Source organism: Panthera leo, chromosome A1 (genome assembly GCF_018350215.1).
Source record: "Panthera leo isolate Ple1 chromosome A1, P.leo_Ple1_pat1.1, whole genome shotgun sequence".
Classification (NCBI taxonomy): domain Eukaryota; kingdom Metazoa; phylum Chordata; class Mammalia; order Carnivora; family Felidae; genus Panthera; species Panthera leo.
This window is the reverse complement of record NC_056679.1, coordinates 99732056-99804144: the sequence shown is the minus strand read 5'-3', so window position 1 is coordinate 99804144 and position 72089 is coordinate 99732056. Positions and strand designations below refer to the sequence as shown.

Genomic DNA, 72089 nt, shown 5'->3' with positions numbered 1-72089 from the left:
CAACAGCTATCATTGCTCAAAGACAGAAGGAAGTGTGGCTTCGCAACCCCAAACCCAAATTTTACCATAACCCATTTCCCCCAGAATTCAGATGAGAGCCTGTCAACTTTGGCTACACATTAAAATCATCTACGAAGTTTTTCAGGAAGAGGTGGCAAGGGACACATCCAGATCAGTTGAATCATAATATCTGGGAGGCTGATTTTTGTAAAGGTTCACAAGATGATTCCTTTGCATATGAAGATTAAGAGCACTTGAAGTTCTTGTCCAGTCTCTGGTCTTAGCTTCTGGCTTCAGAAGCAACGAGTATATGCTGGGTTAGTTTTGCACAAGTCCCATGGTCTATTTTCAGGTTTGACAGAAAGTTTTCAATCTGACTTAGTATTTGCATTTTTGGCTCTGGGTTCTGTTTCTGGACTGATTGTGGAAGTTTGTTCTACAAAGCCAAAGTACACTCAAATGCAGCATAAGGACCCCTTTAATGGACAGAGCGTTTGCAACTGGAATTGAATTGAGGACTTTCAAATTCACTGTCTACAAAGAGGACTTGACAGAAAATGTCCCAATTTCTCTGTCTGTCTCTCTCCCTTACTTGCCTCTTATTTTCTCTTTGACTCTGAACATTTGGTGTCACAAGGTCACATCTGGGGCCTTAGGATGCTTAGCTCTCTTACTTCAAGGTTGGAATAAACAGTGCAGAGATTTTAAAGAATCCCAGAGAAGCTCTTATATGCATTTCATTTTCTAGAACTGATTTAATATGCAATATGGTTGCTAGAAAAATGTGGGATATGGGGAAAGTGATAAGACAGATAAAACTTGTTCAATTTCCATTTCATTATTACCCATTGTTAGACTCAGTCTTTGTGGGGGGGGGGGCAAATTTCCTCATCCTGTTCCTTTCTTCTACTGAAAGGACCTTACTTGCTAAAGGAGATGGGTTTGGGTCTTTGGATGGTCAAGCTCTTTTCTGGTTTTTAATGTGTTCTGATCCATGCTGGTTGGTCTGCCCCATACACTGTACTACTGCCCCAAAAGATCACCTGGCTCTTATCTGGGATTTTGCAGACTTTGATGGTTGAAGTTTGTAGTCCACACCAGTTGCCTCCTGTTGTAAAGAGCTCATTCATGATACATTGCTCAGTCTCAAAACTTGGCTGTTCTACTTGTTCTCTTAAAAGTTTTCTGTCAATTCCCTGTGGCATGTGGAACCTACTGGAAGCCCTAGAACTAAATGCAGGCCCAGGAAGCCACAAAATTTGTCTCTTTCTTATCTCTTGACACCCTCTTCTATCTGTGTCATCCTGGTACTCTAACTTCAAATTGGATTGAGGAATAAATCAAATGTCATTCCCCTCCCACGATCTTAAAGCTTCACCCAGGATACACCTTGGGAATTGTGTTACTCACCCTGATGTTCTCATGTTCCTTCATAATTTCATCTAACTGCTGACCTGCTCTTCTATGGTCTGTCCCCTCTTCTTTCTATGTACCCTCAGGCCAAAATAATGGTATTTCTCCTTTTTCTTTAGAGAGGGGTTCCTCTTTTGTTGTATCTTCCCCCTTTGTAGGAACACTAAGCACTTTGTACCTCAGCATTAAATGCACATGAGTTGGAAAATAAACTCATCTGATGAGAGAACACATTCTGAAAGAGTTTTATCAGTTGCACCTTCTTGAAAATCATAATTGTTTTTGGGCTCTGCTACTGAATGCACCTGGAGCTAGGAGAGAGATTCTGTTTGTTTGTTTTTTTGTTTGTTTGTTTTTGTCTCCTGGACTTTTAAACACTGACTCTACCACTAAGAGAAATTACCACCAATATTTTAATGCAAATTAATCAGCAAATTGATCAAATGCATCCTATACATCAAACATCATTCTTTAAATAAGATTATTGGGGTGCCTGGGTGGCTCAGTTGGTTAAGCATCTGACTCTAGGTTTTGGCTCAGGTCATGATCTCATGGTTAGGTGGGTTCAAGCCCCACATCTGGTGCTGTGCTGGCAGTGAGGAGCCAGCTTGGGATTCTCTCTCCCTCTCTCCCTTCCCTCCCTGCTTGTGCTGTTTCTCTCAAAATAAATAAATAAACTAAAAAAATAATAAAAAAAGATTATTAAACAGTGTTTAAGAATAAGTTGGTCTGGGGTTTTTGGTGGCTCAGCTTGTTGAGCATCTGACATCTGGCTTTTGATTTTAGCTCATGTTATGATCCCAGGGTCATGGGATTGAGCCCTGCACCAGGCTCTGGCCCTCTCTCTCTCCCCCATCTGCCCATCTCCCCCACTCACTTTCTCTTTCTCTTTAAAAAAAATAGGGGTGCCTGGATGGTTCAGTTGGTTAAACGTCTGAGTCTGGGTTTTTAGCTCAGGTCATGATCTCATGGTTTCATGAGTTGGAGCCCCACATTAGGCTCTGTGTTGGCAGCATGGAGCCTGGTTGAGATGCTCTCTCACTCTCTTTCTCTCTCTACCCCTTCCCCACTCATGCTATCTCTGTCTGAAAATAAATAAACTTTAAAAATAAAAAAAATAACTAAAATAAAAAAGAGTACTTTAGTAAAAAAAAAAAAAACAGGAGACATGCTACTTAGAGTTAATAACACAAGTGAAGCAACTAGAAAGTGAAGAGAAGGTGTCTTTTGTTCTACAGATATAGGGTTTGTATTCTTGAGTAATTCACAGTCTACAGGGCCAGGGAAACATTTTATTTTATTTTTTTTAATGGGTAAATGGTCTAGACACATGAGTTACAAATTTGTATGGAAACCTGGATGAAAAAGTGGATGATTTTACTTGGGCAGTTCAGAACTAATGACTTCTTAGAAACTCTTGAATGCTGAACTTCTGTCTGAAGCAAGGCAGTTCTACTCAGCACAGCATGGTGGATTTTTCTTACAAGCCTTTACTCAAGCTTATCTTCTGTTTCTGAGCTGTTGTTAGGTTGGGAAAACTGTACTCACGATCATTCAGACTTAAAACATTACGTCTTTCACATTCAGGCACTCAGTTTGTCAAAGTGATTTTTTGGTGAACTGAAGTAAACTACAATGGGAACCCATGGACGCCTTACTATGAAGACTATAGCTCTACTGAAAATTTAAAGATATTATGCTTTCTATAATTTTAATAAAATTAACATTAAGTGGTTATGCCACTTAAAAATTTAAGTCACTTATGCTTTGGCTCTCTCCCACTCTAACCTCTTTTTTTTTTTTTTTCCTTCCCCTCCCCCATGGGAAACCAATTTGACAATAAATTTCATATATTAAAAAAAAAAATAAATAAATAAATAAATAAATAAATAAAATAAAGACAGAAATCCTCTGATTGGAAAAATAAATAAATAAATAAATAAATAAACATATGAAAAGACATTCAGCTACAGTATAAACATCATGAAAATTCTAACAATAAGCAACAGGTTTTTCTTCTACCAGACTGGCAAAGAACAAAAATAAAATAAAATAAAATATTTTGTTGTGAAAAAAAAAATTTAAGTCACTTAGGAATGTGCTCTTTGTAAGAAAAATCTGGACAAGGAGACAAGATGGGACAAATACTGCTACCTCTTATCAGTATCTGTCTTCTCTGCTTTTTGCTCATTCAATTAATATTTCCATGTTGGTCTTTAAAGTACTTAGAGCTAAGTTCTGACCATGATCCCACAAGCAGTTAAGTGGCAAGCTAAGGCATGAACTGAATATTCTGGTTTCTGATTTCTTCCCCTTAACCAACTAATCCTAACTGTAGGCCTTACCAAGTACCGTGTGATTAAGGCATTGAAGGCAGGCCACTGTGTCTGGGTCCCAGGAGATAAAAGAGAGAGGAGGATGGGAGTTAAAGTTGGGACCGTGCTGAACCACTTAGGCCATAAATTTGGGATTTTTTTTTTAAAGAGCATTAAGAAACTATAGGTGGGTTTTAAGTACACTAGTGACAAAAATCTCATTTATGATTTTTAAGGATCATTCTGTTCTGTGGCAAAATGAATATATGAGAGTAAGACAACTACTGCAACAGTGTAAGTCCGAGGTAATAGTTTTAACAAAAGCTTATGGTAAAAATGAACAGAAATAGTTGGATTCATTTATATGCTAGGGATAGAGCTAATAGGACATTCTTTTACATTGGATAGAAGCTGGGAGGGAAGGCAACATCAAGAAGAATAACTAAGATTTTGGCTTTAAGGAGAAGGAGTGAGTGGTGGTGACATTTACTGAAATGGTGAAAACCGGAAAAAAATAGGTTGGGGTTAAAATCAAGTTCAAGTTTCATCTTGAACATGATATGTTTAATAAGCCTAGTACCAATATCCATTTAGAAATGTATGCATCTAGAGTATTTCAAAGGAATTGAGCCTGGAGGTGTGCATTTGGAGATAGTTAGCACTGAGAAGGCATTTTAAGTCATTGGGCTAAATAACATTAAATGCAAAGAGTGTTCTAATGTAGAATGGGGGAGCAGAGACGGTCTGAGCAGAAATGATACAGCTTGCAAAGAGACTGGTAAAGAGAGGTCAGAGAGGAAAGAGAAAAGGTAAGAGAGTTAAAATGCAAGTAAGACTTATAAGAAGGACAGAGTAGTCCTGTCTAACAAATGCTCCTGATTGGTCATTTAAAAAGAAGGTACAGATGTGACCACTAGATCTGGCATCAAAGAAGACAGATAATTATTTTGTGTATATTTTCAACAAATTAATTGAGGTAAAATCAACGCATAATAAACTTCTCATATTTAAAATGTAATGCACTATTTGAAAAGTTTTGACCTAAGTCTACAACCATGAACCCATCCATCCCTGTGATCAGTTAACCTATCCATCACCCCCAAGAGTTTTGTTCCCCTTTGTGGCCTTTCCCTCCTGTTTGAATCTCATTCCCTCCTTGTGTCTCCAGGCATCCACTTACCTGTGGTCTGTTGGTATGTATTTATATTTTCTAAAATTTAATATAAATGACATTAGAGTTTTTCTCTCACCTCTTGATGAATTTGAGATTCATCTGCACTCTGGAGTCAACATTTCATGAACTTGTATGGTATTCACTAATCCATCATGTGACTATTCTACAACTGTTTATTTATTCACTTGTTGAAGAATAGATGAGTTGTTTCCAGGTTTGGCTACTAAAACTGAAGTTTCTAAGAATACTTGTGTGGAAGCGTGAGGGTGAGTCATGTGGCATGTCGAACTGCTTAAAACCTAACACAGTTTTACTTTCATGGCCTAGAATATCGGTGTTATATCCAAGAAATCCTTGTATAACACAAAACTGTCTTCTAAAAGTTGGATGGTTTTCAGTTTTACCTTTTGGCTTCAAGATTCGTTTTGAATTAATTTTAGCATGTGGTGTGAAGTATGCATTAAAAGTCATGCTTTCTGCTTATGGATATCCAATTGCAACAGCATAATTTGTTGCAAAAATTACCTGTCCACCACTGTATTGTCTTTGGATCTTGGTCAAATATTAGTTGCCCATTAATAGGTGGGTCTTTTCTGAACTTTCTATTGTGTCTCATTAAAATATGTGTCTACCATCTACCCTGACTCCAATATTATACTGTCACGATATTATAGCTTTAAAATAAGTCTTCAAGTCAAGTAGCATTTTTCTTCAAAGATGAAGCATTTGTCTTTTAAAATTGTTTCTCAAAACTACTCTGCCTATTCTATATCCTTAACATTTCCATATGAATTTTAGAACCAGTTCATTAATTTCTGCAAAAATCCCTGCTAAGATTTTAATTAGGCTCATGTTGAATCTATGAATCAGTTGGGGAGAACTGACATGTTGACAATATGCTGTCTTCTGACCCATGAATACAGTGTATCTCTCCATTTCTTGTAGATACGTTTAACTCTCGGTCAGAAATCTCTTGCAGTTCTTTTTTTAATGTTTGTTTATTTTTGAGAGAGACAGCATGAGCAAGGAGGGGCAGAGAGAGAACTCCCAAACTGAGATCATGACCTGGGCTGAAATCAAGAGCTGGACACTCAACTGACTGAGCCACCCAGGAGCCCCTCTTGTAGTTTTCAGTATATTATTCTTTCCTATCTTTTGCTAGATTATCCCTATGTATCCCAAATTTTGGAAGTTATTATAAACTTTATTTTATTATATTTCACTTTTCAGTTGCTGGTGGCTAGTATCTAGAAATACAGTTTTTTTTGTGCATTAAACTTGCAACCTGTAATTTTGCTAAAATGACTTCCTAAATTCTAGTAGCATTTTGTAGTTCTGTAGGATTTTGCATATGGATCTAGGAGTAATAGCAATTTTATTTCTTCTTCCCTAATCTAGATGCACTTTATTTCCTTATATTGTATGAACTCTGGATAGTTCCTCTAGTACAAGGTTTAGGAAATTTGATAATTGCAGTTTTGTTATCTCTTCTGCTTTTGAGCATTAAACATTTGGACTTGACTGTTAAATGTGATGTTAGCTATAGATGTTTAACAGGTTATTTTAAACCATTTGAGGAAATTGACCTCTTCTTTAGTTTGCTGTGAATTCTGTTTGTTTGTTCATGTGTTTATTTTTGAGGGGGGGGGGGGTCCACAATATCCGAAGCAGGCTCCAGGCTCCAAGCTATCAGCACAAAGCCCATACCAGGCTCAAACTTAAAACCACAAGATCATGACCTGTGCTGAAATTGGATGCTTAAATGACATTTTGCTGTGAATTTTTATCAGTAATAAATGTTGGATTTTAACAAACATTCTGCATCTTTTGAGAGATCATACAGTTTTCCTTTTTAGTTTGTTAATATGATAGATCACATTGGTTAGTTTTTAATATTAAATAAGTATTCTCCTGGAATATACCTCATTTAGTCATAAAGTAACACCCTTTTTAATATATTGAATGATTCACCTGACAGATTTTTGTTAATTATTATTATTTTTATTGTTAATAATTTTTGTTAATATATTTTTATTATCTGTCTATCTAGAGATTTGTGCTAGAAGTTTTATATTAATTATTGTCTGGTTTTAATATCATGGAAATGTTGACTTCACAGAATGAACTGGGAAGTATTACCTTCTCTTCAATTATCCATAAGAGTTTCTTTAGCACAGGTATTATTTCTCCCTTAATATTTGGTAGGATTCACCAGTAAAGTCATGTGGACCAGGATTTATTTGGGGAAGTAGAGAGCATAAGGTTTTAATTAAAGATTTAACTTTCTTAATACATAGAGAGTTATTCGGGTTGTCTACTGACTCTTGAGTGAGCTTTGCTAATTTATGTCAGTTAAGAAATTAATCCCTTTTATCTAAACTCTCAAATTTATGAGCATAAATTTGTTCATAATATTTCCATCTTATTCTTCTAATATCTGTAATATCTTCAGTGATATCACCTCTTTCATTCCTGATATTAATAATGCTACTTTTTCCCCTAATGAATCTGGTTGGAGGTTTGTACATTTTAGGGATCTTCTAAAAGAACCAGCTTTTGGATCTGTCAATTTTCTTTTGTTGTATTGTCTTTCCATTCCATTACAATTTCCATTCTGTTTATTTCCTTCTGTTTACTTTGGGTTTGATTTACTAATTAATTAATTAGGTTTCTTATGATAGAAGCTAAGATAATGGATTTGACACCATTTTTCTTCTCTGTTATAAGCACTTAGAGCCATGATTTTCTTTATAAGTACTAGTTAAAATACATTAGCCAAAATTTAATATATTATGTGACCATTTTCCTTTTGATCACAAGACTTTATAGGTTTTTTTTTTTACATGGGTGGTTTATGAGTATGATTTTTTATTTTATATTTCTTATAATTCTTCAGATATCTTTCTGTAATTTCTTAACTCCATTGTGGTCAGATAATGTAGTTCAAATGACATCATTTCTTTCGGATATATGGATATGTGTTTTGTTATTAATTGTATTAATGTATTCTGACTGTTGTATAAATGTGAGTTAGATTTAGTTGGTTGATACTGTTGTTCATGTCTACTGTATTTTTACTGATCTTATGTTTACTTGTTCATTCATTTATTGACAAATGGGGTGTTGACATCTTTGTAATTGTGTATTTGTCTATTTGTCCTTGGCATTCTATCTGTTTATGTTGACAAAAGTAGTTGTGGAAATACCATTGTGTGAGTGATAAAGGCATGGGGCAGATTGAAATTCAACAGATTAATTAGACATGAAATGAATAGGGGGAAGAGAGGTAAAGTCTATTGACAAGAACTTTAAAGAAACCTGGATATTTTGAAAAATAGGATGAAAATTATTACAAAATACTGTCACCTATCTTACCTCCAGGCCTTAAGGTATGCATGGAGGTGCATATGAAAATGCCATTGTTAGAGAACAAGAAAAAGAGGTATATACTACTATAGGGTAGACTACTATAGGTATAGACTGCTGTATAATAACTGCAAAGCCCATTTGCATTTTCTGTAGAAAAAAATGTAATTTTCCATATTTATGTAAGTATTTTTATAAACAAATATATATTTAGTACATTCACATAGTCAAGTCTGTGTGTAATTTTCCTAGAAGTTTGCCAATGTGATCTCTGAGGTTCTATTTTTCGGTGAAGGAAAACAATCCAAACAAATTTGCCATAAGAACCTAGATGTCTCTACCTGGTCACGTTACTTAGGTGTATCTTTAGAGCACTGCCAAAATGGTGTATAGATCTGAAGCCATCAGTTTATAATTACGCGTATATTAATTTTTGCTATTTATTTATATACTTAGTCTTTTAATTATTTTATGCATGTTTTCATGAACATTGTACACTTTATCACTCAATACTTGTTAAAAGAGAGATATCTCAGGTGTAACTTTTATATTAGTGCTATCTTTGTCATACTGGTGTTAGGATGATTCAAGATTTATTAAATGAGTAGGGAGGCTTTGATCTTTTTCTGTTTTGAAGTTAAAAAAATTGGTTTTAGTGTCAGCTCCCTCCTCCGGGGCATGGGGGGGGGGCGGATAATAGATGGAGAAATAATTCTTTGATTATATTTTTAGATCTTAAACCTAAGATAATTTCACTTTCACAAAATCTAGGTTAATGTGTATATCTAGCAGATATTTCTAGTGGGTCTGCTGGTATAAACAATATTCTCTTTTTCTCATGATCTAATACGATGTCTACAAGAAGATAAAGGTTTTTAATTTTAAAGAATTTGAAAGAACCTATCATACTCCACTCAGAAAATGTGTAATGCCCAGAATACACTTCTTGTCATTATTCTTCCTTTTTATTCCTATGTAAATGTATCCTAATTTACACTTGCCACCTGTCAAGATAAAAATTCACTCCTACTCATCTTCTTTCCCTCTGATGTTGCCAGATTCCTAAAATCGACTGCTTCTATACATACACACAAAGACAGGTACTGCTAGAGGTGTGAGAGGTGTGAGATGGGAGAGAGTTGTTCATATTCCTTCAAAAGTGTTATGTCATGAAAAGTGCGAACAGATTTGTGCTTCTTCCTTTTGTTTTGATAAACTGAGATAACTTTAAAATATCTGGGCATATGTAAACTGTATAATAATTCTTGGTCCTTGGACCGTACTTTGCTTTTTAAAAGGTCAAGTCCTGAGAGAGTTGCTAATTATTTTTCAAAACAGCCAATCTGTACTTGCGTTAAAATTGTCAGAATGTAGCATGTGATTAGACCTAGTATAATAAATAGAGCTTCTAGTGCCACTGTTCTTTTGCATCTTCTATATGTCTTTCAGTGGCAGGTATGAGAGGGTTAATAAGATGAATCTAGCTAGTGGCCAAAAAAAATCTTAAATAACTCCTAATTTCAACATTTCTGTTTTAATTTTATTTTGGGAAGATTTCTCCAGTACATTTTAGATGAGTATTGTAATTATATGAAACTAAATAACAAAACACGGTTTCTAAATGTGTTAGAAACCTATGAAGATTTAATGAAGAATCTAGAATTCATTGTTAGGCCCTACCTCCAACCCTCTTTCCGCTTTGTAGACTGTGAGTGGGTCTAAACCAGGAACACTTGCTCAGAATGTTTTTAATTCATGGCTCCCTAAAGATTCGAGCGTTTCCGACCCAGAAAGCATGGCCACAATGAGATAGTTGGTATTGCTGTTTTTACTTAAGCAGCCCTGGTGTGAACTTCTTTAATTTTAATTTTGAAACAAAGGATCTAAGAAGAACTGTAATAATGGCTTGCTATGTATTTCTTGATTAGTTGAAAAATCAGTGCACAAATCTAAAACTGACTCAGTGCATCCAACGCATCCACATCTGAATTGTTGAATCACTTTCTCCTCCTCAAGCATGCCTGGTCTTCTGCCTTACTTGATTCTGCTGAGACTAAGGCTGTGGGGAATTAGTAGCAGGGCTTTTTAAATCTCTCTTCACACACAAAGATGGAAAATTCTGTTACTTACAGTTTTCTACTCTAAATGTTGTTGCTATTACTTCTTTTCTTGTTCACCTTTTATATCCTTCTCTTATCTGGCTTTTTTTGACATGTAAGCCCAGTCATATGCTGCTGGGTTAAGTGACTGAAACAGGCTCCTTTTTATAGAAGAAAAGTTCATTTTCTTTTTTTTAAATCTTTGTTTATTTTTGAGAAAGCACAAGTGAAGGAGAGCAGAGAAAGAGGGAGACAGAGGATTAAAAGTGGGCTCTACACTGACAGCAGAGAGCCTGATGTGGGGCTCAAACTCAAGAACACTGAGATTATGACCTGAACTGAAGTCAGATTCTCAACTAACTGAGCCACCCAGGTGCTCCAAAATGTTTATTTTCATAGTGTATGTTGGGCTCAGTTTCCTGATGCTACTCACCTGAGTTTTTATTAAATTGTGCTTCCTCTTGAGCCATTTCATCATCTATCCCCCAAGGCTCTTCTTTAGACTACTCTGTACAATGGGATTTGAAGACCCCATTGTGGTTTTACAGACAGGGTTGATGACCTACTTGGACACATGACTACTTTTGAAATGGTCATTTCTGATACAGCTGCCCCAGAACTGTTAATAGAAACAATATAATATTAATGAATATTGTCCTTTTTTTCTTAAGGAGACAGTAGGTCTTTCAGAGTTATCTTAAAATAAAAAGAAAAATTTTCCCTGTTTACCAGAGTTTGGAATCATCCAAGGACTCCTCTTTCTTGATTTCTTTCTTTGTTGTTGAAGCATAGTTAACATACAATATTATATCATTTTCAGGCATACAATATAATGATTCAATAATTCTATACAATTCTCAGTGCTCATCAAGATAAGTATATTCTTTTTTTAAACTTTTTAACATTCATTTTTGAGAGAGAGAGAGAGACAGACAGACAGACAGAGTGTGAGTGGGGGAGGGGCAGAGAGACAGGGAGACACAGAATCTGAAGCAAGTTCCAGGCTCTGAGCTGTTAGCACAGAGCCGCAAGCGGGGCTCGAACTTATGAAACCAGGAGATCATGACCTGAGCCCAAAGTCAGACACTCATCTGATGGAGCCACCCATACGCCCCAAGATAAGTGTATTTTTAATTTATTTAAATAAAATCTTTTTCTACTATTACTGATTTTTCCTTTCAGGAAAGTGACTCCTTTAAAACTAAACATTGTATTGAAATATATTATTGTTTTAGTAGAATCCATTCTCTGAAGGAAGAAATCAGTAATAGTAAAGAAAAAGCCAATATTTAAATGAATTCTGAGCTCTCTTCCTACATATTTTGATTTTCAAAATAAATCAATTCAAGGACATTTTCTAGGCACTAAAAACAAAAACAGAAATCATAAGAACAAGCAAAATGTCTTGCTTTGTGGTTCAGTTTAATCCCTGCATATAATTGAACTCCGTTGCTAGATGTACAAGAATACTGCCAGAAATAGTCCTAAAATGATAAGCTCTAACTGTGGAATTACCGAATACAATAGATGCGAGTCTCATTAAGTTTAAGCAAATTCTAAGTAGCAGGTTTTTGAAATGCGGTTTTTCCTTTGGTGATAATGCATTTCTCTAGCACACTGATCAAAGCCCCCAAACAAATTGTTGTTCGTAAGCCAAACTCTCATTTTCTTACTTCCTGATTTTGTACTGAGGGTACAACTCAAACAGGCCCAAGGTGACTCGACATGATTCTAAGCTTATATTGGTCAGACTTACAAACTGTTCCTTTGCTGGGAGTAGTAAATGATAAAACAAACAGATGGGCAAGTGACTGTTTGTTTACGTGCACAAACACAAACATGAATAGATACACTCTGGATAGACCAAGGGCTTTTCAACCCTGGGCAGATTTTTAAAGCCTGAGGCCATATCTGTGCTGTGAACACACAGCTTGGTATGTGCCAACATGAGACTATTGCAAACACTTGATCCAGACACAGTGGGTTATTTACAAGAAAACCAGGCATTATTTTCTAGTACCTATAGAAAATAGGTACTGTTTGTTTTTCTAAATTTCCTTTGTATGCTACAGTAGCTTCAAGTTTGTATCCCAGAGCTACCTGTGCAGTTGTGTATTGAGGGTTAGAAGGAAAGCATCCCTATTCCCTGTTATGAAATATAGACCCCTTCTGTTACGACTAGTTCAATATCTGAAATTCACAAATTTTGATCAGTATGCTTTCACACCTCTACTAATTGCTGATTGGGTAATTTAGGACATACCTTTTTAACATTCCTGAACCTTGGTTTATCCTTTTGCCAAAGGGGATAATGTATGGACATCATAATTGTTTTGCGGGCTCCCTGAAACAATTCATATGAATGATGGAATACTGTTGCTAAAGAGTTTCTGTGGCAGTTGTAATTATTATGACTTCCAGCATCATACTCATCAGGTCTTTACAAATCCTGATGCCTTTAAGAGGGCTCAATCCTTCCTGGTGGCAGGGTGGAGGAAGAAAATCAGTGGAACAATAACTACAGTTGTTAACAGCTCACGAATGTGATTTTCTGTCACCCAGGCCTGAGGATTGTGCCCATAGAGTGGTGGATCTAGGAAGGATAAGTGAAGCCACCTTGATGTATGCAGACCCTGAACCTGTGCACTGAGTCTACTCATGTTAGTGAATGAGGCACAGATCAGCAGTGCGTGCAAAATTTTCTATATTGAAACATCACTGGGGGCACCTGGGTGGCTCAGTCGCTTAAGCATCTGGCTCTTGATTCTGCTCAGGTCATGATCTCATGGTCATGAGATTGAGCCCCATGTTAGGCTCTGCACTGGGCGTGGAGTCTGCTTAAGATTCTCTCTCCCTCTGCGCCCCACCTTCTCTCTAAATAAATAAGTTGAAACTACTCCATCTACTGTGTATTACTGTATCCTGGATTAATGTCATCATTTACGAATGAATTACTTCATCAGCATATTATCCTGAGAAGGATGCCTAATGTCTAATACAAGACAAATGAAGACTAGAACATTCAGATCAGCTTAGGAAAACGAATGACATATGCAAGCTGAAGAATGAGATGCCCAGTTAACCATATCCAAGAGACAAATTATCCAGTGCTCAGGCCAAGTATGTGCTCAGTGCATCATGATATGATCATGTTAGTTATCATAGATCAATATTCTTTCTTTTATTGTTTTTCCTTCTGAGTTCCATTTTTTATATACACGTTTGAAGGTTTATTTACTTTGAGGGAGCACTCTTGAGTGAGTGGCGGAGGGGCAGATGAAGAGAGAGAGAGAGAGAGGGAGAATCTCAAGATGTCTGTATGCTCACTGCAGAGCCTAACACGGGGCTCAATCCCACACCCCTGGGATTGTGACCTGAGCCAGAACCCAGAGTCAGATGCTCAACTCAGTCCCCCAGGCACCCCAAAGTCTTTTAAATCCAGAAAGTCTTTTATCTTACTCGTATTCTATTATTTTTATGTAATTATATATTTTTGAGTTATAGTTGACAGCGTATTATGAGTTTCAAGTATAGAACATGGTGATCCTATATCTATGTACATCAAGAAATGCTCAGCATGACACAAGGTTCCCATCTGTCACCACAGAAAGTTATTATAATCTTACTGACTGTATTCCCAATGCTGCACTTTTCATCCCTTTATCTTATTTTATAACTAGGTGTTTGTATTCTTAATGCCATTAACCTATTTCACCCATCTCCTAAACCCCACCCTTCTGGCAACAACCAGTTCCCTATATTTATGTGTCTGTTTCTGTTTGTTTTTCTTTTTTAGATTCCACATATAAATGAAATTACATGGTGTTTGTCTTTCTCTGTCTGACTTATTTCACTTAGCAGTATACTCTTTAGGTCCATCCATCTTGTCACAATATTTTATTTTTCCTTTGTTGCCCTTGCCTGAGGAGACAGATACAAAAATTTATATATATAGTGCTAAGATTGATGTCCAAGATTTTACTGCCTATGTTATCTTCTAGGACTTTTTTAATTCAGGTTTCACATTTAGGTTTGTAATCCATTTTGAGTTCTTTTCTATATATGGTATATGAAAGTGGTCGACAGAGCACCTGGGTGGCTCGGTCTGTTAAGCATCAGAGTTGGACTCAGGTCATGATCTCCCAGTCTGTGAGTTCAAGCCCTGAGTCAGGCTGTATGCTAACAGCTTAGAGCCTGGGGCCTGCTTCATATTCTGTGTCTCCCTTTATCTCTGCCCCTCCCTTGCTTGTGCTTTGTCTCTTTCTCTCTCTCTTAAAAATAAACATTGAAAAAAAAAAAGTGGTCCAGTTTCATTCTTCTGCACGTAGCTGTTCTTTTCCCAATACCATTTATGGAAGAAACCTTTTCCCACTATATATTCTTGCCTACTTTGTCAAAGATTGACCACATAAACATGAATTTATTTCTGGGCTCTGTATTCTTTTCCACTGATCTATTTGTCTGTTTTTGTGTCAGTAATATACTGCTCTTATTAATACAGGCTTGTAATATGGTTTTAAATTTGGGATTGTGATACCTCCAGCTTTGTTCTTTCTCAAGATCACTTTGACTTTAGAGATCCTTGGTAATTGCCTACAAATTTTAGGATTATTTTTTACACTTCTGTGAAAAACAAAACAAATATTGGTGTTTTGGTAGGGATCACATTAAATCTATAGATTTTTGGGGGCAGTGTGACCATTTAACAATAATGATTCTTGTAGTCCCTCAGTATGGTATATATTTCTATTTATTTCTGTTATCATAAGTTTTTTTCATCAATGTCTATAGTTGTCAGAGTATGGTCTTTTCACTTCCTTGTTAAATTTCTTCCTACGTATTTTATTCTTTTTGGTATTCTTTTTAAAAAAATTTTTTTAATTATGATTTATTTTTGAGAGAGAGAGACAGAGACAAAGACAAAGTATGAGTGGGGGAGGGGCAAGAGAGAGAGGGAGACACAGAATCCAAAGCAGGATCCGGGCTCTAAGCTGTCAGCACAGAGCCCACTGCAGGACTCGAACTCATGAACCATGAGATCCTAACCTGAGCCATCAGACACTTAAATGATTGAGCCACCCAGGCACCTCTTTTTGGTATTATTCTTAATGGGATTTTCTTAATTTCTCCTTGTGCTAGTTCATTACTGGTATAGAAATGTAGTAGACTTTCATACATCAAATTTGTATCCTGCAACTTTACTGAACTTATTTATTCTAATGGGTTTTTCTTCTTTGATGGAATCTTAAGGGTTTTCTGTATATAGTATCATGTCATCTGCAAAAAGTTACAGTTTTATTTTTTCCTTACAAGTCTGGATGTCTTTTAATTCTTTCCCTTGTTTGATTGCTGTGGCTAGCACTTCCATCACTATGTTGAATAAAAGTGGATGAACATCCTTGTCTTATTCTTTATCACAGAGCCCAAGTTTTGGCTTTTTGCCATTTAGTATGATGTTAGCTGTGGGTTTGACCTATATGGTCTTTCTTATGTTGAGATATGTTACCTCTATACCCACTTTGCTGAGAGTTTTTATCATGAATACATGTTGAATTTTGTCAGATGCTATTCTTTTTTGAGAAGATCCTATGATATTTATCTTTTGTTAGCGTCGTGTATCATGTTCATTTGTGAATATTGAAACATACTTAAATCTCTGGAATAAGTCCCACTTCATACTGGTGAATAATCCTTGTTATATGTTTTTGAATTTGGTTTGCTAATATTTTGTTGATTTTTTATTTATGTTAATCAGGGATATCAACCCGTTCTTTTATTTTCCTTTCTCTTCTCTTGTGTGTGTGTGTGTGTGTGTGTGTGTGTGTGGTGTGGTGTGGTGTGTTGGGATGGTTTGGTATAAGGATGATGGTGGCCTCAAATAATGAATTTGTAAGCATTTCTTCTTCTATAATTGTTTGGAATATTTGAGCAAAACAGGTATTAACTTTTCTGTAAATGTTCAGTAGAGTTTACCTGAGAAACTATAACATCCTGGAATTTTGTTTGCTGGAAGATTTTTTTTTTAACTGATGTAATTTACTGCCTGCGATCAGTCTGTCTGGATTTTCTTTGCCTTCCTGGTTCAGTCTTGGAATATTGGTATGTTTCTAGGTTTTTATCTCTTCTAGGTTGTCCAGTTGTTAGCATAAAATTTTTCATAGTAATCTCTTACAATTCTTTGATTTCTGTGGTGTTGGTTGTTAAATTCTCTGTAATTTCTGATTTTAGTTAAGCTTTCTTTTTGGTTGGTGAGTCTTGCTAAAGGTTGTATCTTTTCAATAATTATTTTTAGTATTTATTCATTTATGAGAGGCACAGACAGAATGCGAGCAGCAGAGGGGGCAGAGAGAGAGGGAGACACAGAATCTGAAGCAGGCTCCAGGCTCTGAGCTGTGACCATAGAGCCTGATGTGGGGCTTGAACTCATAACAGTTAGATCATGACCTGAGCCAAAGTCAGATGCTCCAACCAATTGAGCGACCCAGGTGCCCCAAGGTTGTATCTTTTCAAAGAACCATTCTTTAATGGATTATTTTCTCTCTCTCTCTTTTTTTTTTCTTTCATTTTAATGACTTTCCTTAGTGTTATACTTGAGTTTCTTTCTCTAGATTGTTTAAATTTCTGGGCTATTAATTAGGGTAGCCACAAAGTTCTGATCTCTTGTAGTGGCCTCTGGCACAGCCTATTGCCTGGGAACACATGGAAATATACTACTAACCTGAAAGAATTGCATAGTCATCCACAGCATTTCCTGTCAGCCCACTCCCATGCTGATTATTCCCTTTACACTGTTCCAGAAAACTAGTTCTTTGGAGGTGCAAAATGCTCTCTCATAGGACATCATGTAAAGCATAGGGAATATGGTGTACTGGAACCGGTCCATCATCCCTCAACTGGTCCTATGTAGTTTTGTTAGGCCTATAGTGGTAATGGTAGCCCATTTATCCTGTTGAAGTTGATTCATAGCTAAGCTGAATTGTGGGGTTTTTTCCTAAGTGTGAAGACAAGATAAACCACTCAGGTGCAAGCCCATGAATTTTGAAAACTTTTCTCTATGAATATTTCTGCCTGAATAATTTTCTGAGGTTACTCCAAGATAGAGGATCAAGGGAAACCTATTTTTTTTTCACTTACAGAGAAGCACTTTTTCTTAAGAGGTGAGAGGGCCTGTGCTATAGTGATTATCGCTCCTCTACAAGTAGAGGATTGCATTGGTGTTGATAAAACACCATTTTATTTTTTATTAAAAAATTTTTAAATGTTTGTTTATTTTTGCTAGAGAGAAAGAGAGAGCGTTAGCAGGGGAGGGTCAGAAAGAGAGGGAGACACAGAATCTGAAGCAGGCTCCAGGCTCTGAGCTGCCAGCACAAAGTCTGATGAGGGGCTCAAACCCACGAACCATGAGACCATCACCTGAACTGAAGTTGGACGCTTAACTGACTGAGCCACCCAGGTGCTCCAAAAAACATTACTTAAATTACAAGTAGTACTCTTCAAGAACATACTGAAAAATGACATCACATAATTTTTTCTTTGGTAAAAAATATTTTTAAGTGTAATACTCCGGTTTTCAATTATGATGTCTCTAGAATTCTGAAGCTCAATGCAAACAATTTCATGGTAGCTCCTCCAGATTTTCTGCTTACTGTCAGAGGTTTTAACATGTCAATGGATACGTGAAGAAGAAGGTTGGAAGGTGACAATATTAATAATCTTGGAAAGAGTGGGTACACTGAGAACACAGTACGATTCCAGATTTCTAGGAGAGACGTAAGAAAATAGCGGCTCAGCAGATCTGGTACTGATAACATCATAGAAATAAGCAAGTAATGTTTCCCACATCTCTCTTCCTGGTACAAACAACAACTCTCTTCCTGGTACAAACAACTATGATAGGTATGGCATACTGATAATAGAACTCAATAGAGCTGGATTTTACCAAAGTAAAGATAATGGGTGGTATTTTAGGCATTCATTGACTTTGAGATTTATCCTCTAATTTTGTGATGTGCTTGTTAAAAGTACACTTGGTCAAATTCACTTTGATGTGGTGAGATAATGAAATAAAGCCCGTAATTACTTTAATGGCTATATGCAGAATTTCTATTTGTTCTGTGGGTATTGATTGTATTTTCCTAGGAATTTTGTCATATCATCTCTATTTTTAGGACAACTGCCATAAATACTACAGTATCTTAGGATCTTTCAATGCCTGTAGGATCTTTAGTCCTCTCCCCTTTTTAAACTGCTCTTGGTGATTATTTATGCTCTTTCTTTTGTTCAGTCTAAACTGGTGTTTATCACTTATATTAGTTTTCACAAAGATGAAATTTCAGGCCTTGCTGACTCTCTTCTATATTTTCAGCCTTTTTTTCTTTTTCTAATATGTTTATTTTTCTTTATATCTACAACTTTAGCTTCCTCTACACATTTTCTTTATGTGGTACAATTGAGTTTAAAATATTTTATACTATTTATTTTATACTTCATATTGAGATATTTTCTTTGACCTGTGGTTTATTAGTAACCATATTTTTTTATTTTCAAGCAGAGGGAAATTCATGGGAAGTTTCCCTGGATTATCTGTCTTGCCATGTAGAAGTATAAATTTTTAAAACTCACGTTGCAAAATTAAATTGTCATAAAGTCCTTAATTTGTATATTTTAATCATTCTTGTTGTACATAAATATCTTAGAAAGTACTCTCCTTCACAAGACACAACTGCCAAAGTGTATATTTAGTTTGATTTCATAAAAGAAGAAAAAAGGTGTTCCATGTTTATTTCAGACAACTCAACCTTATACCTTGGATGAAAATACCCACACAGAATATATAAGATAGTATGTTAAACAACACATTTCTTACATTAAAATTATTTACATTTTATATGATGAAAAGATTGTTTACTCTGCATTCATATTAATTTTTACTTTTACATAAGTGAAAAGAAAAATACTGGGTCCTTTCCAGGATCTCTTGGCAGTTATTTTCCTGTTCATTTATTCACTTCAATATGATATGAACTTCTCCTATTTTTTTTAAGTTTTTTTTTTATTTTTTTTCAGTATATGAAATTTATTGTCAAATTGGTTTCCATACAACACCCAGTGCTCATCCCAAAAGGTGCCCTCCTGAATACCCATCACCCACCCTCCCCTCCCTCCCACCCCCCATCAACCCTCAGTTTGTTCTCAGTTTTTAAGAGTCTCTTATGCTTTGGCTCTCTCCCACTCTAACCTCTTTTTTTTTTTCTTCCCCTCCCCTCCCCCATGGACTTCTGTTAAGTTTCTCAGGATCCACATAAGAGTGAAAACATATGGCATCTGTCTTTCTCTGTATGACTTATTTCACTTAGCATCACACTCTCCAGTTCCATCCACGTTGCTACAAAGGGCCATATTTCGTTCTTTCTCATTGCCACATACTACTCCATTGTGTATATAAACCACAATTTCTTTATCCATTCATCAGTGGATGGACATTTAGGCTCTTTCCATAATTTGGCTATTGTTGAGAGTGCTGCTATAAACATCGGGGTACAAGTGCCCCTATGCATCAGTACTCCTGTATCCCTTGGGTAAATTCCTAGAAGTGCTATTGCTGGGTCATAGAGTAGGTCTATTTTTAATCTTCTGAGGAAACTCCACACTGTTTTCCAGAGTGGCTGCACCAATTTGCATTCCCACCAACAGTGCAAGAGGGTTCCTGTTTCTCCACATCCTCTCCAGCATCTATAGTCTCCTGATTTGTTCATTTTGGCCACTCTGACTGGCGTGAGATGATATCTGAGTGTGGTTTTGATTTGTATTTCCCTGATAAGGAGCAACGTTGAGCATCTTTTCATATGCCTGTTGGCCATCCGGATGTCTTCTTTAGAGAAGTGTCTATTCATGTTTTCTGCCCATTTCTTCACTGGGTTATTTGTTTTTCGGGTGTGGAGTTTGGTGAGCTCTTTATAGATTTTGGATACTAGCCCTTTGTCCGATATGTCATTTGCAAATATCTTTTCCCATTCCGTTGGTTGCCTTTTAGTTTTGTTCGTTGTTTCCTTTGCTGTGCAGAAGCTTTTTATCTTCATAAGGTCCCAATAGTTCATTTTTGCTTTTAATTCCCTTGCCTTTGGGGATGTGTCGAGTAAGAGATGGCTACGGCTGAGGTCAGAGAGGTCTTTTCCTGCTTTCTCCTCTAGGGTTTGGATGGTTTCCTGTCTCACTTTCAGGTCCTTGATCCATGTTGAGTTTATTTTTGTGAATGGTGTGAGAAAGTGGTCTAGTTTTAACCTTCTGCATGTTGCTGTCCAGTTCTCCCATCACCATTTGTTAAAGAGACTGTCTTTTTTCCATTGGATGTTCTTTCCTGCTTTGTCAAAGATTAGTTGGCCATACGTTTGTGGGTCTAGTTCTGGGGTTTCTATTCTATTCCATTGGTCTATGTGTCTGTTTTTGTGCCAATACCATGCTGTCTTGATGATGACAGCTTTGTAGTAGAGGCTAAAGTCTGGGATTGTGATGACTCCTGCTTTGGTCTTCTTCTTCAAAATTACTTTGGCTATTCGGGGCCTTTTGTGGTTCCATGTGAATTTTAGGATTGCTTATTCTAGTTTCGAGAAGAATGCTGGTTCAATTTTGATTGGGATTGCATTGAATGTGTAGATAGCTTTGGGTAGTATTGACATTTTGACAGTATTTATTCTTCCAATCCATGAGCAGGGAATGTCTTTCCATTTCCTTATATCTTCTTCAATTACCTTCATAAGCTTTCTATAGTTTTCAGCATACAGATCTTTTACATCTTTGGTTAGATTTATTCCTAGGTATTTTATGCTTCTTGGTGCAATTGTGAATGGGATCAGTTTCTTTATTTGTCTTCCTGTTGCTTCATTGTTAGTGTATAAGAATTCAACTGATTTCTGTCGATTGATTTTGTATCCTGCAACTTTGCTGAATTCATGTATCAGTTCTAGCAGACTTTTGGTGGAGTCTATCGGATTTTCCATGTATAGTATCATGTCATCTGCAAAAAGTGAAAGCTTGACTTCATCTTTGCCAATTTTGATGCCTTTGATTTCCTTTTGTTGTCTGATTGCTGATGCTCGAACTTCCAACACTATGTTAAACAACAGCGGTGAGAGTGGACATCCCTGTCGTGTTCCTGATCTCAGGGGAAAAGCTCTCAGTTTTTCCCCATTGAGGATGATGTTAGCTGTGGGCTTTTCATAAATGGCTTTTATGATCTTTAAGTATGTTCCTTCTATCCCGACTTTCTCAAGGGCTTTTATTAAGAAAGGGTGCTGAATTTTGTCAAAGGCCTTTTCTGCATCAATTGACAGGATCATATGGTTCTTATCTTTTCTTTTATTAATGTGATGTATCATGTTGATTGATTTGCGAATGTTGAACCAGCCCTGCATCCCAGGAATGAATCCCACTTGATCATGGTGAATAATTCTTTTTATATGCTGTTGAATTCGATTTGCTAGTATCTTATTGAGAATTTTTGCATCCATATTCATCAGGGATATTGGCCTGTAGTTCTCTTTTTTTACTGGGTCTCTGGTTTGGTAATCAAAGTAATACTGGCTTCATAGAATGAGTCTGGAAGTTTTCCTTCCCTTTCTATTTCTTGGAATAGCTTGAGAAGGATAGGTATTATCTCTGCTTTAAACGTCTGGTAGAACTCCCCTGGGAAGCCATCTGGTCCTGGACTCTTATTTGTTGGGAGATTTTTGATAACCAATTCAATTTCTTCGCTGGTTATGGGTCTGTTCAAGCTTTCTATTTCCTCCTGATTGAGTTTTGGAAGAGTGTGGATGTTTAGGAATTTGTCCCTTGCTTCCAGGTTGTCCAATTTGTTGGCATATAATTTTTCATAGTATTCCCTGATAATTGTTTGTATCTCTGAGGGATTGGTTGTAATCATTCCATTTTCATTCATGATTTTATCTATTTGGGTCATCTCCCTTTTCTTTTTGAGAAGCCTGGCTAGAGGTTTGTCAATTTTGTTTATTTTTTCAAAGAACCAACTCTTGGTTTCGTTGATCTGCTCTACAGTTTTTTTAGATTCTATATTGTTTATTTCTGCTCTGATCTTTATGATTTCTCTTCTTCTGCTGGGTTTAGGCTGCCTTTGCTGTTCTGCTTCTATTTCCTTTAGGTGTGCTGTTAGATTTTGTATTTGGGATTTTTCTTGTTTCTTGAGATAGGCCTGGATTGCAATGTATTTTCCTCTCAGGACTGCCTTCGCTGCGTCCCAAAGCGTTTGGATTGTTGTATTTTCATTTTCGTTTGTTTCCATATATTTTTTAATTTCTTCTCTAATTGCCTGGTTGACCCACTCATTCGTTAGTAGGGTGTTCTTTAACCTCCATGCTTTTGGAGGTTTTCCAGACTTTTTCCTGTGGTTGATTTCAAGCTTCATAGCATTGTGGTCTGAAAGTATGCATGGTATGATTTCAATTCTTGTAAACTTATGAAGGGCTGTTTTGTGACCCAGTATATGATCTATCTTGGAGAATGTTCCATGTGCACTCGAGAAGAAAGTATATTCTGTTGCTTTGGGATGCAGAGTTCTAAATATATCTGTCAAGTCCATCTGATCCAATGTATCATTCAGGGCCCTTGTTTCTTTATTGACCGTGTGTCTAGATGATCTATCCATTTCTGTAAGTGGAGTGTTAAAGTCCCCTGCAATGACCACATTTTTATCAATAAGGTTGCTTATGTTTATGAGTAATTGTTTTATATATCTGGGGGCTCCAGTATTCGGCACATAGACATTTATAATAGTTAGCTCTTCCTGATGGATAGACCCTGTAATTATTATATAATGCCCTTCTTCATCTCTTGTTACAGCCTTTAATTTAAAGTCTAGTTTGTCTGATATAAGTATGGCTACTCCAGCTTTCTTTTGGCTTCCAGGAGCATGATAAATAGTTCTCCATCCCCTCACTCTCAATCTAAAGGTGTCCTCAGATCTAAAATGAGTCTCTTGTAGACAGCAAATAGATGGGTCTTGTTTTTTTATCCATTCTGATACCCTATGTCTTTTGGTTGGCGCATTTAATCCATTTACATTCAGTGTTATTATAGAAAGATATGGGTTTAGAGTCATTGTGATGTCCGTAGGTTTCATGCTTGTGGTGATGTCTCTGGTACTTTGTCTCACAGGATCCCCCTTAGGATCTCTTGTAGGGCTGGTTTAGTGGTGACGAATTCCTTCAGTTTTTGTTTGTGTGGGAAGACCTTTATCTCTCCTTCTATTCTAAATGACAGGCTTGCTGGATAAAGGATTCTTGGCTGCATATTTTTTTCTGTTCATCACATGGAAGATCTCCTGCCATTCCTTTCTGGCCTGCCAAGTTTCAGTAGAGAGATCGGTCACGAGTCTTATAGCTCTCCCTTTATATGTTAGAGCACGTTGATCCCAAGCTGCTTTCAGAATTTTCTCTTTATCCTTGTTTTTGCCAGTTTCACTATGATATGTCGTGCAGAAGATTGATTCAAGTTACATCTGAAGGGAGTTCTCTGTGCCTCTTGGATTTCAATGCCTTTTTCCTTCCCAATTTCAGGGAAGTTCTCAGCTATTATTTCTTGAAGTACCCCTTCAGCACCCTTCCCTCTCTCTTCCTCCTCTGGAATACCAATTATATGTAGATTATTTCTCTTTAGTGCATCACTTAGTTCTCTAATTTTCCCCTCATACTCCTGGATTTTTTTTATCTCTCTTTTTCTCAGCTTCTTCTTTTTCCATAACTTTATCTTCTAGTTCACCTATTCTCTCCTCTGCCTCTTCAATCCGAGCCATAGTTGTCTCCATTTTATTTTGCAGTTCATTGATAGCATTTTTCAGCTCCTCCTGGCTGTTCCTTAGTCCCTTGATCTCTGTAGCAAGAGATTCTCTGCTGTCCTTTATACTGTTATCAAGCCAGCGATTAATTTTATGACTATTATTCTAAATTCACTTTCTGTTATATTGTTTAAATCATTTTTGATCAGTTCATTAGCTGTTGTTATTTCCTGGACGTTTTTCTGAGGGGAATTCTTCCGTTTCGTCATTTTGGATAGTCCCTGGAGTGGTGCGGTACTGCGGAGCACTTCCCCTGTGCTGTCTTGAATAACTTGCATTGGTGGGCAAGGCTTCAGTCAGACCTGATGTCTGACCCCAGCCCACCGCTGGGGCCACAGTCAGACTGGTGTGTGCCTTCTCTTCCCCTCTCCTAGGGGCGGGATTCACTGTGGGGTGGCGTGGCCCGTCTGGGCTACTTGCACACTGCCAGGCTTGTGTTGCTGCGGATCTGGTGTATTAGCTGGGGTGGGTAGGCAAGGTGCACGGGGGCAGGAGGGGCAGGCTTAGCTGGCTTCTCCTTAGGTGATCCACTTCAGGAGGAGCCCTGTGGCAGCGGGAGGGAGTCAGACCCGCTGCCGTAGGGGTGGCTCCGCAGAAGCACAGCGTTGGGTGTTTGCACGGAGCAAGGAATTTCCCTGGCAGGAACTGGTTCCTTTGGGATTTGGCTGGGGGATGGGCAAGGGAGATGGCGCTGGCGAGTGCCTTTGTTCCCCGCCTAACTGAGCTCTGTCGTCCCGGGGTTCAGCAACTCTCCCTCCCTTTGTCCTCCAGCCTTCCCGCTTTCTGAGCAGAGCTGTTAACTTACGACCTCCCAGATGCTAAGTCCCGCTTGCTGTCAGAACACACTCTGTTCGGCCCCTCCACTTTTGCAAGCCAGACTCGGGGGCTCTGCTTGGCCAGCAGGCCACCCCTCTGCCCCGGCTCCCTCCTGCCAGTCCATGGAGCACGCACCACCTCACCGCCCTTCCTACCCTCTTCAGTGGGCCTCTGGTCTGCGCTTGGCTCCAGAGACTCCGTTCTGCTAATCCTCTGGCAGTTTTCTGGGTTCTTTAGGCAGGTGTAGGTGGAATCTAAGTGATCAGCAGGATGCACGGTGAGCCCAGCGTCCTCCTATGCCGCCATCTTCCTACCTGTCCCTAAGTTGTTTTTTTTTTTTTTTTTTTTTTTTTAACATTTATTCAGTTTTTGAAAGAGCATGAGTGGGGGAGGGTCAGAGAGAGAGGGAGACCTAGAATCCAATTCAAGCTCCAGGCTCTAAACTGACAGCAGAGTGAAATCATGACCTGAGCCTAAGTGGGACGCTTAACCGACTGAGACACCCAGGCATCCCATGAACATCTCTTTAATTTTAACGCTATTTTTCAAAGAGTAGATTAACATGTATTCCCAAAGACAGGACATCTACTTATATGCATATGTAGGACTAAATGATACTATTACATGATCAGTGATCTCAGCTTTCTTCTTTTCTGTTTATTTTACCAAACTATAAACCAAATCTAAGCACAGCAAAACAAAAAAGTTGCAAAACAACAAAAGAATCTATGATTTCTATTATTTCGTTTATTTGTATTTTATGATGTGCTAAAATGCTCTCCCTACTAGGAAAAATAAATGTCAATGACAATAAGCGTATTAAACTAACAGACCATGCATTTACAGCAGCAATAGTGTCTTACAGTCAAGTTCATTACTGAAAATATTAGATGAGAAATAGCAGTAAAATACCAACACAGAATGGTTAATACCATTCTAACTAGTTTTATTTTAGACACTCTTGAATTTTATATTAAAGTGAGAATTAGGTTAATAATAAAATAATGAGAGTGTAGAGTAACAGATTCATGTCATAATTTGGGGATAATAAATATCTCAATGTTTTCTATATTAATGATAGGGCAAAATAAATTTACACATTTCTTACCAATTTATTTTGACATCATAGTATAGGAAGAGATAATAAATTAATACAAGTTGGATTTATATGCAATATCATCTAAACATTTGCTTTATTATTCCTCTCAAACCATTATATATAAATGCATAGTATGCATGTGAAAATACATTTCTGGATACTATTTTTTTTTAACTGATTTATAGTAAGCTCAAGCTGATAATGTAGATATTAAATTTGGGCCATAATTCTATTACTTTCTTGACTTTGTCTTAAATTTCTAATAAGTCCCATTGATAAGCTTTCTCTTATATATTTCTTGCTTTTATGATACTTCCTGTTTGGTCTAGAGTCTTTAATATATATTTACATTTAGGAACCTCCAGTACATTTTTATTTTACTTGTACCACAGTGCTGGGATTTAAAATTTTTGGTTTTCTAGACTTTGCATTCCATTTGCTTCCATTTTGAATGTGATTTCAACTAGGAGTTGTGAGGAGCAATCAATTATTCATTAATGTGTTCTTGAATAAATGAATTTATTCAATTGAATATTTATTAAACACTTGCTGTTTGGCAATTACATAGTGTAATCAGGTTGGAGAAGTTTTTCTTAGTTTGCCTTCTGAACCTGGAATGATAATGTTATGAAAGCCAAATTCTTGAATTCAGCAATAAAGTTTTTTACTGGTATATAGGGGAAAAATATTTTTGAGAAGAGAATCAATGGTATTTTTTAGCACACCTTACCAATTCTAACAACCCTCTGTTTCAAAAAATTCTTTTCAGTGTGAAAGAACTGGAAATATACCAGATCTCTGGCGTCCTCATATAGCAAAATGTTGGTTCTGTCAAATTAGGAGACCATTGCACAATACTGGAGATAACAGACATCCAGAAGCCCACCAAATTGCATTTTTTTGAAACGTATATAAGAAGTTATGTTTTCCAGGCATAATTACTCACAGATGAGCAGATTGTTGATTTTATGAAAGGATTTTCTGGAGTACAGTGTTTCAGGGATTGGCTGGCTTTCATTGACATCAATGAGTTGATGTCATTGGTAGAAGCACAGGGCTGCTGATTGGTTGGCATTGAGAAATGGATTCATTGGAACAGAACCAGCTCCATAATTTAAAGGCCCATTCCAACATTAAAATGTGATATCCTTTTTTCAAAAAGCAGGGGGGATACCCCATTTTCCTTTCTTCCGTTGTCTCTCTGGTGATCTGTCATGGCATTTTTGTTTTGCCGTCTAATGTCACATTTTCTAGGAAAGCCTAAACATAGACCCTTATAGGAATCTTAGGCCTATTATTTGGACCCAATTCCTAACAATCCCGAGGCCCTCATTAGAGAGGCTGAAATTGGCAATGGTGGTTGAGTGGGATTAGGAAGGTTCTCAGCTACCATCTGCCCTAAGAATGCAGAGTGGTGATGAGTAGTGGGGTTGCACATGAGCCAAGGATCCAAGCTGCTAACTTACGCTTCATTGATCCAATGGACTTCATTTATAGAATACACATTTAAGGATAAAATTAATAATTCTAAGATAATAACCATAGATCACTAAATGCCACACACTGGACCTTTTCAGAGGGCAAAGTCCTTTATTAATCACATGCTCCTGAAGCTGGCTGTGCATTGGAGTGAGTTCTTCTTTGATTGGCCAAAATTAGAAGTAAGGAACTATCATTGCAAGGAACTTCCTATGGTTTATGCACTAGGATAAGTTTAGCTATTAAAATCCAGTTCTCAAAGTACTTGTTCCCAAGGCTGTAGAGAGCTGTCATTTATTATTGAATCAGGTTGAAACTGGTTCTGATGGCTACTTTTTACTATGGCTCTAAAACAGTCAGCCATTTCCTGGAAGTATGGGAACTTCTTTTTGTTTTCAGTGCTAAGTCAACCCAGGAGAGTGCTTCAAGGGTTGTCACAAGTCCACCACTCTTGCCAAATTGCTTGAAGATAAAGTCACTTGGGTAGTTCTCATTTTCACTTTCAATGCTGATTAACCTGAAGCTTGAATCACCTGTGAGGACAGTGAATGCAAAGAAGTACTTAGTACTCTGTAATCAATATTCGTGTTGCAGGACCTAGCCAGATTGAATTTTCTTTTAGCATGGAGTATTAGCAATGGCATAGATGCCCCCACCCATGGGCCAAAGGCAATCAATGCTATTCTGTTATTTTTTATAAGACTGGCTGATAAATATAAACTTGTTTGTTATGCCCCAAGGGAATGGAATTTATCATTACCACTGCTGGCCCAAATGGGGAACAAATTTTTTATTATCCCTTTGAGTGTTCCAGCTAGTATGGTTGGGATTATTATACACAGGAGTATGTTCCATGAGTTTTCATTTAATCCACCAGGAAAGGTTTGATCTCTTACGATTTGTAAAGAAACAAAGTCTTTTAAGGGAATTGGGAAGGTCATAAATTTTGAATGGTCAATAGCTCCATGAACAATTAATCTTGGCTCTGATGTGGCATTTAAAAGTCTAATTCCCACGAAGGCAAAATAGTCTAGTAGCCACACAACAGAGATATTCATCTTTATAAGATATGTAGACATACTATCTCTGGGAATTGTTGACACAAGCAGTAACTGTTCAATGCCAAGAAATCCCTCTCTGTCTCGGGAAACATGGGTCTTCCTGTATTTATTTATTGTCTATACCATGTACCATAACTGGTAAGGTACCATGCCTTTTATATTCTTTACATTGGCTACACTAGCAATAATAATGTTCAGGTTGAAGTTCTGATTACATAATGCAGATTGGTAGAACAGATACGAGACAATAGAATTATAATGAAATGTGGTACCAATAAATCTATCAACTGAGAAAGCCACTTCATGTAGTTTTTTTTTTTCCTTACCTGTTTTAATTTTGTATAGAGAGAATATGAATGGGAGAGAGGGACAGAGAAGGAGGGAGAGAGAGAAAAAATCCTAAGCAGGCTCTGTGCTGTGAGTGCAGAGCTGACAGAGGGGCTCGCTACCATGAATCATGACAACATGACCTGAGCTGAAATCAAGAGTCGGAAGCCCAACTCACTGAGCAACCCAGGTGCCCTTTACATGATATAGTTTCAACAAACTCAGGAAAATATCCTTTTGTGTCTTAGTTCTCAGGAAAGCCTTGACTTCTTGGTCCTAATGTGGTGAATACAAACTTGTGTTGTTCCACCCTTCCCTTCATAGATCACAGTACTGTGTATCATTTGGGAATCCAAAAGAAAAATCGAGGGTGTTATAAAACCTCGATTTAATGATAATTTAATGAGTATTGATTTATAAAATGATGATTTACTAAGATGGCTTAATAAGGTAACAGCAAAGCATAGCAGTAACTTTGGGCTAGCCTTTACCATCTCTAGGCCTGAAGATAGGAGAGCTGAATCTCATTGATGAAGTGAGAAGAAAAGTCTCTTTCATTCATTCTTTTATTCATTTTTATATTTATGGATTTATACCACTGTCATTACAATGTAATTTTAAAACATGTTCAACATCTGAAGAAAAAAAAATGCCTATACACATTAGGAGTCATTCCACATTCCTGTCCCATATCCTTCTGAATATGTACCATTTTGTCTACTCATTTATCAGTTGATGAACATTTAGGCTATTTTTACTTTTGTGGTATTAGCAATCATGTTGGTAGGGACACTCATGTACAGTGGACATTTTCTATTTTTCTTGCATGTGTAACTTTCTCGAATGGCATTGCTGGGTCATAAATATATGTAACATTTTGAGCAACTGCCAGAAGGTTTTTCAAAGTGGCTGTACCATTTTACATTCTCACGAGCAATGTATGAACTGTCCAAATTCTGAACATCCTCCCCACCACTTGTTATTATCTGCATTTTGGGTTTAAATATCCTACAGTGTAAAGTGGTATCTCAGTGTAGATGTGGTTTGCACTTCCATAATGACTAGTAGGGCTGAGCATCATTTCATGTGCTTACTGACCATTTGCATATGTGTTCTGGAGGAATGTCTATTCAAATCCCTCATTCAGTTTAGAGTTGGGTTATTTGTCTTTTTTTAATATAATTTATTGTCAAGTTGGCTAACATACAGTGTAAACAGTGTGCTCTTGGTAACTGGGTTGACTTTTTATTGCTGATGGTAAAAACTTTTATATATTCTGGAAACCAGTCCCTAACAAATAGGTGATTTGAATATGTCTTCTTCCATTTTTAGGCTTGTTTTCATTTTCTCATTGGAATCCTTTGAAGCACAAAAGGTTACATGTTGGTGAATGTGTTTTTTTCTTCTAATGATTGTACTTTTGGTGTCATATCTAAAAAAATATGGCATAATAGAAGCCCGTTATGACTTACTCCTATTTTTTTTTCTTTAAGCAGCTTTATAGTTTTAATTCTTACATTAAAGCTTATGATCTATTTTGAGTTTTGTGCAAGGTGTGAGGTAGAGGTCCAAATCCATTCTACACATGTGGGTATCTAGTTGTCTCAGCACTGGGTGTTGACAAGATAATTCGTTCCCCGCTGAACTTTCCAGGTACATTGATTAAAAATCATTGATAAATGTGAGTGTATTTCTGAATGCTTGTTTTTATTTCATTGGTATGTAGCCCTATACTTTTATCACTCCCACAGTGTCTCAGTTACTGTAGCTTTGAAATTGGAAATTGTGTTTCCCACCTTTCTTTTCTAAGACTGTTCTGGTTACTTCCATAGCCATTTTAGGACTAAATTGTCAGTTTATGAACAAAATAGAAAGAGCTGGGACTTTTGATAGGAATTATGTTGAATCTTTAGGTCATTTTGGGGGTTATTATCATTTTAAAATGTTCGAGTCCATGTACATGAGATGTCTCTTGTTTGGATCTCGTTTAGTATTATTCAGTATTTTATAGTCTTCAGTGTACAAATTAGGCATCTCTTTTACTAATGTATAAAGTGCAATTGATTTTTACATATCAATCATTTATCCTGCCACATTGTTACACTAGTTTATTCTAGTCAGTGTTTTAGTTGATTTCCTGGGATGTTCTATATATAGGATTATATGATCTGTAGAAAGAGAAAATTTTACTTCTTCCTATCCAATTTAGATGTTATTATTTACTCACCTTGCTTCACTGACCTGATTAGTAAAATGTTGAATAGAACTCATAAGGGTGGGCTTGTTCCTGATAATAGAAGGAAAACATCCAGTTATTCTTAAGTATGATACTAGCTGAGGATTACTTATGGATGCTCTTTATTGAGTTGAGAAAGTTTTATTCTATTTGTTGAGGTTTTTATCAGGAAAGGGTGTTAGTCTACATCTATAAGGATGATGATGTGATTATTGTTCTTTAGTTTTACACTGTGATCATTTGACTTATTTTCAGATGTTAAAGCAACCCCATGTTGTGGGGCTGAATCCCACCTGGTCATGATGTATAACTTTTTTCATCAGTTGCTGAATTCAATTTGCTAGTTTTTATAAGAATTTCTGCATCTATTCTTCTCGAAACTAGAACAAGCAATCCTAAAATTCATATGGAACCACAAAAGGCCCCGAATAGCCAAAGCAATTTTGAAGAAGAAGACTGAAGCAGGAGGCATCACAATCCCAGACTTTAGCCTCTACTACAAAGCTGTCATCATCAAGACAGCATGGTATTGGCACAAAAACAGACACATAGACCAATGGAATAGAATAGAAACCCCAGAACTAGACCCACAAACGTATGGCCAACTCATCTTTGACAAAGCAGGAAAGAACATCCAATGGAAAAAAGACAGTCTCTTTAACAAATGGTGTTGGGAGAACTGGACAGCAACATGCAGAAGGTTGAAACTAGACCACTTTCTCACACCATTCACAAAAATAAACTCAACATGGATCAAGGACCTGAATGTGAGACAGGAAACCATCAAAACCTTAGAGGAGAAAGCAGGAAAAGACCTCTCTGACCTCAGCCGTAGCAATCTCTTACTCGGCACATCCCCAAAGGCAAGGGAATTAAAAGCAAAAGTGAATTACTGGGACCTTATGAAGATAAAAGCTTCTGCACAGCAAAGGAAACAACCAACAAAACTAAAAGGCAACCAACGGAATGGGAAAAGATATTTGCAAATGACACATCGGACAAAGGGCTAGTATCCAAAATCTATAAAGAGCTCACCAAACTCCACACCCGAAAAACAAATAACCCAGTGAAGAAATGGGCAGAAAACATGAATAGACACTTCTCTAAAGAAGACATCCGGATGGCCAACAGGCACATGAAAAGATGTTCAACGTCGCTCCTTATCAGGGAAATACAAATCAAAACCACACTCAGATATCACCTCACACCAGTCAGAGTGGCCAAAATGAAGAAATCAGGAGACTATAGATGCTGGAGAGGATGTGGAGAAACGGGAACCCTCTTGCACTGTTGGTGGGAATGCAAATTGGTGCAGCCGCTCTGGAAAGCAGTGTGGAGGTTCCTCAGAAAATTAAAAATAGACCTACTCTATGACCCAGCAATAGCACTGCTAGGAATTTATCCAAGGGATACAGGAGTACTGATGCATAGGGGCACTTGTACCCCAATGTTTATAGCAGCACTCTCAACAATAGCCAAATTATGGAAAGAGCCTAAATGTCCATCAACTGATGAATGGATAAAGAAATTGTGGTTTATATACACAATGGAATACTACGTGGCAATGAGAAAAAATGAAATATGGCCTTTTGTAGCAACGTGGATGGAACTGGAGAATGTGATGCTAAGTGAAATAAGCCATACAGAGAAAGACAGATACCATATGGTTTCACTCTTATGTGGATCCTGAGAAACGTAACAGAAACCCATGGGGGAGGGGAAGGAAAAAAAAAAAAAAAAAGAGGTTAGAGTGGGAGAGAGCCAAAGCATAAGAGATTGTTAAAAACTGAGAACAAACTGAGGGTTGATGAGAGGTGGGAGGGAGGGCAGGGTGGGTGATGGGTATTGAGGAGGGTACCTTTTGGGATGAGCACTGGGTGTTGTATGGAAACCAATTTGACAGTAAATTTCATATATTAAAAAATAAATTAAAAAAATAAAAATAAAAATTAAATAAATAAATAAAAATAAACATTAAAAAAAAGAATTTCTGCATCTAAATTCATAAGGGATGTTTGTGTTTTTCTTTACTTGGGATATCTTTGTCTAATTTTGGCATCAAAGTGATAGTGACTTAATAAAAGGAGATGGGAGGTATCAACCCTCAGGCAATAATCCGTCTTTTAAATTTTGGCTGTGATATTTCAGGCCATTAAATGGTTTTGTGTTATAAATAAATCAACTTAAAATATTTTTGAAGAATTGGTATAGACTGTTTACTAAATAGTTGGTAGAATTCATCATTGAAGCCAACTAATTCTGCTCTTTTGTTAGATTTTTATTAGTAATTCAATCTCTTTGCATATTATAGGCCTATTCAAATAATTTCTTATTGAATACTATTGGTAACTAGTATCTTTTGGAATTTGTCCATTTCATCTAAGTAATCCCATTTTTTGGCATAGAGTTGTTTATGCTATTTCTTTGTTTTCCCTTTTATTTCCATAAGGTCTAATGATGGTCTCTGTTTATTTTAGCAATCTGAGTCTTGTTTTCGTTGGAATATTTAAGTTTTGTCAACTTTATGATTTCATTGATTTTTCTGTATTGCTTCCCTACTCTATTTAATTAATTTACCTTCTAATCTTTTTATTTCCTTCTTTGATAGCTTCTCAAGGTGGGGATTTAGAGTATTTATTTTCAATTTTATTTTTTTTCAAATAATTTACAGCTTTAAATTTTCCCTTAAAACTTACTTCACTGCATCTGGTAGGTTTCAGTAGGTTGTGTTTTTGTTGTCATCTCAGTTTTTTTCCCCCTGATTTCCTTTTACCTCATCCTCTGACATACTATTTATAAATGTTTCATTTCCATATATTTAAAGGGTTTTCAAATTTTTTATTATTTTTGTTTTTTGAGAGAGTGAGAATCTCAAGCAGGTTCCAAACTCAGTGGGAAGCCTGATCCAGGGCTCAATCTTGCTAATGGTGAGATCATGAACTGAGGCGAAATCAAGAGTCAGATGCTCAACTGACTGAGCCTCCCAGGCGCCACCCCCCCCCCCCAATTTTTTACTATAATTTCTAATTTTATTCCACTGTGGTTAGAGACTATCCCTTGTGTGCTTTCATTTCTTTTGAATTTATTGAGGACTTTGTTATAACAGAATGGATGATATAAACAATGTTCCATGTACCCTTGAAAAGCATATTCTGCTGTTGGGTGAAATATTAAATTGATGTTAGGTCAACTTGGTTTATAGGGTTGTTCAAGAGTTTTACCTACCTGCTGTTCTAATACCTATTTATTCGATACGTTATTGAAAGTGAGGTATGTAAGTCTCATTTCAAAAATAGTGACATGTCTATTGATCCTTTCAGTTAGGTCAGGTTTTGCTGCATGTATTTTAATGTCCTTTTGTTTGATTACATATTTTTAGTTGAGATATAACTGACGTAATGACATTAGCTTCAGGTGTAAAACAATTTCAGTAAATGTAGTATTGACTCTTTTGGATTCTGTTAGGAATGGAATAGTTTTTATTTCTTTTTCAGATGTTTTGTCCTTAGTATATAGAAATGCAACTAATTGGCATCTGTTAATTTTTTTTATCTTGCAACTTAATTGAATTCCTTGCTTAATTCCACCAGTTGTTTTGGTTGAGTCTTCTGTATTTTCTAGATATAAAAATCACCTCATCTGCAAGTAGTGAGTTTTAATTCCTTCTTCCTGATTTGTATGCCTTTTGTTTCTTTGTCTTACTTAGTGGCTGTAGCTAGAACTTCCAGTACTATATTGAATAAGAGTGGTGAGAGTGGGGCATCCTTGTCTTGCTCCTGATTTTGGAGGAAAAGTTTTCAGTATTTTGTTTATGTATATTCTTTCTATATTCAAAATGCTGTGTTTTCACCATGAAAAGATGTTGTATAGGGCCAGTTTTTCTTTTGCAGCTATTGAAATGATCATAGGAATTTTATCTTTAAAATTTTTTTATATTTATTTTATTTTTGTTAGAGACAGAATATGAGCAGGGGAGGGGCAGAGAGAGAGGGAGACAGAATCCAAAGCAGGTTCCAGGCTCTGAGCTGTCAGCACAGAGCTCAATGCAGGGCTCAAACCTGTGAACCACGAGCTCGTGACCTGAGCTGAAGTCTGAAGCTTAACCAACTGAGCCACCCAGGTGCCCCCTCTTTAATTTTGTTAATATATTATATTAATTTGTCTATGTTAAAATATCCTTGCATCCTAGGGATAAATTCTACTTGGTCTTGGTCTATAATCCTTTTGGTATGTTTTTTAATTTGCATTGCTAATACTTTGTTCAGAATTGTTCCATCTATATTCACTAGGAATATTGGTCTGTATTTTTCTTCTAGTGCCCTTACCTGGTATCACGGTCATGTTGAATTTATAAAATGGGTTTGGATGTATTTTCTTAATTCTTTCAAAGAGTTTGACAAGGATTGGATTTAACTTTTAATGTTTGGTAGAATTCACTAATAAAGCCATCTGATCCTGGGATGTTCTGTGTTGGGAGGTTTTTGACTGTTTTTTGTTTTTTTTTTTCATCTTGCATAGCAGTGATCTGTTCATATTCTCTATTTCTTGGTAGCAGTGTTGCCAGCTTGTGTATTTCTAGAAATTTATTCATTTCTTGTAGGTTGTCTAACTTGTTAGGACCTTAAGAGACTATTGTGAACAATTTTATATGCTATGTATTTCTGTAGTATCTGTTGTAAGGTCTCCTTTTTAATTTCTGATTTTGAGTCTTCTCTGGCTACAGGTTTACCAATTTTATCTTTTTGAAAGACAAGAATGGATCAAGTTATTAGTTGTCTGATTTTTATTTAAATTATTTCTGTCTTTCTGCTATCTTGGGCATAATTTGTTGTCTTTTTATAGGTGGGTTATATAGTTTGATAAACTTCCTTTTCAGTACTGTTTTTGCTGCTTCCCTTAATGTTTGATATGCTGTGTTTATATTTTTATTTATTTTGAAATTTTCCCCTTTTGACTTTTTCTTTTACCCACTGATTGTTCAGAACTATATTCTTTGTTTCCCCTAATTTGTATATCATCCAAGTTGCCTCTTGTTGTTGCAAACATAGGTGGTATGATTTCAATTTTAAATATCCTGACGTGTTTTGTGCCCTGTCATATGACCTATCTTGAAAAATGTTCTGTGCTCACTTAACAAGAATGTGGATTCTCCTGTTGGATGGAATGCTTTATATAAGGCTAAGTCCATCTGGTCTAAAGCACAGTTCAATTCCAATATTGCCTTGCTGGTTTTCTGACTAGATGACCTTTCCATTGTTGGCAGTTGGGTACTGAAATCTTCTATTATTTTGTTGTCTATTTGGGGCCTCCAAAATATATATTCACCATTATTGTATCTTCTGGATGCATTGAACCATTTACTGTTATTACATAATGACCTCTTGATAAGTGTTTGGCTTGAAATCTGTATTGTCTGATGTAAGTAGAGCTACACCTGCCTTCTTTGGGAATATCCTCTTTCATCCTTCAGACTGAGCCTATGTGTACTTTATACCTAATGAGTTTCCTAAAAGCAATATATGGTTGGGTCTTTTTTCTTTTTTTAATCCATTCAGCCACTCAGTGACTTTTGATTAAATCCAATCCATTTATCTTGAGAGTGATTACTAATATGTAAGGACTAACTATTGCCATCTTACTGTCTGTTTTCTGGTTGTTTTGTACTTCATGGGTTTCTTACTCTCATTGTGTCTGTCTACCTTTGCAAAATGGTGGTCTTCCATGGTGATTTGCTTGGTCTCCGTTTGTATGTGTATGACTCTAGATCTTATCTTTATTCATTTATACAGTTTCCACGCTTATACTATTTGGGTCTTATGTTTTTGATGTCACAATTGGCCTCTTTTCATATTGTGAATGTGAAGACTTAATAACTGAAGTCATTAGCATGCCATCCTAATACAGAATTCTCTGAACTTAGATGGTTCATATTTTACTTTTGTTAGAGTGCTGTCTACAGAGCTTCCTCTACTTAAAACAGGGTTATTGGGACATAATCTCACTTTAAGTTGAAAAAATCCTAAAAGAGACATGCTTAATACACCTAACATGCCAGACATAGCTCAATTTAGCTTAGATTCAACATGCCAAGAATAGTTATATTAGCCTCCATCTGGGCAAAGTCATCTAACACAAAGCCTATTTGAGAGTAAAGTGTTGAATATCTCAGGTGATTTATTGAATACTATACTGAAAGTTGAAAAACGGATGGTTTTGTGGATATAGAGTGGTTTTAAGCACGTATGTTGTTTACCTTCATGACTGCATGGCTGACTGAGAATTATCGCTCACTGCGGCTTGCCAGTATTATGAAAGATGATCACATCGCAAAATACTAGACCGGAAAGAGACTAGAATTCAATACTCAATGTACTGTTTCTACTGCATGTGTATTGCTTTCACACCACTGTACAACTGAATAATTGGAAGTCAACCACTGTAATTCAGGCACCACCTGCACTTTTCTCTGACTTTTATGTAGTAATTCATGTCATTTCATTTGAGTTTGAGGAACTGTTTTCAGCAGTTCTTGCAAGGCAGGTCTAGTGGTGGTGAACTCCTTCATGTTTGGTTTGTCTGGGACAGACTTACCCTTGCATATCTGAAGGTTAACTTTGCCAGATAAAGTATCTTGGCTGGCAATTTTCATCTTTCAATACTCTGAATATGTCACTCTCCTCTCTCCTGGCCTATTGCGTTTCTGCTGTGAAATCCACTCAGTGTTCTGGGGGTTCTCGGGTAGGCTACTTTCTTTTTCACTTGGCTGGCATTAAAAATGTTTATCATTGATGATAGTTTCATTATATTACATCTAGGAGGTCTTTTTACGTTGAATAATAGTGTTTTCTGTTAGCTTTATGAACTGGTATGTCCACTGTTTTCCCAGTGTTTGGGCAATTCCCAGCTATTATTTCCCTAAATACACTCTCTTTTCCCGGTATAAAAATTACTCTTAAATATGCATTTTTCTCATCAATACCGATAACTCTTGTAGGATTTCTTGACTTCTTTAAGAATCTTAGTTTGTGCTCTCATTTCTAAATTCTTACCTTCCAGATTGCTTATTATTTGTTTGATCTGATCTGCCCAATTTCGTAATTGGGCATTCTAGTGCATTCTTCATCTGATTCATTAAATTCATAAACTCCAGATTTTGTCTGGTTCTGAGTTCACTCAAGTGCCTTTCTGGGTATTCTTGTAGCTGACTGAATGTCTACATGACAGTTATTTGAAATCTTGATCAGTTAGATCAAAATATTCCATGCTTTTGGTTTCGGTTCCGGGAGAATTATTATTTTTTATGATATCATATTACTCTGGCATTTATAGTGTTTGATGAAATATTTCTCTGCCATCACATTTTAAGTAGTACAAACCTGTATTAGTTGTTGACTTTGTTACAGTTTATCAGACTAGCCATTAAGAACCCTTCTTTCATTTTTCAGAAGATGGCATTATAGCTCAAGGTGTTGGCTTCTCTTTATCTGAGTTGCCTCTGGGGCCGCATTCTTGAACATGTGCTTTAAAAAGAGCTGGTTGGGGGCACCTGGGTGGCTCAGTCGGTTGGGCATCCAACTTCAGCTCAGGTCACGATCTCACGGTCCGTGAGTTTGAGCCCCGCGTCGGGCTCTGGGCTGATGGCTCAGAGCCTGGAGCCTGTTTCAGATTCTGTGTCTCCCTCTCTCTCTCTGCCCCTCCCCTGTTCATGCTCTGTCTCTGTCTCGAAAATAAATAAACGTTAAAAAATTTTTTTAAAAAGCTGGTTGGCAGGGGAAGTTTGGGTTGAACACCTGAAGCTTTGTGGGTGCCCACTGTGTGGTATGAGGACCCTCCCACATTTCCATGGGTAGAACTCTTGCTGGAAACAGGGAGCATGTTCCTTCTCAAGTCTTTGTTATTCTTGTGCATTTTCCTTTCCTTTCTCTCCCCACCAGTCAGAGGACCCTCCTTAGAAATCATGCTGCTTGTGCACCATAAACCAGTCATTCACCAGTTTGCCTTTACACCTCCTCTATGAGATAGGTTACCATGGTCACCACCAGCAAAAGCACAGCACTTTGCAGTGCTGCCTTGGGACAGATTCCTTGAGATCTGTCTTGACATTGCACTCCGATGACATACCTGGTTCTCCCATCAGGCCAGCTGGACACCCACAAATTTTGCTTTTGTCTTGCAGGCTCACCTTGTTTTGCACTCACCAGTTTTGCTTTTACTCAAATTGTAATGACTAGGAGTGGGGCAGTCTCAGCGACTCCCTTGAATCTGCAGCCCCATCAAAGTCCCATCCACCCACTTCCTGTAGCACAGGTAGGAGGAAATCTAAGTTCTCCAGGTTACTGTGCAGAGGCACCTTTGTTTGGTTACAAGGGACTACTTTAGTTGCAAATAAAAAGGGAGAGAAAAGAATGACTGATGCTGCCATCTCATGCTGATGTCACTGCTATTAAGCATTTTGGCTTATTTTATTATTGGTTTTCCAGGGAATTACAATTAGCATCTTCATTTAAAACAACCAAAATTCAGATTAATTCTGATTTATACCAATATTATATGAAAACTGGGCTTCATTAAGCCGCTGTCCTTACCTCTCTTCTGTCATATTACTGCCATACGAATTACCACTTTTTGTGTTATAGCCACACAACTTCGTTGTATAATGACTGCTTTATGCAGTTGTTTTTTAAAACCTACAGAAGAAAAGTGTTACAAACAAATATTAGATAGACTCTTTCACAATATCTACGTGGAGAGGGACATGGGTTAGGAAAGCAGGAGTAAAATAATGGAAACTGAAAATTGAAACAGGTTTGTTAGGCTCTATGTACAATGCAGAACAGATTTGATTCTACTGTGTGAATATACAGGTAGATTATCTCAGAAATATTTAATAAAAACAAAAGTTAAATCTTACATTATAAACTAGTTAAATGTGGAAGATCTTTAAAATGTGGGTAGGTTCTAAAAGGAAAAATGAGAAATTGTTACTTCCTTAATACTATTAGAAGTCCGAGCCTCTCTCCTACTTAATCTATCCTCACCTACGACTCCAGTATTCTAATTAATGTGTTTATTGTACGCAGCGCACTTCATGTGCCTGCATTTATCCCTAAAGGGAACATGGTTTGATTGTTACTTTTTTTTTTCAGATTAATCATTCTTTATTCCTCTGGCAGTGCAGAAGTATTTTAGTTAATGTAGTCCTCTTCATTTATTGATACTTCCATAGGGTTTGCTTTTGGTGTTGGAGCCAAGAAGTCATTGCTGAGACCTGTGTCCAAGAGTTGACTGCGTATGTGGTTGTTTAGGAGTAACAGTGCCTTAGGTCTTCTATTCAAGTCTTTCATCCATTTTGAGATGATTTTTTCTGTTTGGACTAGGAAGCATTCCAATTTTCTTCTTTTACATGTGGCTGTCCAGTTTTTTTCACAACCACTTGTTGAAGAGACCGTCCTTTTCCTATTGTATATTCTTGCCTCCTGTGTCCTAAGTTAATTGAGTATAAATGCATGGGATTTTTTCTGGGCTTTGGAGTCTCTTCCCTTGTTCTATGGGTCTGTTTTGATTACTAGAGTTTTTAAATATAATTTAAAATTGGAGAGTGTGATCTATACAGCTTGGTCCTTCTATCTCAAGATTGCTTTGTCTTTTTGAGGTCTTTTGTAGTTCTGTACAAATTTTAGGATTTTTCTTTTATTTCTGTTTGGAATTTTGATGGGGATCGCTGAGTCTACAGCTGACTTTGAGTAGGAGGGACACTTTAACAATATTAAGCCTTCTGATTCATGAACAGAGAATATCTTTCCAATCATTTGTTTCTTCATTTCCTTTCATCAGCATCTTAAAACTTTGGTTCTACAAGTCTTTCACTTCCTTGGTTAAATTTATTCCTAGTATTTTGTTCTTTAGGATGCAATTATAACTGAGGCTGTTTTAATAATTTCTCTGATAGTACATTATAGGTGTATAGGAAAGTAACAGGTTTTTGTACATTGTGTAACGTGCAATTTAACTGTTAGAACTAATAAATAAGTTCAGTATTTCTGGTGGAGTTTTTAAGGTTTTATGGATGTAATACCAGGTCATCTGCACATGGTGACACTACACTTCTTTCTTTCCAATTTTGATGTCTCTTACATTTCTTGCCTAATTGCTCTGGGTAGGACTTCCGGAGCTGTGTTGTGACAATAGGCATACTTCTTGTCTCATTCTTCATTTTTTGAGGAAAAGTTTTCAGCTTTTCACCATTGAGGAGCATGTTAGCTATCAGCTTGTCCTATACTGTGCCTGTATTATGTTGAGGTACATCCTTTCTCTACCCATTTTGTTTAGAGTTTTTGTGCTAAATTTGTGTTGAATTCTGTACAATGCTTTTTTGGCATCTATTGGAATAATCATATGATTTTCTCCTTCATGTTGTTAATATGGTGTATCAGTCACAACAACTGATTGGCAGATGTTGAGTAATCTTTGTATCCCTGGAATAAATCCCATTTGATGATGGTTTATAAGCCTTTTAATGCATTCTCGAATTTGGTTTGCTTATCATTTATTCAGGATTTTTGCATCTATATTAATCAGGAATTTGGACTGAATTTTTCTGGTGGCATCCCTGCCTGGATTTTATATCAGGTTAAGGCTGGCATCATAAAATGAGTTAGGAATTTGGGGAGAGTTTGAGAGGGATTAATATTTTCTTTAGCATTTGGTATAATTCACCAGTGAAGCCATCTATCTCTGGACTTTTGTTTGTTGGGAGGTTTTTGGTGACTGATTTAATCTCCTTGCTTAAAAATCTGTTCAGCTTTCCTGTTTTCATGATTTAGTTTAAATTCCCAGAAACATGCAATCTACATATTCATTGCTTCTTGGCTGGTCATTGTGTTGTCATATAATTGTTTGTAGTAGCCTCTTAGAATCCTTTGCATTTCTATGGTATTACTTTTAAGATTTTCTCTCTCATGCCTCATTTTGGGTCTTCTCTCTGTCTCTGTGGGTCTTTTGATCTAAGGTCAATCTCTGAAGGGCAGCATTCAGCTACCCTGTGTATTTTGATTAAATATAAATAAATAGACTGAATTCTTCAAAGTAATTATGGAGGGATGTGTGGGTGGCTCCGTTAAGTGTCCCTCCTTTGATTTTTTGCTCAAGTCATGATCTCATGCTTTGTGAGATCGACATTCCCGTCCAGCTCTGTGCTGATAGTGTGGAGCCTTCTTGGGATTCTCTTAAAATTAACGTATAAACATTAAAAAATAAAGTAATTAGGGATAGGCATGCACTTAATGCCATTTTGCTAATTGTTTTCTGGTTATTTTTGTAGTTCTGTCTCTTCTCTTGTTATTTCATGATTTTCTGTAGTGTATGCTTAGAGTCCTTTATCTTTTGTTCATCTACTATAGGTTTTTGCTTTACGGTTAACCTGAGGCTTACCTATAACAACTTACATTTGTAACAGTCTTTTTAAAGGCTGTAACAGCTGAAGTTTAAATGCACTCTAAAGCTCTGCAGTTTTACTCTTCTTCCCCTGGCCATAATTTATATTTTTAATGTCACATTTTACGTCTTTTTATCTCGTGTATCCCTTAGCTAATGATTATAGTTACATCTTTGGTCTTTAAACCACAACCTCTACAACATTAAATTATTCTGAATTTTAGTACATATTTACCTTTTCCAGTGACATTTATACCTGATCAGTGTTGTGAGGCTAGTGTGCATTAGAAGAGTAAGAGAAGTCACTACACACTGACTGTCTGCATTGCCCCTCCAACAAGGCTGGTATAGCACCACAATGAGTGGTTTCCCCTGAGCTTATGGTTCTTTCCCTTGAAAAAAAGAGCATGAGGGGACATCCTGTGCCCTCCCCTAGTGCTGTGGGTCATTTAGGGGAACAAGGACTCTGATCTTGCCCCATGTCGACTGAGGGAGAATCTGTGAGCTCCACTACTTGGAAGGTGATTGTGACACTGAAGGGGTTGGGGACTGCAATGACCACCACTCAGATCCTGGCAGATTGAGTTTAAACCTGCAGAGCCAAAGTAGCAGTCCCAACCAACAGTTCTGCTCATCTGCAGGACAAATGGCACTACTTAGGAGTTTCACAAAGCACATAATTCTAAGGATATTATTAAAAAGTTAAGACCTATTTCTAAGTCAATTAAAACCCTTTGGAAAACAAGTAGTGATGGATGTTAAACAAAGACTTCATATGGAGAGTCTGGAGAGTCAGATAAGGACAGAACAGGGTAGATTCTTCAACATAAAATGATAGAACAAGTCTAGGTGATAAAGGTTGGCCTAATGTGGGCATTCAAACAAGGAATTTTTCCAGCTCTATACCTTATGTGCTCAGGCAAGAGGGAAATCAAAGTCCCACAATTGTAAGGAGAATATTTCCTGGCCCCGTCTGTCTAGAAGGATTGGCAAGAACACAAGGAGGTTATATACTAAAGCATTGCTGAGAGTTGGGCAAGTAGAGCTGATCACAGCTATGACAAAGCCAATAGCAGTGGAGGAGGGTTCCCCTGCTGGGTCTAGGAAGGGGAATTAATCCACAGCCTCATTTGAAGCTGAGAGTAGCTGATGCTGAGAGTAGTAGTGCCCTGACGCTATAAAACTCCTTTGTGAAACTTGGGAGTTCCCTTGAGAAGCCCCTCCCTGTCTTGCCCAGACATGGAATTAAAACATAACCCCTCACAATAGACACTGGCTACCCAGTCCCTTCTGAGCAGAGGGCTAGTGACAACATCTGGAAGCTGTATAACCCAGCAACACTCAAGCCAAGATCTGAGCAGGCACTGCAGACAGTCTGCAGAGCAGAGTCGGTGGCCCTGTTCAGTCATGAAACATAGGGTGTGGGTCAGATTAAGACTACAAACCAGGGACCCTACAAGCTACAACAGCACACACACAGACAACTAAAATGAAATTAGGAAAATTGCATGAATATAAGATGTTTGACAAAGGAACAGAAACCATAAACAAAAAGACTACAGAAATCTCAGAGTTGAAATAATAAATACAGTGCCTGAACTGTAGATTTCAAGAGAGAATTTCAAAGGTAAATATAACCTTGCAGAAGAACCAGGCTGTTTGAAATTATCCAATCAGAAGAACAAAAAGTAAAAATAAAGAAAAAGTGAACAAAGTCTGAGGGACCTATGTAACAAAATGAAAAGAAACAATATTTGCATTATGAAAATCCCAGAGGAGAAAGGACAGAAGTTTTGAATATATAAATATATAGTGGCTTAAAACTTTACCTATGTAGGGAGAGAAATAAATATCCAGATGTATGAGGTCTAAAGTAACTGAAAGGTTGAAATCAATAGGGCTATTCTGAGACACATTTAATTATATTGTCAAAAATCAAAAACAAGAAAGAATTTAAAAAGCAGAAAAAGAAGTAACAAATAAGGGACCCCCCCCCCCCAAAGAACTGGATTTTTCAACTTTTCAGACAAGGAGAGAATGGAATAACATACTCAAATATGTCAAGCAAGAAATCTATACCCCGTAAAGCTGTCGTTCAGAGATAAAGGAGAAATAGACTTTCCCAAACTTAATACAGGACCTGCCATAAAAGAACTCCTAAGGAGATTGGAGAAGAAATAAGTAACATCATAAAAACATAAGAAGGTTGCATAAAACTCCCTGGTAATGGTAAATATATAGTCAAAGTTAGGTTTAACATGCTTTGGTGATGTACAACTCAGTTTCTAGTCTAACTTAAAGTGAAAAATGAATGTAGTAAAAATAAAAACATGATTACAATAACTTGTTAGTTATGCAATGTAAAAAAGTAAATTGTAACATTAGTAATCTTAAACATGAGGGGCAGGAGATGACAAAGTATACATCACTTTACTCATTTTAGCATAGTGATATAATTTTAAGGTATTTTATGTATACCTCCTGATACACACAAGGGAAAACCTGGTAGCAATTTTATCAAAGAACATGATAAACTATACTGATGTGAAAAGCCATCAAAACACAAAATAAGGCATCAGATAAAAAGAAAGGAACATTGGATCTACAAAACAATAATACTTCAAAATTTTCAACCAAAGATAGAATGACTGTGAATGGAAAAGAAAACAACATCCAGTGATATTCTGCCTAAAAGAAATTCACTTTAGCTTTAATGATACACAGGAACTGAGAGTGAAGAGAGGGAAAAAGATATTTTAAGCGACAACAACAAAAAAAGGCAAGGGTAGTTACACTCACACAAAATAGACTTTAAAAAAGATGAAGAATATCATTGTAGGAGTGCCTGGGTAGCTGAGTTCATTAAGCATCCAACTTGAGCTCAGGTTATGATCTCACAGCTTGTGAGTTTGAGCCCCACCATTGGGCTCTGTGCTGATAGATGGGAGCCTGCTTCAGCTTCTGTGTCTCCCTCTCTCTTTGCCCCTCCCCTGCTCAAGCTCTGTCTCTTTCTCTCAAAAATGAATAAACATTAAAAATTTTTTTAAAAAAAGAGTATCATTGTATAATGATAAAAGGTTCAAGCCAAGATATAACAGTTGTAAATACCTGCGCACCCATAATCAGCATACCTAAATCTATAAGGCAAAAACTAACAGAGCGAACAGGAGAAATAAACGGCAATACAGTAATAGAAGGGGACTTTAACACCCCACTTAGAACAATGGAGAAAGACCATCCAGATAGAGAATCAATAATCAAAGAGAATTGAACAACACTGTAGACCAAATGGACCTAACAGAAACACATTGTGCTCCCAAAGCCCCCCTGTCCACTATCCTAAAATAAGAAATCTTTAGCAAGAAGAAATGGCATAAAGTGAAGGTGCAATGACCATTTCATAAAAGTGATAAATCTATTTGTATTTCTTTTGGATAGTGCACACAGGTAGGTCTCTCATAAAAATACAGTGGCACAAAGCAAACTTCTAGATAGTGAGTGAAAAGTGATTACATAACAATCTGACAACAGAATATGCTTTCAAGTCCACAAGATGCATTTTCTAGGGCAAACATATCTTAGGCCACAAAACAGGTCTTAGAAAATTCAAGAAACTGACACCATACGAAGTGTTTTCTCTGACCATAGTATGAAACCAGAAACTGATAAATAAGAAAACTGGAAAATTCACAAATACATGGAAATTAAACAAGATTCTCCCAAGCAACCAATGAATCAAAGAAGAAAATAAAGGGGAAATAAAGTTTCCTTAGACACCAAAAAATAGAAGAGCGACATATGAGAACTTAGGGAAAGCAGCGAAAGCATTCCTAAGATGGAAGTTTAGAGCCAAAAATGCCTCTGTTAAGAAGAAATACCCCCATAACCTAACTCTACCCCTGAAAGAATTCTAGAAAAAAGAGGAACAAACCAAACCCAAAGGAAGCACAAGGAAGGTTAAAAAAAATAGAGCAGCTATAAATGAAATAGAGAAAAGGAAAACAATAGAAAAGATTAACCAAACTAACACTTGGTCCTTTAAAAAAATAAAATTAACAAACCTTTAGCTAGAATACCAAGGAAAAATGAGAATATCCAAATCACCAAATTATAAGTAAAGGAGACAAGTGATACCACAAAAATACAATTGTAACAGATGATTATGAACTACAGAACAACAAACTGGATAACCTAGACAAATGGAAAAATTCTCTGACACATACAATATGCCAAAAATGAATAGAAAAAAAAATGTGAACAGACCAATCACTGGTAAAGAGAAGGAATCAATCAAAACCCTCCCAAGGAAGAAAAGCCCAGGACGAAATGGCTTCTTAGATGAAATTCAGCAAACATTTAAAGAATCAACACCAATCCTTCTGAAATTCTTCCAAGAAAGTGAAGAGAAGGCAATACTTCAACCTCATTTTACAAGGCCAGCTTTGCCCCAGTATCAACTTCAGCAAAGCACACTACTGGAAATGGAAACTACAGGCCAATATCCCTGATGAGTATAAAAGACAAAAAAAATCAACAAAATGCTAGCAAACAGAATTCAGCAGCGTAGTGAAGGATCATTCACCATGATCAAGGGGGATTTATCTCTAGAATGCAAGGATGACCCAGCATTTGCAAACCAACCAATATGATCCAATACATTTTTTGATCTCTCGACAGACACACATGAAGTATTTGACAATATGGAACAGTTGTTCATGACACAAGCACTTCACAATTAGGCATAGCAAGAATGTATCCCAACATAATAAAGGCCAGGTATAACACACATATAGTTAACCTGATAATCAATAGCAGAACGGTAAAAACATGCCCACTCTTGCCACTTCTGTACAACATAGGCACAACTAATGTCATTGCACTTGCTTGTGCTTTACAGATAGTGCATTTTTTACAAATTGAAGTTTTCTGGCAAGGCTGAACTGAGCCAATCTATCAGTGCCATTTTTCTACCATCATTTGCTTGCTTTCTATCTCTGTATATTTTGGTAATCCTTGCAATGCTTCAAACTCCATTACGTTTTGGCATGATGATCTGTGATCAGTGACAAGGACTTACTGGAAGTTCAGATTAAACTTAACACTATTTAGCATAAAGGTATTTTTATTATTAAAAAAATTATGTTTTATTTTTTTGAGAGAGAGTGCAAGCAAGGGAGGGGCAGAGAGAGAGGGAGAGACAGAATCCAAAGCAGGCTCTGAGCTGTCAGCACAGAGACTGCTTCGGGGCTCAAACTCACAAACCACACGACCATAATCTGAGCCAAAGTCGGATGTTCAACTGACTGAGCCACCCAGGCACCCCTAACATGTTTTGTTGTTTTTTTTTTAAACAATTTTTTTTTAATTTATTTATTTTTGGGACAGAGAGAGACAGAGCATGAACGGGAGGGGCAGAGAGAGAGGGAGACACAGAATCTGAAACAGGCTCCAGGCTCCGAGCCATCAGCCCAGAGCCCGACGCGGGGCTCGAACCCACGGACCGCGAGATCGTGACCTGGCTGAAGTCGGACGCTTAACCGACTGCGCCACCCAGGCGCCCCTGTTGTTTTTTTTTTAAACGAAGGTATGCATTGTTCTTTAGGCATAATGCTACAGCACATTTAATAGCCATCTGTATATTGTAAGCCTAACTTGTATATGCATTAGGAAATTAAAAAGTTCATTTGACTAGCTTTACGGTGATATTTGTTTTATTGTGAAGGGTTTCAAACTAAACTCTCTGAGATATGCCTGTATCGTAAGTCTTAGCAATGACAATCTAGCAAGGAATAAATAAAAGGCATCCAAAGGCATTGGAAAGGACGAAGTAAAATTATTTGCATATGATGTAATACCACATATATAAAACCCAAGATACTCCACTAAACTGTTAGAAATAACAGATAAATTCAGTAGTTGAAGGATACAAAATCAATGTACACAAATCTGTTCTTTATTCTCATAATGCACTATCAGAAAAAGAAATTAGTCCCATTTGCACCTCCCTCAAGGCATAAAATAATATGAATACATTTAATCAAGGAGGTCAAAGACATGTATAATGAAAACTCTAAGACACTGGTGAAATAAAGATGCCACAAGTAATGGAAAGATTTTTTGTGCTTATGCATTAGAAGATTTAATATGGTAAAAATGTCCATATTACCCAAAGCAATCCAGAGATGCAATGAAGTCCCTACCAAAATTCCAATGGCACTTTTCACAGAAATAAACAATCCTAAACTTTGTACGGAATTACAGGAGGTGTGAAATAGGCAAAAAAATCTTGAAAAAGAATAACAAAGCTGGAGGCATCACACTCCTTGATTTCAAACTAGATTACAAAGATACCCTAATCAAAACAGTATGTTATCAGCATAAAAATAGACACACAGATCAAAAGAACAGAGCTTAAAAATAACCCATACATTTATGGCCAGTTCATTTATGAGAAAGGAGGTAAGAATACACAATGGGGAATGGACAGTGTCTTTAACAAATGGTCATGGGAAAACTGGACAGTCACATGGAAAAGAATGAGGTGGTCTACTATCTTACACCATATGCAAACTTCAGTTCAAAAGGGATACAAGACTTGGAGGTGAGACCTGAAACAGTAGTCCTAGAGGACAGCATAGGTGGGCAGCTGCTCCTCAGAGGTCCTGGCAATGATATTTTCGCTGTGAACCCGAAAACAAAGGCAACAACATCAAAAATGTTGTTCTCTCCTTCTCTCTCCTTCTCTTTCAGAAATAAACATTTTTTTAAAATTAACAAGTGGATAAATACATCAAACTAAAAAGTTCTGTACACTATAGCAAATCCTCAACAAAAGATAAAAGCAGCCCAGTAACTGGGGAAAGTATTTTGAAATACATACCTGATAAGGGGTTAATAACCAAACTATATAAAGCACTCATATAGTACTATAGTGACAAAGAAGCTATTGATTCTGTCAGAGGACTGAGGTAAGAAGGCCAACTTTCCTCCCCAAATTGGTGGGACAAAAAGGGGAATGTAGACGATCACAACTTACCAAAGCATAAACCCCATGGTGGAAATGTATGTGGCAACCCGTACAGCAGTACGAAGGCCTGAACTCTAATTGACAAATTTCTGGAAGCTTAGTGTGTGATGAGCCAGTGAGATAAACAGCAAGGGGGTCCAATCACCAAAGGAGGGGAAGCATATGGCTTTGAGTTTTTACCTCCAGAAGCTTAATCAGCTTCTTACAGAGAACATGAGGGCAAAATCTCCTCTTGACTCTAGCAGGGAGAGGGGAAAATCAATCATTTTGAAATATACCAGTAAACTCTGTTCTTCTTAGCAAGGCCTGCCCTTAGGAGTAATTTTTTTATCAGAGCCTCATGGGGAAGGCATAGGTCTCTAGCTGCCTCTGGCCATCCTGTCATACCTACAGTGGGTGGACACTGAAACACCATGGTTATATTCACAGCCCTGGGACAGAGGTTTACCCAAAGACTGAGATTTATCATAGGAATATAGAATGCTCTCTTCCTCACATATTATGACTTCATTATTAAAGCCTATCTAGTACAATTCCTTTTTATGTAGTGCATCATGTCTACCTTTCGACAACAGCAACAAAAATGGAGAAGGCACAGTAAAAGGTAAGCACTGCTAAGAGAGCAAGCATCAGGACCAGGCTGTTGAACTGATCAGACTATGAATTAAAAACTAGTATTAATATGCTAAGGACTCTAATGGAAAACAATAGACAGTATGCCTTACAGATGGGTAATGTAGGCAGAGAATTGGACGTTTTAAAGACAAAAATTTAATAACTAGAGAAAGAGAAGAATGATAGGTGAATGAGAGGGCTAATTCAATATCAAAGGCAACTGATCAATTATATCCATTCTGCTCAACTACCAGAAAAGAAATGAACGAGAGGAGAAAAGGCCTTTTCAGCATTGTCTGCACTGATTTTATTGTATTTATAGCTGATCTAAAGATAAATACAAAATTGTTATTTTTTTTCCATATATGAAGTTTATTGTCAAATTGGTTTCCATACAACCCCCAGTGCTCATCCCAAAAGGTGCCCTCCTCAATACCCATCACCCACCCTCCCCTCCCTCCCACCCCCCATCAACCCTCAGTTTGTTCTCAGTTTTTAAGAGTCTCTTATGCTTTGGTGCTCTCCCACTCTAACCTCTTTTTTTTTTTTTTCCTTCCCCTCCCCCATGGGTTTCTGTTAAGTTTCTCAGGATCCACATAAGAGTGAAACCATATGGTATCTGTCTTTCTCTGTATGGCTTATTTCACTTAGCATCACACTCTCCAGTTCCATCCATGTTGCTACAAAAGGCCATATTTCATTCTTTCTCATTGCCACGTAGTACTCCATTGTGTATATAAACAACAATTTCTTTATCCATTCATCAGTTGATGGACATTTAGGCTCTTTCCATAATTTGGCTATTGTACAAAATTGTTATTAAAAATGCCACAAAGTAATAATGACTCTGATGTCCCGATAGTTATATACCACAAAATATGGTGTTGAGATGCCCTCAGTGGAAAATACTTGGCCATTTTTACCCCTGAAGAACTGACCATAAAATTTTAATTTTTCATTATTTATGGATTTGGGGTGTATATATATTTTCTTTTCAAAAATCTTTTCATGGGTACATGGATGGCTCAATCGGTTGAGCATCTGACTTCAGCTCAGGTCATGATCTTGCATTCGTGTGTTTGGGCAGTGTGTCTGACTCTGCATTGACAGCTTGTAGCCTGGAACCTGCTTCAGATTCTTTGTCTCTCTGCCCTTTCCCTGCTCGCTCTCTCTCTCAAAAAGTGAGTAAACATTAATAAAATAAAAATTTTTATATCCATGCTCTGCTTATCCTTTAACACCTACCCCCCACCCCCAAACATCAAAAACACAGCTGTAAACTGCAAGCTCTTGATTCACATATGGTCAGTACGTTCTTCATTACAACATTTCAGTCTTCACTGCCACAGACAGTAGCTTTAGCGGTCGCAGAGGCCTAATGGTTAATTGCTGTGGAGATGCTCTCCTGGTCAAGTTCTTGAACAGGTAATATGATCCACCTCACTTCATGAGTTTCCACTCACATGTGCAGCCACTCTCCATTAACCCAGGGTCTGTGTCAGGGTGTCCAAGTCCAAAAACCTTGGAAGGTTCATTCATATACTGAGGAGAAAACCAGACTCATAGTCTGCTTTCTAGGGTCTAAATCCCCAACTCAGTCTCCTACTGTCCACTTTAGGAGTCCTCCTTTGAGGCCAGTAATAACCTTTAATGCATAGAAATTTGGTTACAAGCCACTGAGGGCTAATTCAATGAGGTCCTTTGACTTTGGTTTTGGGGACAGAGATCCTAGTCTTTGCTTCTGCTTCTGTAATATGTTCAAGCCTGAACTTGGAACATAGGCAAATTGTGGAAGTTAATCTCCCTTTTCCAAAGGTGAATGGTCAACCGCCAAGGATAAAATTTCCATGCCAAAAAATACTTGGTACCTGATGGTAAGGAGGAACAGACTCTCCTAGGGGCTCTCTGCATACACCATACAGTTTTAAGTATTTTTTGTGCCTAACATAGGAGCAGTGAAATATAAAAAGCAAATATTTATGGACCTAAAAGGAAGATTGGACAGCAATATAATAATAGGAAGGGGCTCTACTACTCCACTTACATCAAAGGATAGATCATCCAGATAGAAAATCAATTAGGAAACATTGGCCTTAAAAGGACACATTAGACCAGGTAGATTTTACAGCTATATACATAACACTCCTTCCAAAAACAACATATGTACATTCTTAAATGCACATAGAACATTCTCCAGTATAGATCTTACGTTAGGTGCTAAAACAAATCTTAACATTTTTAAGTAAAATGAAACCTTATCAAGCATCTTTTCTGATTACAGTGGTATGAAACTAGAAATTAATGACAAGAGGAAACTAGAAGAATGACAAATATGTAGAGATGAAATCACCTGCTGTTCCAAAGAGTGAGTCAAAGGAGAAATCAAAATAATTGAAATGAGTGGAAAGGGAAATACAACATATCAAAACTTATAGCAACAGCAGTTCTACTGGGGCAATTCATCATAATGAATGCTTACATCAATAAAAAAGAAAAAAAAAAAAAACCAACAACCTAACTTTATACTTCAAGGAATTGTAAAAAGAATAAACAATGCTCAAATTTAAAAATATGAAATAAATGCTAATAGAAAAGGTAAGTGAAACTAAGAGCGGATTCTTTGAAAAGATAAGCAAAATGGATAAAACTTGAGCCAGAATCACCAAGAAAGTGAAATAAATAAGAATAAATTTAACCAAGGATGTGAAAGACCTCTACAATGAAAGTTGTAAGACACTGATGAAATTGAATAAGACAAATCAATGGAAAGAAATTTTGTGGTCATGTGTTAGAAAAATTAATATGGTTGATATGTCCATACCATCCAAAGAAATCTACAGATTCCAAACAATCCCTATCAAAATTCCTATAATTTCTCACAGAAATAGAACAATCCTAAAATTTATACATAACCATCTAGGACTTTGGAAAACCAAAGCAATCTCAAGAAAGAACAAATATGAAAGCATAATGCTCCACATTTTTCAGGCAAATGGGAAAGCTCTCCTAGAGAACCTGGAAGGCAAATTGAATCCTTCCCCCATTTGTTTCCTGCACAGAGAAGAAAGAGACTTAAGCGTTCAATTGACATCATTGCCTTCTCTCTTGAATCCTGAATTTGAAACCTAGAGACAATCAGACTGTTGATGGCATTTTCTTGAAAGGTTGATCTTTTCACTTGGTCATCATCCTAGTTTTAACTGTGGGCAGTAAAACTCATTCATGTCAATGGCTGCACTGAGCATACTAGATAGATATATGTATGTCTGTATGTGGGTCTTTATGTGAATGTATACATATATGTTAACATAGCCAACATTACTGATTATACAGGGTTCTTCACAGGAACAAAACCAACAGGGGGTGTCTGTGTGTGTGTGTGTGTATATAAATGTATATAAATATGTATATCAATAAATATATAAATCTCTATTTTTAAAAAGGAAATATAGATGACTAATTTCCTTCCACTGTTCTCCAGTACTTTTCCATTAGCTCACCCTGACACTTAAAATCTCTCTTCTTTGTGTTTCAGCAGAGTTGAGTTCAATTTCTCACTCCTATTGCAATAGTCCTGAATATTAACAAGTGTCTGGTACAGTTTTCTTTTACACACACACAAAGTTTCAAACAAACATGGCACAGTATAGGAGTACGAGTTGACTAGTACTATTTTGTATGATTGATAGGCACAGTCCCTTTGAGTTCAGTTGACTTTGAAGATTATAAATTTATGGTAAGAGCAGTCTATCAAACAACTTTGTGCAATGGGACTTTGTCCTACTGGTTTTAATTAAGAGAAAGTGGATGGGAGAATCTAGTGAGGTTAGAATTTGGCAAGCTGAATGAGTTAGAAAGAGGTTAAAGCAACAGAGGTTAAGAGTATGGTCAAAATCTTTGTGAAGTGATGAAGCATGGATTCTAGGTAAAACAAGGAAGCAAGTGAAAACCAGAGAACTGTTGTATAGAAAAAAATAGTATGTCAATAAAGAAAATCAACACAATGATCACATTTTATAAATACACATTCAAAATGAATTCAGCAGTTTTAAAAAACTACACTGAGGCATTCATATTATAGTTGAGAAAGACAAGAATGACTAAAAGGTAATAGGCAAATAAAAATATTAGGATTAAAGTTAAAAGTTAGAATACTCTTTTTAATGATGCAAAAAATATTTAATATAATTCAGTCTTATTTATGAACAAGCTCTTAATGAACAGAAAGCCCATCTCCCTCATCCTGACCAAAGTTACTCATAAAGAAAATTTTAAAATTCTTTGCATTAAAAATAAAAGGACAGGAATGTCAGTATCACAACTTTTATGTAAACTTGTCCTGAAAGTTCTGGCCCATACCAGGATCAAGAGAAAGTAGAGGATTGTAATGGAAGAGACAAACAATTAATTGGCAATAAGATCAATGTGATAGGGCAACAGTGAGAGAGGGAAAAACTCGACTTAAAAGGTATGAATCTCAGAGAATCCTGTTATTTGTGGCTATTTGTTCACCCTTAAAAGGTTAACTGTTCTAAAGTTATACAATAGTTAGAAAAAAAAAAAGAAATTTTGTCTTCTTGGTAACGAAACACTTAAGAGAGGAAAAGACTCACTTGAAGAGCTAAAATGGAAACGATGTCATCAGGAAAATGTTTCTTTATTGTAAAATACCATAAATAACTTTTAGAGGACTTAGGAAGTAGGAAGCTTGTGGAACTACATAGGTAACAATGATTAACAGATTTACGGAAGTAGACATCAACTAGATTATCAGTAGCCAGGAAATGTTACACCTTGGGCTTTGATGAAATTAAGGGCCACAAGCTGGATATGGCTCGATATTCTCCTCAAAGAGGACGGACATAATACTTAATAACTTGCCCACCAATACCTTCTGAGTAACTTCTAATGGAAGTGTTGCCCTTTCAACATAGCCTGCTTTTGCCTCTTTAATATCACACACTCCTCTGCAATTTCTGTTGTTATACTACAGCTACACGGGCACAGGGAACAGATCTTTTTCCCTACCTTTGACTTTACTTTCAAATTTTAAATAAGACTTAATCCCAAGAAAGATTAAACATCATTCGATATCTTCTAGTGTTTTAAACATTATCACCAATTTTTTTAAGTTTATTTATTTTGAGAAAGAGAGATGGGAGAGGGGCAGAGAGAGGGAGAGAAAGAATCCTGATGTGCAGCTCAAACCCATAAACAGTTAGACCTTGCCCTGAGCCATAATCAAGAGTTGGACACTCAACTGACTGAGCCACCCTGGCATGCCAACATTATCACTAAAGGCCTATTTAGCTGGAGAATTTGGGGTGCAGAGTAGATTGAGACAACAAATAGTTTCAGTGACTTTAGAGATGGTCCTACTACACTCAGGGAAACCAGTTTGTAGCCCTACCCATCATTGAATCCAGCCTTCAGCCTGCCCAACCAGGAAATCTAACCAGGCTATGAGAAGCTGTGTCACCCATCTAATAGCTCTACTTACAGTGTCACTTGAATAAAGAGCACAGCCCCTAGCTTTCCCTATCTGCAGTGCAAAACCAATGACCTCATCAGACCAAGTAATTCAGTACACACTCAACAGATTTGCAACCCCAAACAAGGAGCCTTATAGGCACTGAGGGGTCCAGTCCTGCTAACTTGTCAGGACAGGGAAGCAAATTCTTATTTCCATTCTTATTCAATGTATTACCCAGTCCTGACCCTCTCGTACACCTGACCAGAAAGTTCAGGCAACTACGGCAACATCCTACAGCTTCACTTGGGTATGGAACCAAGCCAGCTGTCTTGTTCAACTGTTCTCAGCCAGTGGCACACCCTTCCATCACCAACATCAGGGCTCTGTCACCTCACCACAATAGCTGACCTGCCTGTCCAGGACATTATCAGCATTCATTCCCAGACACCCAAATGAGCCGACTCATGACAATTGATCTTGGCCAAGGCAAACTTGTAAAGCCTGGAAGAGGAGCCCTATTCCCCGAATGTTCAGATATCAATGTAAAACAAGGAAAACAAAAACTCAAGTAAATATGACACCATGAACAGAAATAAAGTTCTGATAACTCTCCCCGAGGAAATGAGTCTATGTGAACTGTCAAGGAACTCAGAATAATCCTCATAAGAAAGTTTAGCAAACTATAAGAACACACAGACAACAACAGGAAGTTTGGAAAACAACGCATGAAAAAAAACAAGTTTGATCAAAAACCAGAAACCACCAAAAAGAAAACCAGAAATCTAAGAGCTAAAAAATATAGTAACTGAAAACTTCCATACAGACTTGCAGAAGAAGATTTAATTATCCAGAAGAAAGAATCAGTGACCTGGAGAATATGACATTTATAATTATTCAGTCAGAGTAGCAGGAGAGGGGGGAGGAGGAGAAGGAGAAGAAGAAAGAAGAAAGAGCCTAAGGGCCTTATGGGACACACAACAGTATATGTATACCTTGGAGGTGTTGTGGATTTGATTCCAGACCAAAACAATAAAACAAATGTCACAATAAAGCAAGAGAAAGTTTCTGGTTCCTCAGTGCATACAAAAATTATGCTTGTCTATACTGTCATCTATTAACTGTCATAGCATTATGTCTAGAAGTACAATGTACATACATTAATTAAAAACATTCTTTGTTGCTAAAAAAATGCTAACCATGAACTGGCCTTTTAGTGCAGACAGATGGAGTACACTCCCTGTCTAGAACTTAGCACAGCACTGGGCACGTAGTAGGTCATAGGTAAATGTTCACTGAACTGAATTGGTAAGTTTTGATAAGATAGTGAAATAAAATAAACTCATAATATCTTTCATGGTTTAAAAAAATACATACTTGAGAAGATCAAAGTCACAAAAGCTTTAAGTTACATGAAGGTATTTATAAGATTTAAGTTAAAACTATCATTAAATGTTTTTAACCAAGTGAATGACAAATCAATGAAATGTATTCTGATTTTTTTAAGTCATTACTCTTTTCCCTCCTGCCCCCAATATCTCTGTATCATTCCTACCTTTGATCATTTAGTAGATGGTCTAGTAACTTCACCTCTTGATGCTCAGCATTTGTATTCCTTTACATGTTACTGCTTGTAGGAACTTTGAATACATTGTGCATAACATTCTAAATGAAAGAAAACCATTACTGTTTTATTGCCCATCTGATTCAGTATACCTATTCTCAAAATAGTTTTGTTCCTTTCTTGTCAGACAGAAAAAGCAATGTTATCCTGTTTATCATTCTTTGTGAGGGAAGAATGCAACTATGTTTCTGCTGGAAGAACCTCTAGTAAGGTAAAATCAGTTCTTAATGGTAAGTCCGCTTTAATACTCTTTAAGTGCAAGAGTACAGTCCAAGAAGGACAGTGCTTTATTGTCTTTAAGGCTAGTCATAGGCAAGCTTAACTTGCTTCCTGAAAGTTATATGTGAACTAGTGTATCGTATCAGAGCACAGCCTCCTTTTCAGGAGCCACCATGATGGAAATCCACCTAGACTTGTTCTATCATTTCATGTTGAAGAGTCTACCCTGTTCTGTCCTCATCTGAGCTCTTTCACTAGAATGTCCATATGAAATCTTTTTTTTTCTACTTGAATTTAACATCCATCACTATTTGTTTTCCAAAGTGTTTTAACTGACTTAGAAATATGTCTTAACTTTTTAATAATACCCTTAGAATTATGTGCTTTGTGAAACTCCTGAGTAGAAATAGGCAAGGCATCCCTTCCTACTTATTTATAAGGACAATGCAATTTATGTGATGGAATCCTTTATAATAATTAAAAAGGTTATAAAAGAGTATTTGTTGATATGGAAAAACATTAACAATACACACCAAAAGAAAAAGCTTATTACTGTATAGAGTATGATTCTTTGTGTTAGCATAGATGCATGTATACAGAGGAGAGACAAGAAAGACACACACCACAGTATTAACAGTGGCTGTTTCTGGGTGACAGTTTTGGATGATGTGGGGAACAAGGGGGAGGTGTGCCCTCTCTTCCTAAGTTCTCTTTTTTGAGCATATATTACCTTCCAATAGAAGAAAAAAGTAAAAGGCTTGTCTCTTAAGGTCATCTGTTGAGCAACAGAAATTTCATTGTAATATGAAATAGGTCATTAAGAGAAATGAAGCTATGTAATTAACAGATTTTTGAAGTTATCCGTCTTGACATTGTTCCCTCATTAAAATGATTTCTTTCACCAGAAGACTCCTTGCTGAGGGACCAAGACTGGTTTTTAGCTCAACCTAGTTTGTTGGAGGGTTTAGGGTGGCAACAATAATTTGGTTTCTTTATATGAAATAAATATCACACAAGCTTTTAGTTAATTCAGAGAAGGAACACTTTTCAGGTTAGACTCAGCAAGAGATGATAAAATAGTTTTGGTACTCATTTCTGTCTAGCATCATTGATTCTCTGGGTGAGGTGGTTTCCCAGTGACCCTGAGTAGCTCAAAAGATGGCTAGTTACCATCACTGGATGTTGACAACACAATGTGGCTGGTATAGAATGTAATGCATTCTCTGATCCTAGAGGTAAGCCTTCATTTTAATTTGCAATATAGTTACTAAACTATTGTGCTATGCTGTATCACGTGATTATTGAAGAACCTAAGGTCTTTTTAAAGAAAAACTATTAAAAGAAATTTATGTTGACTGGCATGAGAACAACGACCAAGAATTTTTTTTCCCCCAACACGGTATCATTAGAGACACAATATTAAAATAGCATTTCCCCCTCTTTCCATCTCCCTCCTATTCTTCCCCCTGTACTGGGTGGTGGGTAACTGTTCCATCTGGAGAAGGGAGTCTCCAAAGTAACCAACAAGGATGCAGTAAAGCTTAGATATTGGAGAAGGATGCCTTCTTAATTTTCTGTTTTAAAAGCACTTTGTAAGAGTAATACTCCAGAACATTAGCCATTCATTTATAAAATATTTGAGTAGAAAATACGACATGAATATAATCTCTCTCACTTTATTACAGTTCCTTTGTCCTCTCAATTATATGAACATATTAATAGATGAACTTCATAGAGAAAAGACATGATAAAAAATAATTTAAGGTTTTAATGCTCATTTGACTTCTTCCCCATGTAAAACAGTATCTATGGTTATTAAAAGCAGAACTAACCCTATAAACATTAAATACGTATATGGAAATATTATAGCTACCTGGTGCTTCATGTTTAAGATGTATATTTCATATCTTAATATTTTGAAATTTGAAAACAGAGGGCAGAGCTAGCTTAAAAGTAGTCAAGGAGATCAGCAGTGCATTTTCACATTAGAGCCTAATACCTTTATATGGTTCCACATGCTGTTATTTTCTTTCATTTGTGGATTGTATTCGTTGTAGAATACATGAAAGACATTTCTTCCAATGGCCATTCTTAAACTTTTGGTTTATACTTTCACACGTGGTCTACCCTTCTTCTTCTAGGTTCCCTGGCTGGTAGTAGTAAACGAAGCAGATGGGAGTGTGGGTATTTTTTCCCTCCCAGACATTGTGCGAGCCCTGGTACTCACACCTGCAGGTTTAAATGCCGCTTTCTGGCCTTTCACATAGTGTGTGGGGAGAAGAGGTGGGCGGAGCAATCAGCGGCTTCTCTACCACCCATCTACACGTTACAGCTTCATGTGCATGACTTTCTAAACTATTTTCATTTTGTGTGTGTTTTTTTTCTTTAAAGTCCATTTGTTTATTTTGAGAGACAGCACGAGTGGGGGAGGGGGAGAGAGAGAGAGTGAGAGAGACAGAGTCCTAAGCAGGCTCCACACTGTCAGTACAGAGCCCAACGTGGGGCTCGAACTTATGAACCTTGAAATCATGGCCCGAACAGAAGTCATTTGCTCACCTCACTGAGCCACCCAGGCACCCCTGGTAGCTTTGTGGTTTTAAAGTTTTACTCCTCTGCTTTGGTAAGAGAGAAAAGTTTATATAAACTATGTTGATTTAGGAGCCTTCTATCAATACCCAGTGGTGCCTGAATAATGGACGGTTCATTGCCATATTCATCCAAGCTAAGATCTTTTCCATTTTGCTTTATTTTCAGGACTAATAACTGGAAAACATAGACAAAAAAATTCTTTGAGCTCTAACTATTGAAAACTTCAGCTACCTTTAAAAAAAAAAGTTACTACTATTTTGAGTACATAAAACAAAAGACCTAGACCCCTGCATATAAACTTTTTTCCATTGATACTATCAAAATTACGTTAATTATCAATGAGCATTGAGGGCTAACCTCATTTTCTTCCAGAGTTTCTCTGGGTAACCTCTCAGATCACAGTCAGGGAGCATGCAGAGAGTGAAGGCGGGATCTGTGGACAAGAGGGGTTGGTGATTTCCCTGTGTCCCATGTTTAGTAGTGAAACATGGGCTGAAAGGGTCCTAAAACTGCCCACTGTCTCTTCTTTCTGTCACTCCCCCTTTCCCCCTTCGTGAAGTGCAAACAATCCAGCCTTGGGCTGCACAGACTTATACCAAGATGTGCCAAGACATCCCAAGACAGCAGACTATGACATATACTTTGAACTCTTACAAGTATTAAAGTGCACATACTGTAGTACTGATTTTTCTTCAAAAACCAACCAAAGTAGCTAAAACTAGTTTTTACAGTTGGTGTATAACTGAAAGATACTCACTCTAAAGGAATCCCAGTGCCAGCAAGAAACATATCCCATTCACTCAATGGGAACACCAAGGACGTGATTTTAGTAGAGCTAACACAAGACCTAGAGACTGTCACTGATAGACATTGTGGAGACCTAACCCACATCTACTGACTCAAAAACTCTACAGATAGGACCTTGGAAACTCATTTTCAAATTTCAGGTGTCAGCGAACCTCAAAGTCATGTTAAATCTCATACTCAGGAAGCATTGATAATATGACAAAATGAATGTGAATGTGATATTGCTTACAGCACAATTTGTAATAACCTAAAACTGGAAATAACCCAAATATCTGTAAGCAAACAGTGAACAGATTTCATTGCATTCATTCCCCAGAATGTTATGGCACCTTAACAGTGAACACACATAGCTGTATTCAACAGGGAAGGAACTTCACAGACCTAACAGCAAAGGAGCAAGACCAATCCAGAGTGTGAATACATTTAGACAGAACTATACAGCTCCTTCATGCACATTAGGAAAAGGCCTCGACCCCGGACAGACTCATCCCCCATAGGCACGTAACTTGGCACCTTAAAAAAAAAAAAAAAAAAAAAAAGATCCCTTTTCAGGCGGCTGGCCCTGAGGCAAGCCACACAGTTTGCCCAGTGGAATCAGGCTGGATTTCAGCTCTTTTCTTCCCAGGAGGCTAAAATTGTTTGTGCACTGCAAAGTCAGAGTAAACAAGTCAAGTTCTTTTTCCTCTCTATGCCTTGGTGTCACAAACCAGAAGAATGTTGAGCTGGATGAGTTTCCATTTTCATCCAGATGTGATGTTTCAAAAATTCTAAGTCATTAAATGCTCCTCTGTGGGGACGAATCCTGTTCCACAGCCAGAATATGAAATGTAATTTACCAGTGAAAAAACACTGTAAACATAGGGATGGGTGAATTCGAATTCTCTACGATATAGTTTGTATAATGCTGTGGACTTAGGAAAATTCTCTGTGTTCCTAATAACTGGATCACAAACATTTGGAGCTCAACTCCCTTGGAACACAGCAGCAGCTATTCAGAGGCTCACGTGCATGGGACATGGAATGGTACAAGCATCAAACTATGGGTTCAGCCTGGTTAGCCTGTTCCCCATGATCCTCTAGGAGCTGAGTGTGGGTAGCCTGCTTACTTCATGTAGCCTCTAGGCCACCAACTTTAGAATACGGAGGCTAACACAGTTCCAGAATCTCTGCAAAGATACCTTAAGTTAAAACCAAAAGCATGAGTGAAAACTGTGGACTATAAGGCGCCATACCCAGGAGAAGCTGTGTCAGGTGGGTGTTTATGGAATAACCAGTGTGAATCACTTTTAGAAAACATCCACTGTTACGTGAATAAAAGGTACCAGTGGTTATTCTTTCTGTCAGATGATAGACTCAAATTCCCATTAAGGATACCGATTCGATATAATAATATTTTCTCTTTTTCAAAAAGCGTTTTGCTCCTTGTAAAACTTAACTTGGACTGGCAAACGAGCCTAAGTATCTACATACACAGCTGATGAGTACGCAATCTCATGGAAGTATCTATTATTTTTGAACCCTTTATTTTTTTTATAGATTGCTAATCTCTTTGAAAAGTCTCCTGTCTTCTAGTGTCTGATGACAAAAGAGGAAAAACGCTACTGTCATGAGAAAAATGGTAGCTCTGTTTCCCACAAACTATGTCAAAATATCCTAGCCAGATAAGTATAGGTGTTATGTGCAGTTATTCTTAAACATGGTATAATGCTTCCTTTTTTTAAATTTAGGTAATGACATACAGGCATACCTCAGAGATGCTGTGCATTCAGATCCAGACCAGAAGAAAGCGAATATTGCTGTAAAGTTAGTCAAAGGGACTTTTTGGCGCCCTGGTGCATATAAAAGTTATGTTGCCAGTACAGGTTAGTATAAGTGTGTGATAGCATCATGTTTAAAAGACAATGTACATATCTCATTAAAAAAATCCTTAATTGCTCAAAAATGTGACCTGTCATCAGAGCTAGTGAGTTGTCATCTTTTTCCTGGTAGAAGGTCTTGCTTTCATGTTGGTGGCTCTTGACCCATCAGGATGGTGGCTGCTGAAGGTTGGGTGGCTGTGGCAATTTGTTTTAAATGAGATAGCAAGGAAGTTGGCCGCACTGACAGACTCTTCCTTTCGCAAGCAATCTCTCTTGCATGTGATGCTGTTTGATAGCATTTTACCACAATACTACGTCTTTCTAAATTGGATTCAAATCTCTGAAACCTGCCTACTGCTTTTCAACTAAGTTTATGTCATATTTGAAATCCTCTGTTGTTTCAAAATCTTCATAGTGTCTTCATCAGGAGTAGATTCCACCTCAAGAAACCACTTTGTTTGCTCATTCACAAGAAACGATTCCTTATCCATTAAAGGTTCCCCATGAGATTGCGATCGTTCAGTTATAGTGACAGGCTCCATGTATAATTCTAGTTCTCTTGATGTTAACACCACATCTTCAGCTATTTCCTCCATAGGAGTCTTGAGCCCCTCAAAGTCATTCGTGAGGGTTGGAATCAACCTGTTTGAAGCTCCTGTTAATTTTGATATTTTTACGTCTTCTGATGTTCTGGATGGCACAAATGTTCTGAATGGCATCTAGAATGATGAGTTCTTTCCAAGAGGTTTTCAATTAACTTTACCCATATCCATCAGAATAATAACTCTATATGGCAGCTACAGCCTTACAAAACGTGTTTCTTAAAAATGAGACTTGGAAGTTGAAATTACTTCTTGATCCATGGGCTTCAGAATACATGCTACATTAGCAGGAATCAACACAACACTGATATTGTACATTTCCATCAGAGCTCTCGGGTGACCAGGTACTTTATGAAAGAGCAGTGTGCACAAAATATCACTGTGCATAAAATATTCAGTAAACGATGGCGGAAACAGGTTTTCTATCACCCAGGGCTTTGTTGTTCCATTTAAAGAGCATAGGCAGACTATTTTTAGCATAATTCTTAAGGGTCTTAGGATTTTTGAAATGGAAATGCGCATTGGCTTCAACCAAAAGTCATCATCTCTATAAGTCCCTAACAAGAGAGTCAGCCTTTATTTTATTTTATTTTTTTGTCTATTTATTTTGAAGGAGGGTGGGGTATGAGGGAGTAGGGGAGGGGCAGAGAGAGAAGGAGAGAGAGCAAGAATCCCAAGCAGGCTCTGCACTGTCAGCGCAGAGCCCAACACAGGTTTCAAACTCACAGACTGTGAGATCTTGACCTGACCTGAAGTCAAGAGTCGGACTCTCAACTGACTGAGCCACCCAGGTGCTCCCAAAGTCCCCACGTATGTAACTCCTAGCAAGAGAGTCAGCCTGTCTTCATAGCTTTGAAACCAGGCATTGACTTCTCCTCTTTAGCTATGAAAGTCCTTGATGGCATCTTCTAATAAAAGCTATTTTGTATACATTGAAAATCTGTTGTTTAGTGTTGGCACCCTCATGAACATCTTACCTAGATCTTCTGGAAAACTTGCTTGCAGCTTCTATATTGGCACTTACTGCTTTATGATGTACTTTTATGTTATGGAGATAGCTTCTTACATTAAACCTTATGAGCCAATCTCTGCTAGCTTCTAACTTTTCTTCTGGATAGTCAACACTTTTAGCTTTCACAGAATTGAAAAAAGTTAGGGCCCTGCTCTAGATTAGGCTTTGGATAAAGAGAATGGTGTGACTGGTTTGATCATCTATTCAGACCAGTAAGACTTTGTCTGTATCAGTAATAGGCTGTTTTACTTTTCTATGATTCATGTGTTCATTGGAGTAGAACTAATAATTTCCTTCAAGAACTTTTCCTCTGCATTCACAAAATAACCATTTGTCTTGAGAGGCCTAGGTTTGGGCCTGTCTCGTCTCTCAACATGTCTTCCTCACTAAGCTTAAATATTTCTAACTTTTAATTTAAAGTGAGAGATGTGTAACTTTTTATTTCACTTGAACACTTGGAGACCAATGTAGGGACATTAAATGGCCTAATTTCAATACTGTTGTCTCTCATGGAGTATGAAGCCCAAGGAGAGGAAGAGATTGGGGGAGCCGGAAGATGGTGGTTTGTGCAGCAATCAGAATACACACAACATTTAGTGATTAAGTTCACCACTTGAAGGGTGGCCCAGTGGGTTAGGTGTCCAACTCTTGATTTTGGTTCAGGTCATGATCTCACAGTTCGTGGGACTAAGCTGTACAGTGGGCTCTGTTCTGAGCATGGGCCCTGCTTAGAATTCTCTCTCTCTCCCCCTTCCTGACTCATCCTCTCTCTCTCAAAGTAAATAAATAGAAGAAATTAAGTTCACCATTTTAGATGAGAACAGTCTATGGTACCTTAAAGTAAGTACAATAATAACATCAAAACTCATTCATCACAGACCACCGTAACAAATATAGTGACAATGAACAAGTTTGAAATACTGTGATAATTACCAAAAAGCGACATAGAAACAAGTGAACAAATGCTGTTGGAACATAAAAGGTACCAAGAGACTTGCTTGATGCAGGGTTGCCCCAAATGTCCAATTGTATTTTTTAAAACATTTTTTTTAACGTTTATTTATTTTTGAGACAGAGAGAGACAGCATGAATGGGGGAGGGTCAGAGAGAGAGGGAGACACAGAATCTGAAACAGGCTCCAGGCTCTGAGTGGTCAGCACAGAGCCCAAGGCGGGGCTCAAACTCACGGACCTCGAGATCATGACCTGAGCCGAAGTCGGACGCTTAACCGACTGAGCCACCCAGGCGCCCCCAAATGTCCAAGTTTAAAGAAATTCACTATCTGTGGAACACTAGAGAGTAAAGTACAAAAAAATGAGGTATGTCTGAATTTGCATTATGGGAATTCCAGAAGAAGAGAAAGAGAAAGTTTAGAATATATATTTAAAGCAATAATGGCTGAGAATTTGTGACACCTGGGAAAATAAATGCACATTCGAATCACTGAGGCCCAACACATTGCAGATAGGTAGAACCTGAATAGGGCTACACCAAGACACATGACTCAATTCACAAAACTCAAAACAAAAAAAAAAAATGAATTTCAAAAGGAATAAGAGAAAAATTACAAACATGAGCCTATTGCAGATTTCTCAATGGAAATTTTTTAACCTAGGAGAGAATGGGATGACATATTCAAAATATTGAAAGAAAAAAAAATGGCAACCACAAAGTCTATCCAGTGAGGCTTTCTTTCAGAAATGGAGGGATAAAGACTTTTCCAAACAAAAAAAAAAAGCTGAGGGAATTCATTACACTAGACCTGTCTTACAAGATAAACTATAGGGAGTTCTCCGAGAGGAAAGACATATTGACATAAGAGCATAAAAGGTAGAATAATACTAGTAATGGTATATACAATCATATATTCTGTAATATGATAATGATGGTACATAATACACTTAAATTCTAGTTTAAAAATTAAAAAATGAACTAGGGTACCTGGATGACTCAGTTAAGTGTCTGACTTCTGCTCAGGTCATGATCTCCGTGAGTTTGAGTCCCACATAGGGCTGTCTGCTGTCAGTGCAGAACCCACTTTGGATCATCTGTCCCCTCTCTCTATGCCCCTCCCCCATTTGTCTCTGTGTCAAAATAAACATTAAAAAATATTAATAAAGAACTGGTAAAAGTAATCATAGCCACAATAATATGTTATTAGTCACACAATATAAAAAATATGTCACCTGTATTAGAAATAACCTAAAATATTAGGGGGTTAAATAGTAAAAGTATAAAACTCAGGAATTCTGTTAAAATTGAGTTGCTAGCGGGGCGCTAGGTGGCTCAGTCGGTTAAGCGTCCAACTTCACCTCAAGTCATGATCTCACAGTTCATGTTCCAGCCCTGTGTCAGGTTCTGTGCTGACAGTTCAGTGCTTGGAGCCTGTTTCAGATTCTGTGTCTCCCTCCCGCTCTGCCCCTCCCCCATTCCTGCTCTGTCTCTCAAAAAAAAAAAAAAAAAACCAAACATTAAAACAAAAATTTTAAATTAAGTTGCTATCAGCTTAAAATAGAGTTATACTTTTAAATACATTATGTAAGCTTCATGGTAACAACAAGGAAAAACCTGGAGCAGTTACACAAAGGAACATGATAAAGAGGTCCAAGCCTACAAATACCAAAAGACATCAAAGTATGATCAATGAAAGCGTAAGAAACAAGAAACAGTGGATCTACAGAGCAACCAGAAAACAATCAAGAGCCAGAGTCCGTCCTTACCTATCAATAAATTACTTTAAAAAGATTAAATTCTCCAATCAAAACACCGAATGGCTGAATGGTTAAAGTTAAATCCTTGTTATGTTGCCCACAAGAGACTCATTTGAAACTTAAACACACATAGACTGAGAGTAAAGCGATGGATGAAGATATATGAAGCGAATGATAACAACAACAACAAAAAAACAGGGGTAGCTCTACTTGTACAAAATAGACTTTAAATTGAAAATGGAAAAATAGACAAACTAAGGTCATTATCCTGGGATAACGTGGTCAATCTATCAAGATATATCAACTGTAAGTATCTTTCTTTCCAACATTGGGGCATCTGAATATATAAAGCAAAAACTAATAGAGCTAGAAGGATAAATAAACAGCAATACAAAAACAGTGAGGTACTTTAATACCTTACTTTCAACAATGGATAGACCATTTAGACACAGAATCCATAATGAAACCAAGGATTTGAATAACACTGCAGAATGAACAGATCTAGAAGACACATGCAGAACATTCTATTCAACATCAGAATATACATTATTCTGAAGAGCACTTGGAACATTTTCCAGGATATACCATATGTTAGTGTACAAAACAACTCAGCAAATTCAAGAAGACTGAAATCATGTCAAATGTCTTCTCTGACCACAGTGGCATCAAACTAGAAATCAGTAAGGATTTCTGGAAAGAAAAGGAAATCTGGAAAATTCATGAATATGTGGAAATTAAACAGCACTCTCATGAATAACCAATGGATCAATGAAGAAATGAAAGAAAAATAAAATTAACACAAAACATATCAGAACTTATGGATTATTGCAAAATTATTTCTAAGAGGGAAATTAGCAATAAATGCTTAGGAAACATTTAAGAAGCTAGGAAGATGCCAAATAAGAAACCTAAGTCTATACCTTAGTGAAATGGAGAAAAAACTAAATAAACCAAACATAACAGAACAAATAATAAAGAGCAGAGCAGAAACAAATGAAATAGAGAAGAAACAAGCAAGCAAAAAATCAGTATAAAAGATGAGCCTAACTACCAGTTGGTTCTTTAAAAAAGTTAACAAAATTGACAAAACATTAGGTAGGCAAATCAAAGGAAATGGAAAAAGAACCCAAATTGCAAAATTATAAATGAAAAAGGAGACATTACAACTGAGCCCTGAAATACAAAAGATCAAAGAGGCTACTATGAACAACTATATGCCAACCAACTGGACAACATAGAACAAATGGAAAAATTCCACTTCCAAGATAAATTTTTGGAAAAAAATAGAAAATCTAAATAGCCCAATTACTAGGAAGAAAATTGCATCAGTAATCAAAATCTTCCCCACAAAGAAAAGCCCGTGACCAGATGACTTCACTGGTGAATTTTACCAAGCATTTAAAGAATCAGCACCAATCCATCTCAAATTCTTCCAGAAAATTAAAGAGGGTGAAACATTCCCAGACTCATTTCACAAGACCAGGATTATCCTGATACCAAAGCCAGTTAAGGGCACTGCTAGAAAAGAATACTATAGGCTAATATTCCTGATGAATATGAATGCAAAAATTTTCAGCAAAGTACCAGCAAAGTGAATTCGGCAGTACATTGGAAAGATCATTCACTGTGATCAAAGGGGATTTATCCCTGGGATACAAGAATGTCTCAACCTATGCAAATCTACCAATATGACACTTCTTATTAATAGGAAAAAAAGAATCATATAATTATCTTAACAGACACAGAGAAAGCATTTGAAAATATTCTATATTTTCTCATAATAAAAAACTTAGCAAATTAGGCACAGAATGAATATATAAGAACCTAATGAAAGTCATATATGACAAACCCCCAGGTAATAATATACTCAATGGTGAGCTACTAAAAGTTTTTCCTTTAAGATCAGGAACAATAAATTCAGCTCAGTCTCTCTACTCCTATTCAAAGTAGTACTATAAGTTCTAGATAGAGCACTCAATCAAGAAAAATAAATAAGCAGCATGAGAACTGGAAAGAAAAAAAAAGTAAAATTGGTTTTGTTTCAGGTGACATGATTGAAAAAAATCTCAAGACTCCACCAAAAAAGAAAACTGTTAGAATTAATCAGTAAATTCAGTTATACTGCACATAGAAAATAAAGATCAGTAGCATTTCTATGCACAAACAATAAATTATTTCAAAAATATTTTTTAAATGTCATTTTTAATAGCACACCTAAAATACTTAGTCATAAATTTAATCAAGGAGGTGAAAGATTTCTACTCTGAAAACTAGAAGACATTGATCAAAGACAACATAAATAAATGGAAAGATATCCATGCTTATGATTTGGAAGAATGCATATTGGTAAAATGTCAATACAACCAAAGCTAGCCAGAATTTTAATACAATCCCTATCAAGATTACAATGGTGTTTATTACAGAAGTAGAAACAAAACTGCCCTCCTATGTGCATAGGGCCACAAAAGACCCTGGCCATGGATATTTTAAGAAAGAAGAACAAAGCAGGAAGTATCAACATATACATTCAAGCTACAGTAATGAAAACAGTATAGTGTTAGCATAAAAACAACTAGAACAATGGAGCTGAACTAAGAGCCCAGATATAAACTCAAGTATATATAATCAACTAATATTTAATACGGGAGTTAAAAAAATTACTCAATGGAGACAATTGTCTCTCTCTCTTTTTTTTTTAATGTTTATTTATTTTTGAGAGAGAGAGAGAGAGACAGAATGAGAGTGGGCTAGGGGCAGAGAGAAAGGGAGACACAGAATCCGAAGCAGGCTCCAGGCTCTGAGCTGTCAGCACAGAGCCCGACGTGGGGCTCGAACTCACAAGCTGTGAGATCATGACGTGAGCTGAAGTCAGATGCTCAACTGACTGAGCCACACAGGCTCCCCAAGACAATTGTCTCTTAAATAAGTGGTGTTAACAAAACTGGATATTTACATGTAAAAGAATGAAAATGACCCCTATCTTGCACCACTACAAAAGTAACTTGGAATGGATGAGACTTATGTTAAAGACTTGAAACCAAAAAAATCCTAGGGAGGAAAAAAACCCAAAACAAAACATAGAAATAAAGTTCCTTGACCTGGGTATTGGTAATGTTTTGGAAATCATACCAAAAGCAGAAGCAACCAAAGCAATAATAAGCAAGTGGAACTACATCAAACTAAAAAGACTGGGGGCACCTGGGTGGCTCAGTCAGTTTAGCATCCAACTTCAGCTCAGGTTATGATCTCACGGGTTCTGAGTTCAAGCCCTGCATTAGACTTTCTGCTGTCAGCACGGACAGCAGATCCTTCTTTGGGATCCTGTGTCCCTCCCTTTTTCTCTGTACCTTGCCTGCTTGTGCTCTTTCTCTCAAAAATGAACAAACGTTAAAAAAAAAAAAAAAAAAAGCTTCTTCACAGCAAACAAAAAGCATCAACAAAATGAAAAATACCTTTGGAAATGGGAAAATTATTTACAATGATATATCCACTAAGTGTTTTATATTCAAAGTGTACAATGAATTCATACCACTCAAAAACTAAACAAATCTCCAGTTTAAACATGGGAGAAGGACCCTAATCAACATTTCCCCCCCCACTCAAAAAAAGATATATAAATGGCCTAGAGGCACAAGAAAAGATGGTAACTAGTTATCAGGGAAATTCAGATTAAAACTACCATGAGATACCACCCCACAGTTGTTAGAATGGACATCATCAAAAGGTAAGAGATAACAAACGCTGCTGTGGATGTGGAGAAAAGACCCCTGTGTTCTGTTAGTGGGAATGTAAATGGGTACAGTCACTGTGGAAAAGAGAATGGATGTCTCTCAAAATTAAAAATAGAACTACCAGGCCACCTGGGTGGCTCAATGGCTTAAGTGTCTTGATTTTGGCTCAAGTCATGATTTCACGGTTTCCTGAGTTCAAGCCCCACATTGGGCTCCATGCTGACAGTGCAGAGTTTGCTTGGGATTCTCTCTCCCCATCCTCTCTCTCTGCCCCTGCCCCACTCATACTGTCTTTGTCTCTCTCAAAATAAATAAATAAACTTAAAAAAAAATAAAACTAGAACTACCATATGATCCACCAGTTCCACTTCAGAGAATATATACAAATGGAACAAAGCACAAACTTGAAAAGATATCTGCACCCCATGTTCACAGCAGATTATTTGACAATAGCCGAAACATGGAAATAACCTAAATGGCCATTAATGGATGAATGAATAAGGACAATTTTAGGTAAAAGTACAATTGAGTGTTATTCAATTATAAAAAATAAGGAAAATTTTCCATTTACAACAATATTACAGACCTTGAAAGCAATATGCTAAGTAAAAAAAAAAGTCAGAGAAAGACATGTTGTATGATCTTGTTTATATGTGGAATCTAAAACTAAACACAAAACACCAAACAAAACCCATAGAAGAAGATAATAGATTTGTGGTCAGGAGGGGTGTGGGGGGGGTGTGGGGAGGAGGAATGGGAAGAAGGTAGTCAGAAGGTACCAACTTCCAATTATAAGATAAAAAATGTACTAGGGATATAATGTGTATGATGTCTACCGGTAACACTGCTCTGGGATATGTAGGAATGTTTTTATTTAAAAAAAATTGTAAGGGTATTTATTTATTTATTTAGAGAGAGAGTGCACAAGCAGGGGAGGAACAGAGGGAGAGAAGAAACCAAGCAGCTGGCAGCACAGAGCTGGACATGGAGCTCGATCCCATGAATTGCGAGATCGTGGCTTGATCCCAAGATATACAAAACCTGAGCCAAAATCAAGAGTCAGAGGTCTGACATGCTGAGCCACCCATGCGCCCCTATAGGAATGTGTTTAAAAGAGTAGATCCTACGAGTTTTCATCATGCAGGTAATTTTTTTTCTT

The 72089-nt window shown here is 37.0% G+C and overlaps 1 long non-coding RNA gene across 2 annotated transcripts; it reads right to left on the bottom strand.

Moving 5' to 3' along the window:
- Positions 1 to 27746: 27746 nt before the first annotated feature.
- LOC122200179 lies at positions 27747 to 50049 on the bottom strand. 2 transcript variants are annotated; one of them, XR_006193745.1, is made up of 3 exons: positions 49701 to 50049; positions 31223 to 31282; positions 27747 to 28140 (listed from the first exon to the last, which is right to left on the bottom strand). It is a non-coding gene; the product is annotated as an uncharacterized LOC122200179 (long non-coding RNA). The 2 variants fall into 2 exon arrangements; XR_006193744.1 differs by lacking the exon at positions 49701 to 50049 and adding an exon at positions 39817 to 39913.
- Positions 50050 to 72089: the final 22040 nt, after the last annotated feature.